The sequence below is a fragment of the Bos taurus genome, chromosome 13 (assembly GCF_002263795.3).
Source record: "Bos taurus isolate L1 Dominette 01449 registration number 42190680 breed Hereford chromosome 13, ARS-UCD2.0, whole genome shotgun sequence".
Lineage (NCBI taxonomy): Eukaryota > Metazoa > Chordata > Mammalia > Artiodactyla > Bovidae > Bos > Bos taurus.
Window position 1 is genome coordinate 63669209 of NC_037340.1, and position 71816 is coordinate 63741024.

The window sequence follows — 71816 nt, forward strand, 5'->3', positions numbered from 1 at the left end:
CTCACATCCATACATGACCACAGGAAAAACCACAGCCTTGACTAGACGAACCTTTGTTGGCAAAGTAATGTCTCTGCTTTTGAATATGCTATCTAGGTTGGTCATAACCTTCCTTCCAAGGAGTAAGCGTCTTTTAATTTCATGGCTGCAGTCACCATCTGCAGTGATTTTGGAGCTCCAAAAAATAAAGTCTGACACTGTTCCCACTGTTTCCCCATCTATTTCCCATGAAGTGATGGGACCAGATGCCATGATCTTCGTTTTCTGAATGTTGACCTTTAAGCCAAGTTTTTCACTCTCCACTTTCAATTTCATCAAGAGGCTTTTTAGTTCCTCTTCACTTTCTGCCATAAGGGTGCTGTCATCTGCATATCTGAGGTTATTGATATTTCTCCCGGCAATCTTGATTCCAGCTTATGTTTCTTCCAGTCCAGCGTTTCTCATGATGTACTCTGCATAGAAGTTAAATAAGCAGGGTGACAATATACAGCCTTGACGTACTCCTTTTCCTGTTTGGAACCAGTCTGTTGGTCCATGGCCAGTTCTAACTGTTGCTTCCTGACCTGCATACAGATTTCTCAAGAGGCAGGTCAGGTGGTCTGGTATGCCCATCTCTTTCAGAATTTTCCACAGTTGATTGTGATCCACACAGTCAAAGGCTTTGGCATAGTCAATAAAGCAGAAATAGATGTTTTTCTGGAACTCTCTTGTTTTTTCCACGATCCAGCAGATGTTGGCAATTTGATCTCTGGTTCCTCTGCCTTTTCTAAAACCAGCTTGAACATCAGGAAGTTCATGGTTCACGTATTGCTGAAGCCTGGCTTGGAGAATTTTGAGCATTACTTTACTAGCATGTGAGATGAGTGCAATTGTGCAGTAGTTTGAGCATTCTTTGGCATTGCCTTTCTTTGGGATTGGAATGAAAACTGACCTTTTCCAGTCCTGTGGCCACTACTGAGTTTTCCAAATTTGCTGGCATATTGAGTGCAGCACTTTCACAGCATCATCTTTCAGGATTTGGAATAGCTCAACTGGAATTCCATCACCTCCACTAGCTTTGTTCGTAGTGATGCTTTCTAAGGCCCACTTGACTTCACATTCCAGTATGTCTGGCTCTAGATGAGTGATCACACCATCGTGATTATCTGGGTCGTGAAGATCTTTTTTATACAGTTCTTCTGTGTATTCTTGCCACCTCTTCTTAATATCTTCTGCTTCTGTTAGATCCATACCATTTCTGTCCTTTATTGAGCCCATCTTTGCATGAAATGTTCCCTTGGTATCTCTACTTTTCTTGAAGAGATCTCTAGTCTTTCCCATTCTGTTGTTTTCCTCTATTTCTTTGCATTGATCACTGAGGAAGGCTTTCTTATCTCTTCTTGCTATTCTTTGGAACTCTGCATTCAGATGCTTATATCTTTCCTTTTCTCCTTTGCTTTTCGCTTCTCTTCTTTTCATAGCTGTTTGTAAGGTCTCCCCAGATAGCCATTTTGCTTTTTTGCATTTCTTTTCCATGGGGATGGTCTCGATCCCTGTCTCCTGTACAATGTCACGAACCTCAGTCCATAGTTCATCAGGCACTCTATCTATCAGATCTAGGCCCTTAAATCTATTTCTCACTGCTGCTGCTGCTGCTAAGTCGCTTCAGTCGAGTCCGACTCTTAGCGACCCCATGGACTGCAGCCTACCAGGCTCCTCCGTCCATGGGATTTTCTAGGCAAAAGTACTGGAGTGGGGTGCCATTGCCTTCTCCGATTTCTCACTACCACTGTATAATCATAAGGGATTTGATTTAGGGCATACCTGAATGGTCTAGTGGTTTTCCCTACTTCCTTCAATTTAAGTCTGAATTTGGTAATAAAGAGTTCATGATCTGAGCCACAGTCAGCTCCTGGTCTTGTTTTTGTTGACTGTATAGAGCTTTTCCATCTTTGGCTGCAAAGAATATAATCAATCTGATTTCGGTGTTGACCATCTGGTGATGTCCATGTGTAGAGTCTTCTCTTGTGTTGTTGGAAGAGGGTATTTGCTATGACCAGTGCATATTCTTGGCAAAATTCTATTAGCCTTTGCCCTGCTTCATTCCGTATTCCAAGGCCAAATTTGCCTGTTACTCCAGGTGTTTCTTGACTTCCTACTTTTGCATTTCAGTCTCTATAATGAAAAGGACATCTTTTTTTGGTGTTAATTCTAAAAGCTCTTGTAGGTCTTCATAGAACATTCAACTTCAGCTTCTTCAGCGTTACTGGTTGGGGCATAGACTTGGATTACTGTGATATTGAATGGTTTGCCTTGGAAACGAACAGAGATCATTCTATCGTTTTTGAGATTGCATCCAAGTACTGCATTTCGGACTCTTTTGTTGACCATGATGGCTACTCCATTTCTTCTGAGGGATTCCTGCCCACAGTAGTAGATATAATGGTCATCTGAGTTAAATTCACCCATTCCAGTCCATTTTAGTTCGCTGATTCCTAGAATGTCGACATTCACTCTTGCCATCTCTTGTTTGACCACTTCCAATTTGCCTTGATTCATGGACCTGACATTTCAGGTTCCTATGCAATAGTGCTCTTTACAGCATCAGACCTTGCTTCTATCACCAGTCACATCCACAGCTGGGTATTGTTTTTGTGAGTATGGTTTCAGACACACTGAAACCATACTCACAGATAACTAGTCAATCTAATCACATTAGGACCACAGCCTTGTCTAACTCAATGAAACTAAGCCATGCCTGTGGGGCAACCCAAGACGGGCGGTTCATGGTGGAGAGACCTGACAGAATGTGGCCCACTGGAGAAGGGAATGGCAAACCACTTCAGTATTCTTGCCTTGAGAACCCCATGAACAGTATGAAAAGGCAAAATGATAGGATACTGAAAGAGGAACTCCCCAGGTCAGTAGGTGTCCAATATGCTACTGGAGATCAGTGGAGAAATAACCCCAGAAAGAATGAAGGAGTAGGAGTAGGAAATGGCAACCCGCTCCAGTATTCTTGTCTGGTATACAAAGGGGCCTGGCAGGCAACATTCCATGGGGGTCACAAAGAGCTGGACACGACTGAGCACACATTCAGTCTTTCACCCTACCCCTCTTCTAAGGATCTCCCCTCACCTTCACAAAAACAAAATGACTACAACTCCATACGCAGTCTCACTGTGCTGTCTGCCCTAAGGAGTCAGGGTCTATGAATAGAAGCTGGGGTGGCTGATTGTGACTGGACATCGTTGTGGGTCCAACGGCCAGAAGGCTCTGGCCTGAGGATCCTACAGCCTTAGGAGGCTCCACCAAAAACGTTAGCCTCAGAAACAAATAAAGGAGTGGGGGAGATAGAGGGCAGTCTACTAGAGACTTCTGGGGGCCTCAGAGAATCAAAGGATAAGAAGCCATGTGACAAGCCTCAGAAAGAATAGGACCCTGAAGGACATGAAAGGAGCCAGGTCAAAGAACCCAATGGACAGTGTTTTCAGGGCAAGTTACCTCCAGACACTTCAGTTCTTGCATGGGATCATTCATAATTGAAGTTCCCAAGGAAGAGAAGGTATGTTTCTCCCACTCCCAGGCTAAAAGAACTCCAACCAGTGGTCCCAGCCATTTTTAATTCTGAAAGCCTGGACTTTTCCTCACTCCTTACCCTAGCTCTGTCAACTAGGAAGGGGACAGTGAGCCTGGCATGGTAACTAGGCAGCAATTTTTGTCCTGGATTATCAGGGGCCTGTCTCCTCAAGTGTCCCAAACTGCCCCCATCCTTAGAGATTCTGAGTCTGTGGAAAACTGAGATGAAGCATCTTATCTTTGGAAGGACCCTGGGAGGTGCTGTTTTGGGGAGAGCACTAAAGGTGTGAACAGGGTCTGTGAAAAAGGACCAGCCAGGGTTGGGGTGGTCACATGAAAACTCCCAGCACTTTGAGAGGCAAGGGCTCTCAGTGATAGCACCTACTTGCCCTGCTTGGCTGAAGGCATCCCTGCCAGTAGAAAAGGTAGACAAGCTGAGGTTTCACCTGTCAATGTCCCCCAGAACTAGAGCTCTTCCCAAAGGAATTACCATAAACAAGAAAGAAGAAACTGCAAACAGCAGTGGTACAAGAAGATAATTGTTTGAAAAATAATAACAAGGCCTGTTGTACACAAGAAAGAGAGTCTAGAGAGAGGTTATATGACTGAACAATATGAAGCAGTTTCCTCAGCCCTGATAACCACCATTTATCTCTGTCCTTGGAGGTGAGGACAGTGGGGCTCAAGGGCCAGGACAGGTGGGGCCACCCCCCACCCCGACCCGCTTGTCTACTTACAATCTTCCGTCTTTCAAATGTCTCAAAACTCCTTCCCAAGGAACTTTCTCCACTGGAGACCCACAGTGCCTGCAGTGACACAACCAGCGTGGAATGAAGGACACAAACAGACCCGAGACCGGGCAGAGCTGGAACTACCTGGGCAGAGCGCACACACGCAGAAAATTGATGGGTGCTCCAGGCTAGGCTGGGGACACGATTCTGCACATTGGGAAAAGTCTGCATTTCTCTGGGCTTCTATTCACTTGTCTGTAAAATGGGAGATCATCAATCTTGCTGTTCTTATTACAAATCTGAAATAGTATTGCTTCTTATACCTTAACAAAGCAAGCCACATAGAGAGAGAAGCTCCCAGTTACTCTTTTGTGTTCTGTCATTTAGGCTGCAAGCCCACAGAACCTTTTGTTCCCTGTACCACAACTGCTGCTGAGTAAATGTCATCAGTAATTAGAATATTGGGAATATATTGTAGCCACTGCTCCTGTGTTTTCCAGACATTTGTCACCAGCCAGGCACCATTCTCCCCCCAGTTGAGGCCAGAAATGCAAAGCCAAAGACCCAGTTCATTAGTGACAAAATCACTAGGCTGCTGGGTCCAGACAACCACATGGAAGCCCAACCCGTTCAGTCCTTCAGCACATGTGTATTGAGCACCGACCAGGCACAAGGCCCTGTGCCAGGTGTTGTGAATATTGTGGTGAACAAGTCCAGTCCTCTTCTTACAGAGCTTATGGTTTAGTGGACCAAGATCACCAGCCCTTGTTAAAAGTCAGAACCATTGTTAGCATTGGAGAAGGGAATGACAATCCACTCCAGTATTCTTGCCTGGAGAATCACACGGACAGAGGAGCGTGGCAAGCCACAGTCCATGGGGTCACAAAGAGTCGGACACGACTGAGCGACTAACACTACCACTACTATTGTTAGCATATGTGGTCTGTTCCCACAGACCCTCAGTTTTGCTTCTGTTGAATCATATCCCTGGTTAGATATTTATCTGCCCAAGTTCCTCTTCAGTTGAGATCCTAAGATTCTTCCACCTTTTCAGAAATTCCTCCTCAAGCCTTAGGGTCCAGAGAGAATGGTTCTGGGTCTCTGCAAAACCCTGCCTGAGTGAATTGAAAGTTGTGAAGATCTGGGATACGTGCTCCCTATTTCCCAGCCATTATTCACATTTCTCTTCCTGTGTCTCCCTCATATGCACAGAACAAAGGTGAGTTCTGTCCTAGATGTGTGTGTTCTCCTGTTGTAAATATTGATCTAGGATAATTTCTTCCTGGAGAGCGTGGCCTTATACTTGTGCCCAAAGTTCTAAGAACGTGGGCTTGAACAAGTCACTGACCTCTTGATGCTACTACCGTTTTCCGTTTACAAAATTTGGAGTCAGTCAGTCAGAATGTTTTGGTTGCAAACAACAGAACTGATTCTGGCTAGCCTAAGAAACAAAGTGGGGCAGTACTCTACTGGAGAGGTCTGGATTCTTCAAAGAATCAAAGGAAAAGCCAAACAACAAGCCTTAGAAAGGATAGCGCCCTGAGGATGTAAAAGAAGCCAGGTCAAAGAAACCAATGGACAATGTTTTCAGGGCAAAGCTATGGGATGTCATCTCCAACCACTTCAGTTCTTGCATGGGACCACTCAAACTTCAAATTCCCATGAGTGGGGATCTGACTGACCTGAAGTGGTACCCAGGGAAGGGTGGCCCATCTTGATAGACAGTTGCACAAAATCTGTCCTTAACATGGGAGGGGTAATTCTCCAATTAAAAAAATTACTGAAGGGGAAAATCCACAACTGGCCACTGTGAGAGCTGGACTCTGAATTTGTTCTGAGGACACTTTCAGCACCACAAATGCTGCAACAAAGTCTGAAGCAAAGGTTTTCATGTTTTGTTTCGTTTAGGAGTGTACCATTTCCTCAGCTTGAATTCTTAAGGGGGAGCCCATTATGTGAGACACTAGAAGTTATAAATTAATATTATAAAAACTTGAAATCAGACATTAGAGACTAACAGTTGCCTCCTAATATCAGCCTTCGCAATCAGTTTATTTCCATCTTTTGTTTTGGTTGTGTAAGCCCGAAAAAGGCCTAATTCACACAGAGAAGTTGTTGCAGAAAGGTTTGAACAGCTCACCTTGTGACCTTGAAACAGTCTTCTGTTAAACAGAAACAGCAAAAGGTTTACTTCAAACTCTAATCCAGGTGGTTCCCAACGTGTTAAATTTGGTGCCTAGCATGTTTAAACATGTGTATTTTTATTGTATCTTTTAAATGGCTTCAAAGTTTGTAAAAGTAGAAATTGAAGTTTATGGTTCTACAGAAGCAACACACTTCAAAAACCACTACCCTGAGGGGTAGCCAATCCTCAGGACCTCAACCCCTTCTGGGATTGTGGACCGCAGGCCAACCTAATTGGCAATCTTTTGATCCTTACTCTAAGTTCCTCCACCTGTTTGAAAAACCACAGATCCAGCATCATTACCCACTGTCAGGAAATTACCCCATCATACAATAGGAACTTTATAAAGGAATTTAACTCCAAAAACCAATTCCCATGTGTGAAGGTGACAGGATAGTTAAAGAAAAGAATTTGATTTTAACTGAATTAGCCAAACCATCTGTAGTGAGTTTCAGATTAGTCTAGAATACACATGTTCTTCCCTTTTTTCCCATGCACAAAGTATATCTATATGCCCATAGGCATAGCAGGTGTGTGTTGCGGGGCCAGGGATGGAGCAGGAATGTCTTTTATTTTCTCAGTAAAATCATCAAATTTATGTTTCTGTTCACTCCAGAAAGGAGTTTTATACTGATGGCTTGCAGAGAGATAGTAGCTATTGTCAGCTCTCCCAGTTGGCTATGGGAGTTGTAGAGTCTGGGAGGTGGCACCACCAAATGGTCACGACAACGATGACAATTGTGCCTTCTTGTTATCTGGGGACCCCAGCAAATAGCTTCATTCCCTTGGCTCCTAAAGGTTTTCACATCTTTCAGAGCTCCTTTTTCTTTTCTTTAGAGTTCCTCTTTAGAATTCCTGGGCCCAACAGCTGCACAGACTACCAGAGCAATAATAAAAACACAACTACTAAAGAAAATTTAATGATAATGGTGATGATTAAAAAATAACCTTCTTTAAATTACCTAATTTGATGAGATCACATTTACAAGCCACTGAGTCAGCTGTGGTGGTGGTTTAGTCACTAAGTTGTGAAATGCCATGGACTGTAGCCCGCCAGGCTCCTCTGTCCATGGAATTTTGCAGGCAATACTGGAGTGGGTTGCCTTTTCCTTCTCCAGGGGAGCTTCCTGATCCAGGGATCGAATCCACATCTCCTGCATTGGCAGGCAGATTCTTTACTGTCTGAGCCAGAACTGATTCCTCCCCAAGTCAAAAAGTAGAGCATCATGACTGGGAGAAAGTTTAGTTCTTTGGTTTCTTTTTTTCTCTCATTATTTATCCCAACGTCTATCAACATCTAGAATTCTGCATAACGTATGACTTGCCAGATGTTGCAAAAGAAAAGTAGAGTAGGGGCCTGGAGGGAACAGAATAAGGGGAAGGCGACTCTTCAGTGATCAGCCAAGGGTTGCTGCTGCTGCTAAGTCGCTTCAGTCGTGTCCAACTCTGTGCGACCCCATAGACGGCAGCCCACCAGGCTCCCCTGTCCCTGGGATTCTCCAGGCAAGAACAGTGGAGTGGGTTGCCATTTCCTTCTCCAATGCATGAAAGTGGAAAGTGAAAGTGAAGTCGCTCAGTCGAGTCCAACTCTTAGCGACCCCATGGACTGCAGCCTACCAGGCTCCTCCAGCCAAGGGTTACTCCCTTTAAAATCCCAAAGCAGTCTTGATTTCCCAGTCTGACATGATCTTGGAATTAATTGATCCTTGTCTAACGGAGCCCCCCTGCCCCCACCCCCAGGAAGGCTAAACTGTAGTGGAACTTCTCAAGTAGTCCTCAGTAATTTCACCCAAACCAGAATCCTGGAGCCCCTGCACTGGCCCTGAGATGCACACAAAGCCTCTGGAGGATTCTGAGATACTCCCCCTCTCCAGGAGGCCTCTGAGGTGGTTTCCTGCCCTTTGCCAGGGACCCAGGATTGCTGCTTTTAGCCTGAGGCCTCCTATTGTGATCTGTAACTATTATAGGGGCTTCCCAGGTAGCCCTTCCCACCAGAAGAATCTTCCCACCAGATTGTTATGTAAGAGACATAAGATCCTTGAGTCAGGAAGATTGAGTGGAGAAGGAAATGGCAATCCATTGCAGTATTCTTGCCTGGGAAATCCCATGGGCAGAGGAGCCTGATGGGTTACAGTCCATGGAGTTGCAAACAGCTGGACACGACTAAGTACACACACGTCATACTATTATAATATACTAATATCGACTGAGCAGCTACTTCATGCCAGGATGATCGCCAAGGTCCCTAATTTGCTCCTTGAGGTAAGTAATTGTAATAAATAAGGTGACTGGGGTTCCAAGAGGCTAGGTACTCTGCCTAGACCTAACATCTCAGCCCACCTCATTCCAAGGCCTACGACCTTAACCACCAGGCCATTGAAAGCCAGGCAGGAGATTCTGCCTGCCTAGAGACAGCCCCTTGTAGGAGCTTCAGCCCCAAGTGTTTTTCCATTTTCTCCCCTGGTGCATCTCTGTCTTCTCCACCTCATCAAGACTCTTGGAATTGCCAGAGAGCACCCCTGTTCAAATGGGCTAAAGGCAAAAAAGGAAACTGTTGTCACAGCACTGAGACGTCCAGAGGGTGGATCTAGTCGGTGTCAAGCATGGCTAGACCCATGCCCTGTGGAAAAAGTGTCACTGTGTCTCAATTCTGTGCTGGTGTCAACCCCAGGCAGGCTGCCCCTCACGGGGGCAAAGTAGCAACTCCAGACTCGCATTCCTGCCAAGCCTGGCAGCACTCCTGAAGACAGCGCCTCCGCTCCATTTTCAGCACAGGTGGGTCTCTTTTACAGTAGCCTCCACTCTGCAACAGGCACTGGGTGGGAGGGGCTGAAAATCCTACAACGCCTGGTACTGCAGCCTAGCCGATAGGCATCACCCGGGAACTTGTTAGAAATGCAAATTATATTGAATCTATAAATTGCTTTGGGTAGTATACTCATTTTCACTATATTGATTCTTCCAATCCATGAACATGGTATATTTTTCCATCTATTAGTGTCCTCTTTGATTTCTTTCACCAGTGTTTTATAGTTTTCTATATATAGGTCTTTAGTTTCTTTAGGTAGATATATTCCTAAGTATTTTATTCTTTCCGTTGCAATGGTGAATGGAATTGTTTCCTTAATTTCTCTTTCAGTTTTCTCATTATTAGTGTATAGGAATGCAAGGGATTTTTGTGTGTTGATTTTATATCCTGCAACTTTACTATAATCATTGATTAGTTCTAGTAATTTTCTGGTGGAGTCTTTATCAAGCTACCAACGGTATTCTTCACAGAGCTAGAACAAATAATTTCACAATTTGTATGGAAATACAAAAAACCTCGAATAGCCAAAGCTATCTTGAGAAAGAAGAATGGAACTGGAGGAATCAACCTACCTGACTTCAGGCTCTATTACAAAGCCACAGTTATCAAGACAGTATGGTACTGGCACAAAGACAGAAATATTGATCAATGGAACAAAATAGAAAGCCCAGAGATAAATCCATGCACATATGGACACCTTATCTTTGATAAAGGAGGCAAGAATATACAATGGATTAAAGACAATCTCTTTAACAAGTGGTGCTGGGAAAACTGGTCAACCACTTGTAAAAGAATGAAACTAGAACACTTTCTAACACCATACACAAAAATAAACTCAAAATGGATTAAAGATCTCAACATAAGACCAGAAACTATAAAACTCCTAGAGGAGCACATAGGCAAAACAGTCTCTGACATACATCACAGCAGGATCCTCTATGACCCACCTCCCAGAATATTGGAAATAAAAGCAAAAATAAACAAATGGGACCTAATTAAACTTAAAAGCTTCTGCACAACAAAGGAAACTATTAGCAAGGTGAAAAGGCAGCCTTCAGAATGGGAGAAAATAATAGCAAATGAAGCAATGGACAAACAACTAATCTCAAAAATATACAAACAACTCCTACAGCTCAACTCCAGAAAAATAAATGACCCAATCAAAAAATGGGTCAAAGAACTAAATAGACATTTCTCCAAAGAAGACATACAGATGGCTAACAAACACATGAAAAGATGCTCAACATCACTCATTATCAGAGAAATGCAAATCAAAACCACTATGAGGTACCATTTCATGCCAGTCAGAATGGCTGCGATCCATAAGTCTACAAGCAATAAATGCTGGAGAGGGTGTGGAGAAAAGGGAACTCTCTTACACTGTTGGTGGGAATGCAAACTAGTACAGCCACTATGGAGAACAGTGTGGAGATTCCTTAAAAAACTGGAAATAGAACTGCCTTATGATCCAGCAATCCCACTGCTGGGCATACACACCAAGGAAACCAGAAGGGAAAGAGACACATGTACCCCAATGTTCATCGCAGCACTGTTTATAATAGCCAAGACATGGAAGCAACCTAGATGCCCATCAGCAGATGAATGGATAAGAAAGCTGTGGTACATATACACAATGGAGTATTACTCAGCCATTAAAAAGAATACATTTGAATCAGTTCTAATGAGGTGGATGAAACGGGAACCTATTATAAATGGATAAGAAAGCTGTGGTACATATACACAATGGAGTATTACTCAGCCATTAAAGAGAATACATTTGAATCAGTTCTAATGAGATGGATGAAACTAGAACCTATTATACAGAGTGAAGTAAGCCAGAAAGAAAAACACCAATACAGTATACTAACGCATATATATGGAATTTAGAAAGATGGTAACAATAACCCTGTGTACGAGACAGCAAAAGAGACACTGATGTATAGATCAGTCTTATGGACTCTGTGGGAGAGGGAGAGGGTGGGGAGATTTGGGAGAATAGCAGTGAAACATGTAAAATATCATGTATGAAACGAGTCGCCAGTCCAGGTTCGATGCACGATACTGGATGCTTGGGGCTGGTGCACTGGGACGGCCCAGAGGGAGGGTATGGGGAGGGAGGAGGGAGGAGGGTTCAGGATGGGAAACACAGGTATACCTGTGGTGGATTGATTTCGATATTTGGCAAAACTAATACAATACTGTAAAGTTTAAAAATAAAATAAAATTTAAAAAAAAAAGAAAAAAAAAGAAATGCAAATTATAGGTCCCCATCTCCTTGAATCAGAAGCTCAAGGTGGGCCCAGCAATCTGTGCTTTATTCAGCTCTCCAGGTGATTCTGAGGTGCTGAACTACTGGATTAGTGAGGATCCATATGAGCCAGCAGTTAGTAGAAGAGCCAGCATGTTCCCCAGAGACACACTTGCTGAAGCAGGACATTCCGTTGGACGCACTGTTGGGGTATGTTCCCACCTACTTCTGTGTTTTTCTCCCTTCTAATAGGGTATGTATGAGAACTGTGGGTGGGGGCAATCACACTACCAGAGTACTAAGCAGTGTGAATTTAGGTACCAATTATTTACGATAGTTGTCAGGAAAAGCCCACTGCCCAGCACCTGGGGACTTTTGGGACCACCTGGGAGGGTGTAACTCCTCCAACCAGGGAGGAAGCCCGCAGACCACAAGGAGTCTGGCTCCAAGCAGCCCAGGGTAACCTTCTTGGGTCACTCACGTTGGACAATTTTTTGTATTGCACCACACCAGATTTCCAGTAAAAATCCTGAAATCCTCTGGTTGAGTCTGGACCAACTTGAGCTATGTGCCTATCCCCGAGCCCATTCGGAGAGTGTATTGATGAGGTACTTAACTGAAGCTGACTGACAAGACCTAATTGTATAAGTGGACCTGGCTGCCTCCATCACTTCAAGCAGATCTCCTAGCTTTGTCTTCTGGGGTAGTCCTGAGCAGGTGTCGGGGACGAGAATCTGGATTCCTGAGGTTTCCTGAAACCTCGGGGCCCCAAAGTGGAGCTGACCCCTGCCTGCTACCTCTTCTAGTTCTCCTGGTGTATTGCTGATCCTACCAACTACACCAGTTGTCTTGCTATATCTCACTATTGGCTGAACCCAAGGTAGGCAAAGCGCAAGCAGGGGAGCTGAAGAAAACTTAAGGAATCCTAAGAACTACAGACACGTTTATTCTCTCCTTACTGGCACAGCAGCCATAGCAGCAGACACATTGTATTCTCTCCTCTTGTGGTAGACACAGCCATAACGCAGCCGTAATGTAGTCACAAGGGCTGTTCAGGTGGAGCTTGTATGTTATGTTTGCAGAACAAAAGTGGCCCATGGCCAAGCAGGTACATCATAACATGCATGAGCAGTGCTGTAAGTGGTCTCACCTGTTACATAACTATGTCTTTACAAAACGTGGAGAGCAAAAGGCCCTGGGGCGAGAGAGCCTGACCACCGCCATCTTGGCTAACTTGCTTTCCCTGCACGTGGCACAAGCCAACCTGCACAACCCCACCGGTTGTTTTAGTCCCTGCTACCTCAGGCCCTCCAAGCTCGTTACTTGTCCCCAGCAGTACTTGAAAAGGGATCCCTGCCCTTCTAGCCTAGCAAGGCCCTCCCACCACAACCCGCCACATGGATGTGGTTAAGGGGCTTGGTATGCAGGAAAGAGCTCCGGCATAGAGGCAAACAGGACACCAAGGCCTGCAGGGGAAGGCTGGATGTCACTTACGCCCTCGGGGCCTGCATTTCTCCATTTACAGATGCTGGATTGGGCTCTGTAGATGCCCTAAAGTCCTGCTGTTTTAAGATCCTATGATTTTCCTTAAGTATCTAATTCTCCAAACAGTCTAAATTTCCTGCCTTCAAAACAGCTCCTTCCTCACTCACTGGTACCTGACACAGCCCTAAAAACTTGACAGAAAACTCTTTAGGGGACATCTTGATGGTCCAGTGCTTAAAACTCCACACTCCCCATGAGGAGGTGTTTGATCCCCCATCAGAGAACCAAGATCCCACATGCTGCCCGGCCCTGGCCAAAAAAAAAGAAACTCTGTATATACATGTTATCCTTGACCTTCAAAACAACCATGTGAGAGAGTTATTTCTGTTCCTGCCCAAAGTCACATGATAAGTTAACAGCAGACCGAGGTCTCCTCCCTTCAAAACCCTGTAAACTTGTACAAAATCCCCTAGGTCTTAATCTCCCTTCACACTTTCCTGTGGCAGGGCAGGGGTCAGACCAGATACTATAGCACCCTTGCTGCTGCTGCTAAGTCGCTTCAGTCGTGTCCGACTCTGCGACCCCATAGATGGCAGCCCACTAGGCTCCCCCATCCCTGGGATTCTCCAGGCAAGAGTACTGGAGTGGGTTCCCATTTCCTTCTCCAATAGGACCCTTGACCAATTCCTTGTCTCCCCAAGAAGCCTCAGGAGTGGAGATGGGGGCGGCGGCGGGGGGGTGCAGTAAGACACCCATCAACTTTCATTGTGAGTATCTGGTCAGTGTCATACATGTGACAGATTAGCAGACCTGAGATCAGAGGTAGGGTTGAGACCAGATGTGAAAGGAGAGGGTTTGTTTTTTTTTTTAAAAAGGGGGTTCTGAGAACTGGCAGGACACCTCCAAAGAGGAAAGGAAAAGGCCAGGGTAACAGAAACCAGAACCCCTAGGGGACCAGATGTGGGGGACTGCATGGGATCCCAAAGGAGGGAACATCTTGAAAGGTATCAATATTTCCTGAGCCTGGGTACAGATAGGCTCTAGAGAAGGGGGCATGTCTGCACACAGGCAGGAGCTCTGTGGAGGATTTAAGGTGCTGAACCTCTCTAGCTCAGATGAACAGCAGCCTCTCTCTTTTCTACTAAGAGCTTGGATTCTGGTCCTACTGAGTACAAAAGCCAGCTCACCCTCTCAAAGCCTGTTTCCTGAACTGTAAAATGGGAATTCAAGACTCTACAAGGTTATCATGAGGAATAAATAAGTGCTTACTGAGAGGAATGGCTGGTATACAACTAGATGTAAAAGAAATGGCAGAAGGCAGTAGTGGGTCTAGGTCAGTTTTGACCACTGATGTCATGATCAGCTGAGAGGTGGTTCCTGTGTCATTTGTTGCTAATAGTTGAAGTACCAAAATTTTAAAATTATTTACAGCAGAGTCATAGCATATATTCATGTAAACTAAAGCAACGTTTAAAAAAACTTAAACCGTTTTTAAAAACTAAGTTTAAAAAAAACTAAGATCATGGCATCCAGCCCCATCACTTCATGGCAAATAAAAGGAAAAAAACGAAGGAAAAGAAGTGGAAACAGTGACAGACTTTATTTTCTTGGGCTCCAATATCACTGGACAGTGACTGAAGTCATGAAATTAAAAGACGCTTGCTTCTTGGAAGGCAAGCTATCACAAACCTAGACAGCATATTAAAAAGCAGAGATAGCACTTTGCCAACAAAGGTCTGTGTAGTCAAAGCTATGATTTTTCCACTAATCATGTATGGATGTCAGAGTTGGACAATAAAGAAATCTGAGTGCAAAAGAATTGATGCTTTTGAATTGTGGTGCTGGAAGACTCTTAAGAGTCCCTTGGACTGCAAGGAGATCAAACCAGTCAATTCTAAAGGAAATTGACCCTGAATATTCATTGGAAGAACTGATGCTGAAGCTGAAGCTCCAATACTTTGGCAACCTGATGCAAAGAGCCAACTCACTGGAAAAGACCCTGATGCTGGCAAAGACTGAAGGCATAAGGAAAAGAGGGAGGGCAGCAGAAGATGAGATGCTTAGATAGTATCACCGACTCAATGGACATGAATGAATGGACTCAAATGAATTTGAGCAAACTCCTGGAGATAGTGAAGGACAGGGAAGCTTGGCGTGCTGCAGTCCGTGGGGTCGCAGAGTCAGACGCGACTTATCAACTGAACAATGCAACGTCAACTACACATATGGAGTTTAAAAAAAAAAAAGTGAGAATTAACTGAGCATGACACCTTGATGAGCATCCAAACTCAAGTAAGCATGAGCAAGGTCTATTGATCCTCTAGTTTTCAGCATGAAGTCTGTCAAACCACGGGCCACTGAATATGACTCAAGGGTTTTGCTTGACACCATATACTTTTAAAAAATTAGAGCAAACTAGGCTTTCTTTCTTGGAGAAGGCAATGGCCACCTACTCCAGTACTTTTGCCTGGAAAATCCCATGGACAGAGAAGCTGGTGGGCTGCAGTCCATGGGGTTGCAAGGGTCGGACACGACTGAGCGACTTCACTTTCACTTTTCCCTTTCATGCATTGGAGAAAGAAATGGCAACCCACTCCAGTGTTCTTGCCTGGAGAATCCCAGGGATGGAGGAGCCTGGTGGGCTGCCGTCTGTAGGGTTGCAGAGTCGGACACGACTGAAGTGACTTAGCAGCAGCAGCAGGCTTTCTTTCTATCAATCAGATGCATCTGCACTCAAATAACAGAAGAGGTGGGATTACAATGCCAGATACAGCCAAGGGCATGCCAAGCGTAATGCTATGTACATATGGTTGGGAAAGCTGATCTGTGAGGCAGGATTGGCCTCAATCTCCATCTCATGTTCTCCTGTGTATTCAATTCTCACCTCTGAAGGAAGAAATACTAGAGACAGCTCCAAACCCAACCACTACCTTCTGTCAAAATGTCATGCCTTGGGTGGAGCAACCTTCACTTAAACACTCCCCATTTGTCTCACCCAAGTGCCTGGCCCAGGACTCAGACCATCCCAAGGTGGAGTCCAGGTAGCACCACTTACTGTGTGATCGTGGGTCAGGCCATTTGGCCTCTTGAATTTCTCTACTAATTAATACCACTTCATAGCCAGAGGCTGAGACTAAAAAAAAAAAACAAGTCACAAGTATGAATGTTCAGTCAAGTGGGGTCATTTTCAGGGATCTGTGCAGCTCAATGATTAAAACCAAAGTTTCATCCTAGTGTTCAAGGTTTTCCCTGTCTCCCAGGCCACCTGTCTAGCCCTCTATCTCCTAGCTGCCCCTATTTTGCAGCCACACCCATGCCCCTAACTTGTTCTTAAGTTGTCCTTCTGCCCAAAATGCTCTTGCTTTCAATTCCTATTACAAATCTTTAGTTCTTTCAAAATCCATTTCAAGCATCATCTTTTTTCTCCTGCCCTTCAGTGCTGCCAGGCACTGAACTCTAAAGCTGAGTAGAAGGGAAGTGCCCAAGAGCTGGCAAAGTTGTTTGCATGCCCACCTTCTCCTTCTAGCTGGAGATTCCCACATGCGGGGGTTAGGTCTCAAATATCCCAAAGGCCTTCCATGCAGTCCATGACCCTTTAATAGGCTCTAGTTACTTTTCCAGGTGGGTTCTTGTTTCTCTGACTTCTGGGACCACAATAGGGGTTCAGTAAATGACCATTTAGGTCCCACTCCCCTTCCTATGATTTGAGTCCTGATGAGGCCACCTGTAATTGTGGACTTTAGGAAAGACACGTAACCTCTGTAAGTCTTCATTCTCATCTATAAAATTAGAATAATATTACTAAGCTCTTTGTGAGGACAGTGAAAATAAACTACAAAACACCTAATGGCAGGTGCTCAATAAATAACAGTCCCCGACAGAGTACTGGAACAATCCTAAGTGGAAACGAGGAGAAAAAGAAAGTATAAATTGGAACAGAAGAAATAAATACCGAGATTACAATAAATATAAATAGGCAAAACTCACCTATTAAATGAGTCTTAGTGTTACTGCTACTGCTAAGTCACTTCAGTCGTGTCCGACTCTGTGTGACCCCATAGACAGCAGCCCACCAAGCTCCCCTATCCCTGGGATTCTCCAGGCAAGAGTACTGGAGTGGGTTGCCATTTCCTTCTCCAATGCATGAAAGTGAAAAGTGAAAGGGAAGTCACTCAGTCGTATCCGACTCTTGGCAACCCCATGGACTGCAGCCCAACAGGCTCCTCCATCCATGGGATTTTCCAGGCAAGAGTACTGGAGTGGGGTGCCATCGCCTTCTCCAAATGAGTTTTAGGTTGGGTAAAAAAAGCAGGCTGTTTGCAAAAGACACACCCAAAGATATAAGAGTTCTCTCATTCTTTCAGCCCAAGGGTTTGCCTGCAGCTCTTATCACCCCACACTGCAACAAGCAGTCTATTACAGCACATCATACCCCTTGGCTCACACCACACATTGTTGGCAATGGATTTTCTATAAAATAAAGGCTCAAAATTATTTTAGGCACCCAAATTTTTATTAACCCACCTTCTCGCTCTCTTTTAACATTATAAACCAAATTAACCTCTTTTTGGCCCAGAGCTATGCTGGGAACCATCAATGTGCTTTTAGGTTTCTCTGGCCCCTCTTAACCGCTGGCTGTCATTCCTCTTGTCTTTTCTTGCTTAACAATATATTCCAACCCCTGTAAAATAGGGACTAAAAGTACCAATCTCATTGTTCTGAGGTTTAAGAGAATGCTAAGCACTAACCCAGGCTCTCCGGAGCATTCAAACACCCACAGTTCCCTCACACCCTTTGACAGAGATCCTTCTCATCTGTCATGGGCTGAGGAACCAATGAACCTGTAAACCAAGAACATGAGTCTAAAGTCCACAGGCCAAGTGAAGGCCTGGATGGTAAAGTGCATGGGCTTTCTGACCACCACTGCCAACTTCCAGCCTAAGGAAGGACTGAGTGAGCAGTTGCTGAACCCCTGAGCTCATGGTTCCCTGTGGGTAACCCCCATGCACCTCCATTATGGCCCGGGCTAGAGGGGACACTTCTCAATTCCCCCTGTCACACTTGGAACAGCATGAGGGATGCAGCAGAGGCCAAAGACTGAGTGGCAAGCCCCAGGGAGTCAATGGGGGACATTATCAGACCAATCTTAAAGGTGGTGCCATTTGCTCTTGGGGAGGAGAGGTGGGACCCAGCCAAGGACAGCAGCTGGAAGGCAAAGGGCAGGTCTGGTTCTCAGTAGCGGTAGTGATCAGGCTTGAACGGGCCTTCACGGGACACGCCCAGGTACTGGGCCTGCTTCTCAGTCAGCTTGGTCAGCTTCACATTCAGCTTGCCCAGGTGGGCTTCAGCCACTGCTTCATCCAGCTGGGGAGAAACACAGGAAAAGCTGGAATCAGTGCCATGCTCTGGGACCCCTAACCTCCATCTTCTCGCTGCCCAAAGAGGCGGGAACGGTTCTATTGTGACATCTGTCGAGTGTTAAGCGTATTACTTCATCCTGTCCTCACAGTGGATGTGTGTGGGTTTGGGCTGCTCAGCTCTTCTTCAAGGGGGAATCAAACTACACCTTCCCCTCCAGGCAGCCCTGGTGGGACCATCAATTACATCTCCTCCTTCACCCTCCATCAACCTAAGCAGCTAACCAAAATGCTTCCTGGAATTTATCAATGAACAGGACATACTTTCATGACAGGGGCTCTCAGGATTCCTAAACAGGGAGGCCATCGGCCTCCAATAGCAAGTCTATTTGACAAGTGAAGTGAATGCAGGGAGAACAAAAGGGCCAAGAAACAGACAAAGCAGAGCTCCGATGCCAATGAATCCCCGCATCCAATGTCTGAATCTGACGCTCTGCCATTATAGAACCAACAGCATCCCTTTTCGGATTACACTGGTTGTGGTTGTTTTAATGTACTTCCTGAGCAGTGGTGACCACAGCCGTCTTCCAAATATATCCTTAAAAATATGTCTATAAATTCATAAAACACCTTCCTCCTTCAAGAGGTGGAGCCTACGTCCTCACCCCTCAAGTGGCTCATTTCTAATGAACAGAATGAAGCAGAAATGATGATGCGTGACTTGAAAACTGGGAGCTAAAAGGTACTTCAGCTTCCTCCTTTGCGCTGTCCCCAGATTTGGGGGAAGCCAGCTGCCATCTCACGAGGAAACTTAAGCAGCTCTACGGAGACACTCATGTGGCAAGGAACCTCCCGCCCACGTAATGTGAAGTGGCTCTTCCAGCTCCAGTCAAGCCTTCAGATGACTGCAGCCCTGCCTGGGTGACTTCTTGACTCACGTCCCATCCCACCATCCCATAATGGCACAACCCAGATCCCGGTGGCTTCCCTGGTAGCTCAGCTAGTAAAGAATCCACCTGCAATGTGGGAGACCCAGGTTTGATCCCTGGGTTGGGAAGTTTCCCTGGAGAAGGGAATGGCTACCCTCCAGTATTCTGGCCTGGAGAATTCCGTGGACTATAGAGTCCGTGGTGTCGCCAAGAGTCAGACACGACTGAGCGACTTTCACTTCACAGCCCAGACAGCTTTATGTTCCCAAGTGGTTTCACATTCACTGTTTCATTAGAGGCAAACATCCCTAAGGAGGAGGCCAGGGTTTATTTTTCTATTTAACAAATGAAGAAACTGGGGAGAGGCAGGCAAAGGCAGGAGCAGCGTCTAGCCCTAAGGCCACAGCCGTTCTAGAAGCAGAATGAAGGTCTCCAATGACCCGAGGACACAATGAATCCTCCCTTCGCTTGGCCTGGCCTGCACCCCACACTGGAGGGCACCCTACACCTGGAGGGCAGCGTGTCGTAATGGTTAACAACCCGGACAGACAGGGCTGATCTACTCTTGGTCCAGTATTTTACAGCTGTGGGGGCAAGTCACTCTCTGAACCTTAAGTTCCCTCATCTGTAGGCCGGATCTCTCATAGTTCTTACAAAGATCAGTGATATTCAAGAGGGCATAGTGCAGGCACCTTAATAAATGGGGGTGCTGCTCATGCTGTCATTATGGTTAACCAAGATACATAATCCCTTCCCCACACACTGCACGTGAGTGTGAAGCATGTCCCCAACCCATGCCATGGCAGCGATGGAGAAAGGAGAGAAGGATGGGGCCAGGTGCTGGGGTAGGAGGTGAGCTCTTTACCTTTTCACTTCCAACCCTGCTCTCATCTCAGAGGCCTGCGCCTTTTCTCACTACAGCCCTGTTTCCTCCAATTAAGATAAGGGTTCAAATGAGGCTTTTTAAACCCTCCAACAAGCATAGGGACCTGGCAGGCTGCACAGGACAGGACAGCCCCTTGAGGCCCTCACAGGTGAAACATCTGGTCAGACAAGACAGTACCTGAGGAAGCCTAAGGGGAGAGGAGTTGGCTGGCTCGGGGGACAGACACCCCGGCCTCTTCCTACTTCTCATTAGTTGGCAGAACCAGCTTCTCAAAGGGTGGGAGGAGAGATATGAAGTCTCCATCACAGCCTCACCAGTAGTCAAAGGTTGGAAGCAAGAAGTACTCTTACCACTTAGCTGAGAGGGACACTTGAGGCCCAATCAGGATAAGTAGCAAAACCAAATTTGCCCATGATGCTAAAGAGTCAGCACTAAGACACAGCATTCTGACCCCTGAGGGAGGGCAGCGCTTGGGGTGTTAGGACGAGCACTGCATTGGATGTCAGATGACCTCATTGTCATGGTTACCCTGACCTCACGCTCGCAGAATGTCAGGGGCCATGCTCAGCGTGTTAGCAGCATCACCCACTTCCAGGGCCACAATTGTGCAGCCTCTAGGCTGCATTTGGCTTACAAACAAGTCCAAGTTAACCCACCCAGCTATATTTAAAATTGAATATTTCACACAAAAATATTGATATCTGGCTTCCTCTGAAATGTCAGGAGCCTTGACCCAAAGGGCCCAGGTTGATAACAGGCAGCCAGCCCCTTCCACTGGGGCACATGTTCTTTGCTCAGTCCCCTCCAGCCCATTTATCCTTAGTGGACATGTGCGTTTGTGACCTGTGACCTAAGGAAGTCCTCACAATCCTTACAGAGGTACTATTACCTTCACGTTACAGAGAAGGAAATAGAGGCTCAGAAGTTAAGTAACCTGGTTACACAGGCTGATATTCAAACCTGGATGTGTCTCTCTCCAAAGCCCATGCTCTTCTCACCACCCAGCCCGGCTACTCAAGTTATTCCCTGCGTTGAGCCTCACTTTCCTCCTCTGTTAAATGGAGAGAATGACTTCTGCCCTGAGGGGGACGCTGTTAAGATCCTCAAGAGTGGAGGCAAGCACCGTATGAACTCAGGCAAGCCCTGCTTGGGGAGCCCGGGTCACGTGACCCTTGGCCAGGGGTGCAGGTAGGAACCCACCTTCTTGGGCAGGAAGTGGACTCCGACGGGGTACTTGTCTGGGTGGGTCCAGAGCTCGATCTGCGCCAGGACCTGGTTGGTGAAGGAGTTGCTCATCACAAAGCTAGGATGGCCCATGGCACAGCCCAGGTTGACCAGCCGGCCCTCGGCCAGCAGGATGATGCGGCGTCCGTTCTTCAACAAGTAGCGATCCACCTGCAAGCGGGCAGAGCAGCGGTAAGGACTGGCAGGCGCTGCTCCCAGTGTCCACCCCATCCTCATCCCATCCTCCTGCCCAGCAGGCCTCCCTGTCTCCAGCAGTGCCCACAAAGGGCCTAGACTGCCCTAGAACAACCTCCAGCATAGGGACTGGGACACACAATGAATTATAAAAGCGACTATTTATTAAACAACTCTGAGCTGCAGACCTCATACATCTACTGTGAGAATTTAAAGAGCTCACATGTGCAAGCACTTAGTTTAAGTACTGCCTATTAGCTAATGGTACTGTTAATATTATCACTGGCACAGGCCCTGGGCTAAGAACACACATGTAACTGTGTGTGTGTATACGATATATAAAAATTACATTTAATTCTACTAACAATCGTTTAAATTAGGTATTATCCCCATTTCACAGATAAAGAAACTGAGGTTTAAAGGGTTAAGTTCCTTGTCCAGAGCCAGACATTACAAAGTGGCTGTAATTTGAGCCTGGACAGTCTGAGGACAGATCCCAGGTTCTCAATCAGCATGCTTAGTAAAAAGCTAAATGTAGAATTTCCCTGGTGGTCCAGTAGGTAAGACTCTGCCTGTCAGTGCAGGGTACCCGGGTTTGATCCCTGGTCCAGGAAGATCCCACATGCCTCAGAGCAACTAAGCCTGTGTGCCACAACTACTGAGCCTGCGCTCGAGAGGCAGTGTTCCGCAAGAGAAGCCGCCACAATGAGAAGCCTGTGTACTGCTGCACGGTGCTACCTGCAGAAGCGAAGACCCAGAGTAGCCAAAAATAAAATCCATCAGTAAGACAGATGCGGTGGTACTCAACCTCGGCTGCACCTCAGAATCCTCCAGGGAGCTTTAAAAAAGGAGGACCCTTGGCCTCCCTCCAAGATTCCAGTTTAGCAGCCTGAAACCTCTTCCTCCCATCCCACTGCCCAGGTCACCAGAGCCTCGTCATCTGTCCTCCTTGGCGGCCACCCCACAGGCACACCCCCCTAGGCGCTCCATCTGCCGAGCCTGCTGGCAGGGCTGGGGCTCCTCACCTGGGGCTTGATGTTCACCTTCTCCACAGCGTTCTCGTTCAGCCACTTGACATCGATCTCCACGTCAAAGTGCCCAATGTTACACACAATGGCATCATCCTTCATCTGTTCAAAGTGCCTGTGGGGGAGCCTCAGTCCGTGAAAGAGGGTCAGCGACCAAGGGCAGCCCCATGCCTGCCCCCTCCTTCACTCCCTAGGACCCCCACACCACACCGGCACCTACTGGCCAAGAATGATGTCAGTACAGCCCGTGGTGGTGACAAAGATGTTGCCCTCCTGACAGGCCTCATCCATGGTGGTCACCTCGTAGCCTGTGTAGAGACAGCCCCCATGGGTCAGCCAGCGTGGCCATGCCCCTCCTCTGGCCCCAGCGGCTGACGGCCAACCCCCGCTCTATCATACCCTCCATGGCAGCTTGAAGTGCGTTGATGGGGTCAATCTCCGTGATGATGACGCGGGCCCCAAATCCCCTCAGGGCCTGGGCACAGCCCTTGCCCACGTCGCCATAGCCTGCAACCACCGCCACCTTGCCCGCAATCATGACATCTGTGGCCCGCTTGATGCCATCTATGAGGGACTCCCGGCAGCCATAGAGGTTGTCAAACTTGCTCTGAGAGGAGAGGGGGTAAGGCAGGGATGGGGGCAGGCAAAGCCCTGGGGCCTCAGACCCACTCTCAGCATCTCAGCCTGCTGGGCCTTGGGCTGATCACCTCCTGGGACTTCTCCCCACCAGCTAGTGTGTTCACGTGCCCCTTGCCCCTGCTCAGCCCCATGACTTTCTCCCCAATCTTTCTCAGCCAGTCCAGAAGGCTTCCTGAGGATCAACTATGAGACCACCCAAAGAATCTGCTTCACTTCAAACCTCCCAATGCCTAGCTCTGAGGATCACTGCGTAATCCTTTGTCTCTTTAATACACTCATCACTCTGTCTACAACCCCTTTCCCCACCAAGTGAGGGCTAAATTCCTCACGGCAGCCTCCCTGGGGGCCTTCTTCAGGGCCTACTCCTGAGCTGCTCTGGAAACCAACAGCAGAAGCCATTGCTGCTCCCCAGGCTCACCTTGGTGACAGAGTCATTGACATTGATGGCCGGCACCTTCAGGATCCCTTTGGCCATCATCTTGTACAGGTTGTGGACCCCCGTTGTGGTCTCTTCAGAGATGCCTCGGATGCCTGAACAAGAGGGGAGGGGACAGATTTCAGGCCAGGAAGGAGTGGCCTCTGGGATGGGACTCTAAGAGCCTAAGAGAGCCCACAACTGAACTCACCTGAATGCCTCACCTTTGCCTTCTAAAGATGCTCCTCTTTCTGGGTTCCCATCTCTGGAACCTATACCACAGTCCACCTAATCACCCGGGCCAGCACGAGGGAGGAGTCGCCACCTTCACTAGGCCTCATGATTCTACCTCCCAACAACTCACAGACTCTTCATCCCCACTGCCCACATCCCTGCCACAATGCGTCCTCTACATAGCAGCCACACTTAACATGTATATTTTCAGAGACGTCTTTCAGTACCATCCAATTACTTCCCTTTGCTCTCAGCATCAAGCCCAGCTCTCTCGCTGAGTTTATTATAAAGTCTTTACACATCTGATCTTCACTAAGGCTCCAGTGAAGGAAGTTCCCATGCTGGCTAACTTTCTGTTTCCTGAAAGGTCATCCTTTCCTACCTCAGGGCCTTGGCACTCACTATAACATTCCCTACTTCCCTCCCCACCCTGCTTTTAACAAAGCTTCCCAGCTGTTCTCAGCTCTAGCCTTATGCTCGCCCTTGGGCCATCATCTCAGCCAGCCTTCCCCCAGCTGCCCCAGCCCAGAAGATGGGCCCCAGCACACTTACAGGAGCCTGCGGATATCCCATCTTCCACAAAATCTGCTGCTTGAGGCACCAGGAGTCCTGCCAGGCCTGCCGCTCTCATGTGGACAAGCAAGAGCCATTTAAACCACCAGCACCCAGCCCACCGACCTGCCCTACTCACCTGACAGGAGCTGCGGGTACTTGGTGTGGATGAGGTTGGTGAGGTCACCACCGTCGTCCAGAATCATGTTGAGGGGCCCGTCCTTGAAGTACAGCGTCTGTTCAATGCACCACAGGTACTCCTCATCCGTTTCACCCTTCCAGGCGTACACTGGAGAGTGAGTGGCATGTCAGGGCTGGCCCTCCACAATGGCACCTGCTCCAGGGACCCACCTAGGTAGACTCAAGACTATCTTCTTCCTAATTTCCATCCCCAACCACCTCCAGCCTCTCTGAGGACTCAGCAGTGCTAAGGACACAACTTGGAGCCAGAGGTATCAGAGTGTGAATCCTGGTTCTGCACTGACCAGCTGTGTGACTTTCGGCAAATCACTTCACCTCTGAGTCTCACTTTCATTGTCGATGGTAGTATAGATTAAGTGAGACGGGAGCCAAACACAGACCCCCTATATATAAGTATCTGGAAAGAATTCTTTCCTTTCTCACTCTTTCTTTTCCTACCCTCGTCTGTCTGGGCCCCCAGCTCACAGTGACCAGGGTTCCTACCCACTGTGCCTCCTGCTGGGAGGGAGGTGTGACGGGAGGAGGGACACATTAGGTGGACTCAAGAGACAAGCTCCAGGGTCCATTCTGCACTGAAAGGACCTGATGGGCCCACAGTCTCTGTAATACGTTATCCTAGGCGACGTCTGGCCAGCATCTACTAACAGCAGCTACCGTGTATGGAGCACTTTCTCTGTGTCAGGCAATACTCTAACTGCTTCTTGCCCCCATCTCATCTGTCCTCACAGAAACCCTGTGAGGCTGGCATTACCATCATCATCACCTACAGATGCCCAGAGAAGCGGCTGAGATGTGCCCAGGTCACTCATCATGACACTCTGCTGTTGCTGTTTTTGGCCGCACAGCATGTGGGATCCTAGTTCCCCAACCAGGGATCAAATCCATGCCCCCTGCACCAGAAGCCCCGAGTCTTAACCACTGGGCCACCAGAGAAGTCCCAGCATGGCACTGCTGAGCAAGCAACAGAGTCCCGTGCTCCTGACTGTCAGCTCAGGCTCCTCCCATCATGTGGTACAACTGCGACACAGGTGCGGGGCTCCCAGGAACCTCCTGTGAGCAAAGGACACCTGCCAAGCAAGGCCAGCTTCCCCTCCCTCAAACTGGGGCAGATAATGGTCTTGAAAACAAGGCCTTTCCAGAAAGCGGCCATGGAGTCCAAACTAGGCTGAGGAGCTGGGGACACGCCGACCCTTGGTCAGTCGATGGAGAGGTCTTCCCCAACTCTTTACCTTCCCCCCGCAGCTGGTTAGAAGGAACTGTGAATGAATGTCCTATTTTATCATCGTCAGACCGAACCACTTCCCTCCCCAAGCCCAAGCAGACTTGTTTCTGTTTCTCCAGCAGCCTGTGAGAAAGTCCTTCCTCTTTGGTTGTGGTCCTTCCCCAGTACCTAGACCATCAGATACTATGCAGTGGATCTCTGGGACTCTTTTTCTGTCCAGTACCCCTCCCTGATTCTTTTTAAGGAACTTCTTTTTTTAAGGAACTTTTTAAGGAACATCCTCTTTTTAAGGAACTTCCCCCTCTTCAACACCATGTGATTCCCAATCACTGACTTGAATAGGGCAAGTAAGTGCCTTCAGTAGGATCTGAGATGACAGCTGGACAAAACGGCTCTTTCCGATGGGCCTCTAGGCGAGGATTCTGTGGCCATGAGTCTTCCCTACTGTAGGGAGGTCTGCAGCAGTAAAAGTGAAGTGATGCAAACAGAGAAAATCAGAGCCCCTTCCTGTATTCCTGTATCCCCCAGCAAGGACTCACCTGGAATGCCAGCCTTGGCAATGGCAGCTGCTGCATGGTCCTGGGTGGAGAAGATATTGCAGCTGGACCACCGCACCTGAAAGAGCCAGCAAGACAGGGCTGGTCACAGCCAGGTCAGAAGACCAGGGTCACTAGGCAGGGCTAAGAAAAGGCCCTGAATCTAGGGATGAGAGGCCTGGGATCTACACCCAACTGGCTCTGCAACCATAGGCTGGGGACCCTGGTGAGTGGATGGGAGCCAGAGCAGTGACAAGGCCTAACATATGTGAAAACAAGGCTCTGCCATATGGAGGGGAAAGGGCTCCACAAGGAAGCAAGGAGACAAGTGAAGAAGCTGTTGTTAGCGTTAAAACAAGATATGCAACTATAGCAGTGGAGGGGATAAGTATTATTCTGAAGGATTTGTTGGGAGGGTTAGTTTGTTGGAGTAAGAGACAAAAAGAAGAGTCAGGGATGACCCCAGATTCTTGAACAGAGAGAACTGTAAGGCAGAAGCCTGTAATTGCTTACATGGGGAAGACACCAAGAAGTGTAGGAAATCATGAGTTTGTTTAGACATGTTGAGGTTGCAATGTCAATCAATCAGATCTCCAAGTGGAGATGGTACATCAGTTGCTGGATATGATGTACTATATCATATAAATATTATGTTATGACATAACCACATAAACAATATTTAAAACCATAAAATCAGACCACTTAAGAGAGGGAGTGTAGAAAAGAAAGAGGTAGGCCAAGGACTGACACTGTTGGACTCACTAGTTGTTGCTGGCTGCCCCGCACCACCACCAACCCCGCCCCCCATAAAACATCGTCAGAGAACTTGGAGGAGCTGCAATCATTGGTACACATGACCCAGGCTGAACCAATCAGAGAGCACCATCTTTCCAGCAGCCATGATTGGCCAAGGGCAGGCACGTGACCCCACGAGGGCCTATAGGAGCCAGACCCTTAGATGATTCGGTAGGGCTCTGGGCTTGAGTCTTTCCTGCTAGAGCTTCCCCAGTCAGGAGAATGTGAATTGAGGGTGACCAGACGCCATTTCCCAGTAAGAGCAAATCAGCAGAACAGTCACCACAAATGGTAGTGAGGGGCGCCCGTGACAAGGCTGGAGCTGGAACCCCTGCTGGGCCTGAGGGGACACAAGACTATAGAGTTCCCGGCTCTGCAAGAACTGCTGCTTCAGGCCTCACCTCAGCACCCAGGGCAACGAGGGTCTCAATGAGGACGGCGGTCTCCACGGTCATGTGCAGGCAGCCAGCAATGCGAGCGCCCTTCAGAGGCTTGGAGGCCGAGTACATTTCTCGCATGTGCATCAGGCCCGGCATCTCATTCTCTGCCAGGTCCAGGGCCTTGCGTCCCCAAGCGGCCAGGCTGATGTCAGCTGCAGGGGCAGGATGGACGGAAGTTCATGAGCTACCTCATCCCATCAACCATGAAGCAAGCACCCACCACTCCGCACTCATCCCCTGTGGACTCGAAACACTAGGCTGGCTGCAATCTCACTGATTGAAGGATTTCCTGGAGCAGGGCAGTCAAAAGGTCCCTGCCTAATCGCAGCCTACGCATAGCCTTGTGGGAGAACATTTAATTAAAAAATCCCACAGGAACATAAGGACTTCTCTGGTGACTCAGATGGTAAAGAATCTGCCTGCAATGCCGGAGACCCAGGTTCAATCCCTGTGTTGGGAAGATCCTCTGGAGAAGGGAATGGCAATCCACTCCAGTATTCTTGCCTGGAGAATCCCATGGATAGAGGAGCCTGGCTGGCTACAGTCCATGGTGTGGCAAAGAGTCGGACACAACTGAGTGACTAAGACAAACACACAGAGGAATATGATTACAACACAGGTAAATGCTCCCTTGAAAAATAAATAGCTGTCAGCCTATACATGCCTCTTACTACCCTTTCTGTTTGCCACCTAAAATTCCCGAAAGATTTTAGCTCCTGGTTCTCCATCTTCCTAATCACCACTCTTGGTGACTTCAACATTCCTAAGTGATACAACCTAACACCTTGGACTCAGCACCATTCTTTGATCTCCTTGTAGATAGAGAAATATTTCTCCACCCCTGTCATTTCTTCCCACCTGGAGGGAACTCATCTGTGTAACTAACAGCTCTTGGCCTCTCTCTGCCCCAGGGGAGGTGAAGCAACCTGTTTAATTAGTAAACTTAGAAGGAAAAAATGGGGCATGCACAGTTCAGGTCTCCCCTCTTTTGCAAGCAAGCAACAACCAACCTGCCTGCGGGGAGCGCATTCTTCCAGAGAGATCTACCCAAACCCACCTTGCCTGTAACTGGCGGGTTAACTGCTCAATTTGGGCGTTTGGTTAGCATGATCATTGGACTTTGACACTAGTCTACATCTTCGGGCTTCAGTGGATGCTATTAGTTATCCCTTGATACCTACAGGGGATTGGTTCTGGGAACTTCTATGGATGCCAAAATTCTCAGATGCTCAATTGCCTTATATAAAATGGCATGGAGGTTCAGTCACTAAGTCGTGTCCAACTCTTGCTACCCCATGGACTGTAGCCCACTAGGCTCCTCTGTCCATGGGATTTCCCAGGCAAGAATACTAGAGTAAGTTGGCACTGCCTTCTCCAGAGGATCTTCCCATCCCAGGGGTTGAACCCACATCTCCTGCATTGGCAGGCGGATTCTTTACTGCTGAGCCACCAGGGAATCCTATATGCTCCATTAGATTACTCAGTATCCCATATCCTCTTACCTCTTTGACGACTTCACTACTCCACTGAAACTGCTCTTCTTAAGGTCTCCGTAAGGCCCCATAGCCATTGGTCAATTATCTATGTTTACGTTTCTCCCTGCAGCACCAACAGCACTAAGTAGTATCTTTTTCTGAATCCCTTTCTTTCTGTGGTTTCCCTTCCACTTTCCTGGCTCCTCTTCCTGTAACAGACTCCCAAAGTTTGGAGGTTCTCACGGCTCTGTCATCTCCCTCCTCTCCTACGAGATGAGCTCATCCCGCTTTATGGCTTGAAATACCTTTTCTACAGCAGTGTCTGCCACCTGTTCATCTCCAGCCCAGACTTCTCCCCTGAACCTGAGACTCATAATTCAACTGCCTACTCAGCATCTTGGTTGTCCATCTAGATAATGTGTCAAGTTTGAGCCCTCATGACTCCTTTTTCTCACCCCCAAACTTGTTACTCCCCCAGTATCCTCATTTTAGGAAATGAAACCACCATTCAACCAGCTGCTCTAATGGTTTCTTGATTCCTCTTTTCCCCTCTCACCCTCTTCCAACCCATCAGCACTGTTGTCTCAACATCCCAAATATGAGCAATCCAACAGCATCTCACCACCCTGGATCACTGAAGCAGCCTCCTCACTGGTCTCTCTGCTGTTCTCCCCATGTTAGGGAAATGAAGATGGAGGTCGTCTTGTTCAGGCTTCAGAAGCAGGAGAGTAGCCCTCTGACTGACTTCTGACCCTGCATGGACTATGTGCCTGCTTTGGTTACCGGCAAGTCAAGCCACACCTTAGGTTAAGAGAGGGAGTGGGTCTTGGAATTTCCTGAGCCCCTGGACGCCCGGCCAAACCCCTACGCTGACCCCCAGACCCTTGTTTCACAAAAGGAAACAAACAGCATTGTAAAAGGGAAAATAAGAGCTGCATTTTTGTGTGCAAACTGACAATATCAGCTTGCAGCCTGGGATTACAGGCAGGAGCCCCCAAAACTGCAATCTGAAGTCTCACCCGTGGGGTGGACCACTGCCCGGGACCCTTTTCCCAATTGAGACTCCAAATTGCTGGTACTCGGGATGTCCCAGCACTGTTCAAGTTTGGATGTAGGTTGTCAGCCCAATTTGGTGATGTATATGCTATTACCCCTCTCTATCATTTCTATTTCTTTGCTTTTAACAACTAATTGTTTGTGTATTAACAAGTGGATTTTTTTGTTAATGAATCCTTTGAACCTAAAATGAAAGTAAAACACCCCAAAGGCGAGGTCTTCAAGTGGCTACTTGGGATGCTGCCTGATTCAAGAATTACCTAATAAGAGTTAGATCTTTAAAAAACAAACAATACCCCACAAAAGTCAGAGAAACAAACTTTTAAATTTTTAAATGTATCACCTCCATTCTTCTGCTAAAGTGAAAAAGCCAGCCAGCCTCCAATGGCTTCCCCTAACCGACTCTTCACATGGCCACAGTGCCGTGCCCAGGTGTCTGCTCACCCTTCTTGCCCACCTCGCCACCCTTTTCTCCGCCTCACTAGTTGCTCAACCATGGGAACCTCCTTACTGTCTTCATATTCCCGCCTCAGGGCTTTAACCCAAGCAGCTCTCTCAGCCTGGAAGGCTCCTCCCATCACCTGATACAGTACCTGGCACACAGTAGGTGCTTAGAAAAGAAGGAAGAACTTGGTATACTGCTGCTGGAGGAACTGAGAGCATGCCAGGGTGACTCTAGTAGAGGGAGTAAGATGATGAGTCAGGATTTTATTCCTGTAGAGTTTTAAGGGGAGTCCCATGACCAGACTTGTCTTTTGAGAAGGCTTCTTTGGTTGCTGCAAGTATCTACGAAGCAAGAGACTCACGGAGACCTGTGAGGAGGGAGCCCAGGACTGGGGTGGTGGCTGTGGAGACAGAGAAGTGGGCAGGTCTCCTCACTTAGAAAACAGATTGTATCTCTAGTACTCAGCTGGGTTGGGCACAGAGTAGGGGTTGGCCATGTTTACTGACCATCCTTGTTGTTAAGACTGAATGAGAGAAGGTCCACGAAAGGGGCAGGCAGTAGATGGGTCACCAAAAAAAAAAAATCTGAACCTAGTCCAACTCCCAATATTTACAATGAGGAAAGGCTCAGAGAAATGTTTGCCGCGGGTCTGACAGCCAGTCAAGAGTAGGGGTGGGACTGGTAGCCAGGCAGAGCTGGTACAGCCAGAGGCTCCTGGGAGGGGCCCAGTAGTGGACAACAGTTCCTGTCCTATCCTAAGCTGCACCTCCTCTGCCACCCCCTGTCCCTCTAGCGAAAAGAACTCTTTCACTGCCCTCGGGATACAGCTGTGCCAGCCCTGGTGTTTTCATGGGTCCCTCAACTCCAAGAGCACAGGAGGGTCTGGCACTCTAAGCTCTGGGGTTTTTGGTGCCCAGGGGAGCTGAGGACTTGCAGAGGCTGCAGTAACACCTGTCCTAGGACAAGCCAAGAACATGAGCAAAACCCTGAGTGTTTCTTCATCTGCGAAGTGGGAATAATCCTAACCTTCCTTGAGCCCAAGGATTAAAGATACCATATGGGCAATGTCTGGCACAGCACGCCCTCCCTGATGGAGGCTTCCTTTCAACCCTACTTAGCCAAGTTCCTCCACTTCCGAATGTAGCCTTATCTCCTCCCACACAATGCAAAGCCCTCAACCCTTAACCCACCCATCTCTCCATAGTAATAACAAGCCTCTTTTCCAGCTCAGCCACTGGACCTTGCTTAATCTTTCTGGGCTTCAGTTTCATCCACACAACAGGGACAATAACCTACTCTGGCCCGCTGCTTGATAAACTACTATTGGTAAGTTACTATTTTCCAGAGAGTTTTTGGAAGTTTTTTCCTTTTACGGCTTCAGTTTCTTCCTCTGTATAATGGGATAAAGTCCACCCCTAAAGATCATTCTGTAAACAAATGCAAATCCCCAAATACATAAGAAGTGCTCCATAAATGTTGATGCTTTTCTCCAGGTTGAATGGTGTGCTGGATTTACTTTAAAAATTGCTAGCCAGACTGAACCGGTTTCTGCTGAAAGGTCATTAGGATTATTCCAAATGTGTTCACTTATACACAGTGGTGAAAAGATGAGCATGGCCTGGGTGCATCTATTCCACCACCTCCCAGTTATAAGTTTGGGAAAGTTACCTTTTTTTCCTGTGTCTCAGTAAATCCATAAAATGAGAAAGTAACAGTCCCTACCCTAAAAAGTCATTAGAATAAAATGAATTAATCTATAAGAAAGGTACAAGTGGTGCCCATGCCACAGTAAACGTTAACGATCAGTGTATCAGCTTCAATACATAGGACGGCAGGAAGGATTTTTCTAACCACTCCAAAAGTTCGAGATTCTATGTAGGACTGTTCTTGCTGGCCAAGCGAGTGACCCCAGAGGTTGAGTAACAAGCCAAAGGTCCCCGGTGAGTGGACTTGCCCGGCCTCGGGCTCAGTCTCCAGGCCCCTCCCCCACGCGCCCTTCGGGGCCCCAGTACCCTCGGCGTCCCCGTGGGAGGCTCAACGAGGGGTGGGCACTTGCCCGGGACCATCCAGTTGGCCAAGAAGCCGGTCCAGGCCCAGGAGGCAGGATCCAGGCTCCCTAGCGTTGGTCCTGGCAGGTGCCATTGGTCCCAGGCCACGGCCAGGTGCACGCTGCCCCCTGCCCCAGGCGACTCTGCGCGGAACACGCCGCCGCTCCGCAGTCCGTGCCGCTGCACCCTGCCTCGCGGGGCACGCCGGAACTTGTAGTTCGCGGCCGCACGCCAAGACATGCTAGCTGCGGCGGGGGAACTCCAACCCCCAGGCGGCCACGCGGGGCCAAGACCGCGCTGTGCCAGTGATTCAAGAGGGTCCTTCTGAGCGCCCCAGGTCGGCCCCGCGGCCGCCGCCCCACCAGGTCCCCAGCGGGTGGGGAGCGGATGCGGCTGGTTGCACGTCCTGTAACTCACCGACTTTGTAAGGCAGCTTGTCCGACATATTGGCAGCGTTTCCGCACGGACTAATGCACACAGGCGAAAGGGGCCGGGCCTAAGGCTGGGAAGAGGCGCGGGCTGGGCGGCGCCGGGTAGGGACCTGCGCCTGGCGCCGACGCCTTTAAATATCTCCCCCGTCTTGCATATTCATGAGTCCCGAGCGAGCTGAGCCGTCGGGGCGGGGTCCAACGCACAGGGGCGGGACCGGAATGGACTTTGGTTCCTGCTGAGAGCAGTTTTTATCCCAAGCGGTCCTTCCACCTCCCGCACTGGGTAGCAAAGGGATCTCGGAGAGAGGCCTAAGAACAAACTCCATGCTCTCCTTCGTTCAACCAGTGAAACCCATGTCATAACCGGGGGAAATTGAAATTCCAACCAGCTCTCTTTCCTGAACCTGTTTCTTCTGTAAACTGGGCAGTTGATACCTACAATACAGATTATAAGTAAAGCTGCAACATGTCAAGTTTCTAGCACATCGTAGGCCTTCCACCCTCCTGCCACTATCCTGAATTTAGTTAAATTTGCATACGTATTTATACTTTTACTGCTGCTGCTACTGCTGCTAAGTCGCTTCAGTCGTGTCCGACTCTGTGCGACCCCATAGATGGCAGCCCACCAGGCTCCGCCATCCCTGGGATTCTCTAGGCAAGAACACTGGAGTGGGTTGCCATTTCCTTCTCCAATGCATGAAAGTGAAAAGTGAAAGTGAAGTCGCTCAGTCGTGTCCGACTCTTAGTGACCCCATGGACTGCAGCCTACCAGGCTCTGCCATGGGATTTTCCAGGCAAGAGTCCTGGAGTGGGGTGCCATTGCCTTCTCCGATACTTTGACTACGTATGTAGAAATTATTAAATGCTTCTTAGAATATTTTCTGTTTAAAACCTTCATGTAAATGGTAACGTACTGTACTTATCCTTCAGCAATTTGCTTTTTTCTGTTGATAGTATATTTTTAAGAGTAATGCATAGACTTAGAATGTATTCATTTTTGCTGTTGCATAGTATTTCATTGTCTACATCCCATGATTAATTTATCTGTTCTCCTATTTGCTGACATTCAGTTGTGTATCATTCTGCCATTATTGCATAAATGGAAAAATAAACATTGTCTTTTAGTGCACCTGAGTAGGTGTCTGAGGCATAAGTGTACTTAGGGATGAAGTTTCTGAGTTAAAGGCATGTTTTAAACTTTCCTAGGTCTTGCCAAACTGTTTTCCAAAGTAATTTATCCCCTCACCACAGTGTCTGACGGGGCTTGTCACATCCCTGTCACCACTTGTCAGACTGACAAAAATATTTATCAAATTGATGGCTGTGAAACTCTCCTTGTGGATTTAATGGCCACGTGAAGACCCTTTATCATCTTTATAGGAACCCCCTTCCCCAACCTCCACCCAGCTGCTCTCTCATACTTTTTTCAGAGTTGACCCATTCTGAGTCTGTGCTTTCTCACCTCCCACTCAGTCCTCAGCTGTCTGGTCTCCACCCCCAGGTCTCTGCTGAAACTGCTCCAGCCAGGTCAGTAGGGAAGCCAGACCAACGTGCCTCAGCCTGCATCCCAACCCACCTCCTTGCTGCACACAACGTGCCCTTGGCTTTCACTTTCCTGACTCCGCACCCACTCTCCGCAGGGTGCCTTCTCTGGTCTAAGCAACTTCCTCTCCTTTTCTCCAAGAATTAATGTTCCTTTTTTCTCTTATTTGGCTCCATCTGCCAGCCCCATCTCACCCACACTTAACTGGTTGTGACCACCCATATCCAGGTAATCCAAGTGTACATGGAATAAAACACTGCCTTACTCCAAACGTGGCCTGTTACCCTTCTCAATTATCACATGCCCTTTCTCCCCATCCCTGGAGTTACCACTGCAGTGATTAATGTCTTTATCATTCTCTTGCTTTTTTAAAATGGATTTTACAACTTATATGACTGTCCTAAACAACACATTGTTTAGTTTTGACTGTATTTTGTCTTTGTCTAAATGAAATCATACAATGTGTTTATTCTTTTGCAACTTACTTTCTCTTTCAACATTGCTTTTGAGGGTCATTCATGTAGATATTATAGCTCTTATAATATCTTATTTATCTTATCTTATAATATCACTTATTTTCATTTATTATATCTTATAATCACTTATTATATCTTATAATATCACTTATTTTCATTTCTGTTTAATCCACTTATTTATTCATTCTATTGTTGATGGATATTGGGTTGTTTCAGTTTTTTTGCTATTGCAAAGAATACTGCTTTAATATTCTTGGGTGTGTAGATAGATACAGATATAATTTGGGAGTCAAATTTCTTAAACAAATATGCTTAGGTTCAACTTAACTAGGTAATGTTAAACTGTTTCCCAAAGTGGTTGCATCAGTCTGTACTCCCACCAGCAGTGGATAAATACTCTTGTTTTATGCCCTTATCAGCCTACCATTTTTTTTTGCCTATTTGGCAGGTATGAAGTGGTATCTCATTGTGGTTTTAATTTGCATTTCTTTGACTACCGTGACTAATGAGGTTGAGCATCTATTCATATGTTATAACCCATCTGAGAGTCTTTGTTTGTAAAAGTTCCGTTCATGTCTTTGCCTGTTTAAAACTAGGTGGTTTGTTTTTCTTTTCAACTAATAGAAATTCTTTACATATTCTGGGTATTAGTCCTTTGCTAATTATATGTGCTGCAGATATCTTCTCCAGATTTGTGGTTTGTGTTCTCACCCTCTCTCTGTTGTTGTTTTTTTTTTTTTGATAACTAGAAAATCTTAAGAGTTTTGTGTTTGTTTTGCTATGCTGCTCCGTATGTGGGCTCTTAGTTCCCTCGCCAGGGATCAAACTCCTGCGGTAGAAGTGCAGAGTCTTAACCACTGTCAGGGAAGTTCCAGATATTCTTAGCGTCAGCCGAGTGTGTGCTGCTTGGTTTTTGTCTCGTCACAACAAAGATTTGGAGTGACAGACATTAAAGCCCCCTCGGCGTGTCACAGCTCTCGGGTCTTGGACAGACCGTGTTATAGCTCTCAGGTCTCGAACGGACCGTGTTATAGCTCTTAGACAAATCAGTGTTACAGCTCAGTGTTACAGCTGTATTTTATTTAGAAGATAACAGGAAAATCCATCTTTGAGGCGTGAGGGCACGTCGATCCAAAGACGCAAAGAGAAGAGCGCCCCAGCGTGCAGGGGAGAGAGAGAGAGAGAGCCCTTTGGCTCCTCTTTTTATATGTTTTTTCTTCCCCCTAGGCCTGCCCTATGCAAATTGGGCTTAGTCAGGAGTGCTGTTCTACCTGAAGTCCTCACTCCGGTCCTCGGTCCTGGGGTCCTCAGACCTTCCTTTGACCTTCCTCTGTTCTATTTTCCTGGGCTTTTCTCTTCCTTGTCTTTTAGCCACTGCCATTTTGGACTCCTTTTCCCTATTTTAACTACCTAACCTTAGTTGTAATGTATTCAAATTTGTCAGTCTTTTCTGTAGTGTTAATGGCAGTTTTTGTCTTGTTTTAGAAAACCTATATACCCCCAAAGTCATAAAGAATTTCTTCTGTATTGTTAGCCCAAAGTTTTATAGTTCAAATATGTATGTGGTGTGAGGGAGGAATTCTATTTCATTTTTTTTTCCCGAATGAATAAGCAGTTGTCCCAGCACCACTTAGGCAACAGTGCATCCTTCTTCCAGTGACCTATAGAGCCATCTCTGTCATCCATTGTGTCCATAAATATACCAGGTTATTCCTATCTCTCTATTTTGATGCATTGATCTGTGTATGCACTGTTGAAATTACTAAAAATTTTTAATAAATCTCATTCTTTTCAAGAGTATCTTGTGGAAGTTCCCTGGTAACTTAGTGATTAGGATTTTGGGGTTTCCCTGCCATGGCCTGAGTTCAGTCCATGGTTAGGGAACTGAGGTCTCACAAGCTGCAAAGCACAACCAGAAAAGAAAGAATATCTTACACTGTCTTGGATGTTTGCACATCTATATAATTTTAGAGTTACTTTGTCAAGTCTTAGGGGGAACATTTTTTTTTGAATTTTTACTGCAGTTGTATTAATCTATAAATTATTTGGACTTCCCTGGTGGCTCTGATGGTAAAGAATCCACCTGCAATACAGGACACCCAGGTTCAGTCTCTGGGTCAGGAAGATCCTCTGGAGAAGGGAGTGGCTACCCACTCCAGTATTCTTGCCTGGGAAATCCCATGGACAGAGGAGCCTGGCAGGCTACAGTCCATGAGGTCACAAAGAGTTGGACAGGACTGAGCAACTAACACTTTCACTTTCTACCCAGTAATGCCCATTTTATCATCACCAGTAAAGCTAAGGGAATGTCCTGATAGTCCAGTGATTAAGACTCCACACTGCCACTGCCGAGGCTCAGGTTCAGTCCCTGCTTGGGGAACTAAAATCCCATAAGCCACGTAGTGCAGCCAAAAGGGGGGGAAAAATATATATATATACACACACACACACACACACACACAGGGCTGTAAAATTTGTTTCTCCCTCTCTATCTCATGACCAACAACCTGATTCCAACCCTCATCACCTCCCATCTGGATCAGTGCACCAACCTCATCAGTGGTTTTTAAGCATCCAGCCTAGCTGTGTCCCATTCATCTTCTAGCCAGAGTGATTTTATATGTATACATATATATAATTTTATATATAAAATTTTAGCTTATATCTTTATTTTGTATATTTATATAATTTATATATATTATATTTATATATACTTATATATATATATTTGGCCATGCCACGTGGCTTGTGGATCTTAGTTCCCTGACCAGGGATCAAACCCAGGTCCACGGCAGTGAAAGCACCGAGTCCTAACCACTGGACCACTAGGAAATTTCCCAAAGTGATCTCTTGAAACTACAAATATGTCCATACCTTCCTTCTGCTTACAACTATTAATTGGCTTCCAGTTGCCTAAAGGAGGGGTCTCTAAAGTGTCTTTAATGAATGAATGAATTAACTTTTGGTTGTGCTGGATCTTCGTTGCTGCATGGGCTTTCTCTAGTTGCAGCGAGTGGGGGCTACTCTTCGTTGTGGTCACAGGCTTCTCATTGCAGTGGCTTCTCTTGTCACAGAGCAAAGACTTTAGAGCGTGGGCTCAGTAGTTGTGGCACACGGGCTTAGTTGCTCTGTGGCATGTGGAATCTTCCTGGACCACAGACGGAACCCCTGTCTCCTGCATCGGCAGGCAGATTCTTATCCACTGCAACACCAGGGACGTCCTCTAAAGTGTCTTTTTGATCAATATTTTTTTCTTCAGATTCTATTACATTTTTTACAACATGACTAACCAGGAGAGGGGTTCACGAGAGGGGCTGTCAGCTTCAGGCTTTTCTGTCTGTTCACTGTTGTAACTTCAGTATTATCTGGAACTGCCATTTCTTTGCAGGAATATTTTGAAGCCTCCCACCATTTTGAAGCATTTAGTTAGGTTAATATAGGAAACCTGGTACATGATACTTATATTTGCTTAGCCTGACAGAGGGGGTTTCCCTGGTGGCTCAATAGTAAAGAATCCGCCTGTAAGGCAGGAGACCTAGGTTTGATCCCTGGGTTGGGAAGGTCCCCTGGAGGAGGGCATGGCAACCTACTCCAGTATTCTTGCCTGGAGAATCCCCATGGACATAGGAGGCCTGGGGGGCTACAGTTTCTGGGGTCACAGAGTCCAACACAACTGAGCTACTAAACACAGCACAGCCTGACAGAAACACACACTACACCCAAGACCATACTGCAGAATGCTGAAACGGGGGCTAAGAGCCCCACTGCCCACCCCCCAACATGTGAACCTCCTTCCATCAGGAAATCTCTGCTACCTCACTTGACAAAGGTCACACAAACAGACCAGGTGAGGGAAACGGTGTCAATTAATGACAAAAACCCATCCTAAGTGTCTGTCCTGCTTTGGGAGATGTCAGTTAAGGACACATTTGCTCATGTAGTATATTAAGTTCATTTGAACAAAACTTTCGGAGATTGCTGGCCTCAGGAGAAGGTCCAAGCACCTTTGCCTGGCCTTCAAGGCCCTCCTTGTGTGACCCCTGCCTGTGCACCTCACCTTGTCTCTTTGGCCCCAACAGCATCACAGTTCTCACTACAGCCACTCAAAACTTATAGATGGTTCTCCCACACCCACTGTGTTCTGTTCTGCCCCCAATATTCTCCCCTCTGTCTCTGGATGCTCCCTGATCCGCGACTTCCTGTCAAAGTCCCACTTGGCCTTTAAAGCCCAACCGTTCCTCGGCGCCCCTCCCCAGGCAGGAATAGACGCCTCCTCTGTGCTCCCACAAACCCCCTCATGCAGCTCTGCCTCTGTCCTTTCCACATTGTTTCATGCCATCTTTGAGGGGAAGGGCAGACCTCTTTCTCTTTTAGCCCCAAGATCCAGCACAGCCCTGGTTAGTTTTTTATATATATTTATTTGGCTGCATTGGATGAGGGCAGGGACTGGATCTGGCTTTATTATGTAGCTGCATCCTCAAAAGCTAGCTAACTTGATCAATACTTAGTGAATGACTAAATGAAGGACCTCAACTTCTGGTTTTATTTTATTTAAAAAAATATGTATTTATTTTATATAGCAGCCAGGTCTTAGATGCAGCACGTGGGATCTAGTTCCTCGACCAGGGATTGAACTGAGTCCTTAGTTGTGGCACGAATCTTAACTGTGTCATGCAAAATCCTTTGTCGCAACATATGGGCTCCTCTCTAGTTGTGGTGCACAGGCTCCAGAGTGCTCAGGCTCAGGTATGTGGGATCTTAGTTCCCCACCCAGGCATAGAATCTGTGCTGCCTGCATTTGAAGCACAGAGTCTTAACCACTGGACCACCAGGGAAGTACTGGCCCTGCAGCTGCTAAGTCACTTCAGTCGTGTTCGACTCTGTGTGACCCCATGGATGGCAGCCCACTGGGGTTACCTCCGTCCCTGGGATTCTCCAGGCAAGAACACTGGAGTGGGTTGCCATTTCCTTCTCCAATGCATGGAAGTGGAAAGTGAAAGTGAAGTTGCTCAGCTGTGTCCGACTCTTAGTGACCCCGTGGACTGCATGCAGCCTACCAGGCTCCTCCGTCCATGGGATTTTCCAGGCAAGAGTACTGGTTAATCTTAAAAAATAATAATATAAATATTAATAAAACCAGAAATTGAGGCTTCCCTGGTGGTTCAGTGGCTGGTACTCCATGCTCCCTGTGCAGGAGACCCAGGTTCGACCCCTGGTCAAAGAGCTAGATTTCACGTGGTGCAACTTAAGACCTGGCTGCTATATAAAATCAATAAATGTTTTTAAAAAATCAAACCAGAAGTTGAGGTCCTTCATTTAGTCATTCTCTAAGTATTGATCCTGTTAGTCAGCTTCTGAGGATGCAGCTACATGATAAAGCCAGACCCAGCCCCTGCGCTCACGGCATTTGCATTCTAGTGGGCAAGAAGTGGAAAACAACAAAGAAATGAGCAAACAATTTCAGGTAAGGATTTGTTTGTCCTGCCCAAGGACTTTTGCACATGCTATTCCTTGTGCTTAGAAACTTCTTCCTGACTCTTGACATGACAATTACTCTTCCTGTAAATCAGGTGTGCCAAAGTGTAGCTTTCTTTATTATTCTCTTCCTGTGTCTCATGGCTTCGGAAGTCCCTTCCAGCCTGACACACTGTGTTTCCCATTACAACAGTGTTGTCAGCCCTACTTTGGTGCCTTGGGCTCCCATGGAAATCATCCTCAGGAATTCCCTGGCAGTCCAGTGGTTAGGACTCTGTGCTTTCACTGCAGGAGCCACGGGTTTGATCCCAAATCAGAGTGTTGTAGCCTCGTGTTCTGGAAAACAAACTCACTCAGAAGGACAATGCAGATAGTGGAGTGCAGTTTATTACACCAGCAGGCCCAGGGCAGTCTCCTCTTAGCCAAGGACCCCGACCAGCATTTGTGAAAATCTTTTATACCCCATGTGTACGTGTCTGAACCCACCACCCCAAATTCCTTGAAACTTACATAAACCAAGGAAAATACAATCCCAGTAACCCCATCATTCACGTGCTATGTGCTCATGTGCTCCAACAGTCAAACAATTAGCCAATAATCAATAAACCCGAGGTCACACTCCGATAGATACAGAAAAATTTATGGCGTGTCTGGAGGAAGGGGTGATTAGTGTATGTTTTCTCTTAGGCGATGAGTAACCTAGGTACAATCTTCAAGGTTCCCCTGTCTGGAGGGGGTCTTATCCTTCTGTTGTTTTCACAGGCACTAAACACAGAGTTCAGAGTCCATTGGAAAGGTAGCCGAGCATGATCAGCATGAACAGGCCTAAGATGGAGTCCAGGCCCTATGAATTCCTTCTTCATTACCCGCTCTTGATGCTCTTAACTCATGAGTATCATTCATAGGGATATATTGCACCCTGGCTCTCCGACTGCCAATTTGGGAGAATGACATCAACCTTCGGGTTACAAAGTTCATAATACATTGTAAAATTCAGGGTCCACAAAGCAGAACTATCAAGGCAACTATAACAGTGGTAAATATAGTTTTCCACCAATCGCCCTTCACCCAAGATAGGACCGAAGTCCAGAAAGGAATGTTTTCATTTGACATTGCTTTTACCTAGTTTTTCATGTCATTTAAATCAGTCGATACATTGCCAGATAAGTCAGGAATGTATACACAACATTCAACCTTAATTATAGCACAGGTCCCTCCTTGAGCAGCTGTATGTCCAAAGCCATTCTATTATGAATTACTGCTTTTCTCATTTGAATTTGCTCTTCATTTAAGGCTTGGATGGCTTTTGTTCTATTTAGGAGGACCTGTTTTGTGAAATTAGTCAAAGCCTCTGCTTTAATCATGATATCTGTTGTCCCTATAGAGGGTACGAATAAGGCAGCAATATACTCATACGATTGAAACACGGATCTTGTCCACCTAGCATATAAATAAGGTAGATATACTGCAGCTTGTTGTAGGTTAGGCTTTTGTTACACTGGCATTTATATCAAATGTAACCCCATGACCCGAGTCTACTGACTGTAGGTCTTACACCAAGAGAGCAAGGAGAGGTTATGATTGACAAGAGAGAGGAAAACCTCTTTTTGTCATCCCAGAAAAGAGCAGAGTGGTTTAAAATCTCCTTGGCAGAGCAGTGACACCCACCAAGGAAGTCCATCCATCACTGACAGAGGCATAGCCCTACATACCCAGCAGTTGGAAGTGTTGTGGAAGTCTGTGTAGGAATGTGCCCATGAGATGAAAACATTATCCTGAGTTGAAACAGAAGTTAAATTCAAAGTCACATCGCTGAGGCCAAGCAGTAGGAGTTGATTGTGTGGCTTCATCCTGAAGGGGCTCGTCCAGGATCTTCTTTTCCTTCTTCTTAAGGATGGTCTTAGTCTCTTGAGGGTCAGCGGGGTCCCTCTGTGCAGTCCACTCAGCGTTTTTTGGGTCTGCGTGGTATGTTCTCTTCACCCTCGTATGATGGATCCAAGGGACAATACCTGCAACTTTAACTGCAGTAGGGGTAGTTAGAATAACATAAGGGCCCTTTCACCAGGGGGCTAGCAAATCATATTTCCAATCTTTGACCCATACTTGGTCACCAAGCGTAAACTCATGAATCTGTTCCCCAAGGGGGAACGGCACCCTTTCTTGTACAAACTTAGTTACCCGATTTATTACCTTACCCGGTTCCATCTGCTGTGAAATCATATCCCTCCTTACCTGAGGCAAATTTGTTGACACCTGTTTTATTATGGGAGGGGGCCTCCCATACACAATTTCATATGGAGAATAGCCTTGGGACTGTGGGGTCATCCTGAGTCTGAGCAGAGCCATCAGAAGCAAGTCCACCCAGGAGCAGTCAGTCTCTATGATCCACTTGGAGAGTCTCTTTAGTGTCCAGCTGGTTCATTTCACCATCTCAGAACTCTGGGCCTATATGCAGTGTGCAGTTTCCATTTGATATTTAAAGTTTTGCTTACTTGTTGTAAAAGCCGGGTCATTGTCTGAACCAATGCTGGTAGGAAGTCCAAATCTGGGAACTATTTCCCTAAGCAGGCACCAGGCTACTTATGCTCTTTCAGCCCAGGTAGGAAAATCTTCTACCTATCCTGAGAACGTACATACCATGACCAGCAGGTAATAGTAGTGTTGATGAGGTTTCTTTTCAGTGAAGTCCACTCCCAGGTGTTCAAAGGGCAGCGTGCCTTTCAGCTAAATACCCGGAGGTTTTTGTCTGATACCCGAGAGGCAGCATTAACCTGTGAGCAGGCAGCATGGCCTAGGTGGGTCGCTTGGTGTGTTTGGCTTACCAGATTGTGTGCCAGCTCCTTCGGTACTGATAATTTGCCACTTGGCAATTCCCACCATCCCTTTTCAATCTTGATGGCCCCTTCCACTTTGGCTAACCTGACAGCCATTGTCCTTGTTTTATGAGGCTAGTGCCATCAGTATATAGGACCCAACTAGGGTCTGGACTCTTGTGTCCTTCTTTAAAACAAACCCCAGATACCTTGCCTCCTCCTTGCAGATCTGGGCCTTCTTCTTCGACACCTGGTAACCTGCTTCCATCAGCAGCTGGAGCAGTGCTTTTGTCCCTTTCCAGCATTTTTCCTTGGTCTCGGCAGCCAGCAGCAGGTCATCCCCATATTGTAGGAGCCAACATCCATACTCTTCCAGATGGAATGAGTTCAGGTCAGAAGCCAAAGCTTCCCCAAAGATGGCTGGGGAGTTCTTAAACCCTTATGGGGGAGTCCAGATGAGCTGTTGTTTGGTGCCCCCAACTGTATCTTTCCATTCAAAGGCAAAGATGGGTTGTGACGCTGGGGCGAGGCGTACGCAGAAGAAGGCATCCTTGAGATCTGGGTGAGTATAAACTTTAGTCCTCAGCAGGAGGAGGTTAAGTAAGGTATAGGGGGTTGGAACAGTGGGGTGTAAAGTCACAGTAGCCTGGTTGACTAGCCTGAGATCCTGTACAGGCCTATAGTCCTGTCCTCCTTTCTTTTCGACTGGCAGGATCGGCGTATTCCAAGCCAACCGGCACTCTACTAGAATGCCCACTTGTTTCAATCTATTGATGTGGGGCAGTATGCTGGCCCAGGCCTCTATCGGTAGCAGGTACTGGCGCTTTCTAACCAGGATGGTGCCTGGTTTGAGTTCTGTTATCACTGGGGCTTGATGTTTAGCCAGCCTGGGGGGGAGTGGGGTTTGTCTTCCACCCAAACCTCAGGGAATAATTGAGTTAGCTCTCTCTCATGCTCTTCTGGCCCACCCAGTTCTTCCTTCGGAGGCTCATGCAACCTCCACTCATCTTGGGGTGGTATTGACAGAGAGAGAGCAAATAAGTCATAGTGTCCATCCGGAAGGTGGGCCTCCCCTCAAGGGAGAAAGTCACTTGTGCTCCTAGTTTGGAGAGCAAGTCTCTTCCCAACATGGGTACTGGGCACTCAGGAATGTAGAGGAATTCATGAATCACTTGATGCCCACCCCATCTGACATTTTCTGGGCTGGCAGAACGATTTAATCATCTCTTCTCCCGATATCCCAGTTACAGCGGTAGTCTTTTTGGACAGTGGTGCCACAGGCTTTGTTACTACCGACAGTTCTGCTCCTGTATCCACCATAAAGTCAATGTTTTGGTCCCCCACTTTTAAGGTTACCATGGGTTCTCGGGGACCTGATATCTCTGAGCCCTGGAAGCCCTATTTAATTTCCAAGCCAGCAAGTCCCACAACTGCGGGAGCTTCCTCTTCCTTCCTTGCCTTAGGGCATTCATTCTTCCAGTGACCAAAAGCTTGGCACCAGGCACACTGGTTTGGCTGTAACGGGGCCGGGGCCTCCTTTGGGACTGGTTGAAGGGCAGAGGAGGTTTTCCGGAAGGCCCGAGATAGACTTTCCCAGAGCAGCAGCTAGCATTGTAAATCTCTTGTCTGTTCTCTTTCGTTCCCTCCGGCTCTGTGGCAGAGTGCAGTCTCTGCTTAATTCCAACGTCTCCCTCCCCTTCTTGTCAGTACTCACCGGGAGAGGCGGGTATAGTTTGGGCGGTTCAGCTGGAGCCAGATCCTAGAAGTGTTGGCCAGAGGCTTCTGTCACCGGGATCGGAGCCTGCCAAAACGGCGGCTCTAAGAACTCCGGGAGAGCTGGCGGAAGAGCAATGGCTGCTGCAGGAACTTCACTTGGCCCTGGATTGGGCATTAAGGCCGCCTCCGGTCCTGGTGGAGCACTGGGAGGCAGGCGCGTCATTATCCAGTATGGGGGAGGGGTCAGGTCATCCCCGTCCAAATCCTGTAGAATTTCCTTTTTTTTAATCATCAATTTTTGTGCCATTAATATTTTTCTCTTTCCCTTCTGAATACAGAACCTTGTCCAAGTAGGAGAGTCTTTTGAGCTAACCCTAGCCATGAATCAATATACGGATATTGATCCAGGTGTCCTGGCTCTCCTGTGACTACTGTATAGACTGCTTCCACTATTTGTAAGTTCATGGTGTTCTCTGGTGACCATCCTACTCCCATAGGGGGCCATTCAACCTCACAGAGTGTGTGGAGGTGGTTAGGCTTCATCTTCACCCCATAGTCTCTTCCAAATCCCTTCTTTAAAATTTTAATCATGCACTCCAATACAGTTACCTTAGATTCACTTCCCCCATCTTGCTTACCTTCTCAGACCTTCTAACTTTTCCTTTTCGTTCTGTCTTTGAAGTTCTCAGTACCCTATGTACTTCTGATATTTCCACTCAATGACACTTAAATTGCCATTCTGCCTCCTTCCTAATTGGGGTAAGAAGAGCCTTACCTGCCAGATCCCAGAGGGAGAAGGGGGATCGGCTGTCTTCACCTGCCGGTCAGCACAGCTGAACCAGAACACCACGTGGTCCAAGACTGTTTCTCCCTTTAAGTCTGTTCTGCCTTGGTGGGCTTGATCAGGTGCGGATGAAAACACAGGTGGGTTAAATATCCCATGTCCCAGGCCATCTCCGGAAAAGCCAATTCATACTCACTTATGTATCCCCCTCCTTCTAGCCTAACAATTCTGAGGGGGTCAAGAATTTTACAGCAGACGGGACACCTCCTGGGAGAGGGCAGAATACAAGCAAACAAGGACCAATTTCCTATCCTAAAATCCCCTGGCGATCGCTTGGTAATAATTTTCCCTGAGATGGCGTGGACACACCTCCTAAAATGACCTTCACAAATTTCCTTCCTAAACCCTAGCACGCTTGTCGACCTGTGTACCAAGCAATCGCTGCTGCCTGCCTATTCCAGGCTCCTGTGGGTCCGTGCCCCTTCTCTAGTCCCTCCCAGCGGGGTGATCAGGCCCCCTTTTCCACCCTGCTAGGTGGGTTCCTCCTCACCTGAGCGCTCAGTTCCCCTGCTGCCGTCCACTACCTGCTAACATGAAAGGTCTGGGCATTGAGAAGCAGAATCCTTCCAGAAGGGCAAGGTTCCTTTCCCCCCTCTAGAAGATTCAAGCTGCAAGGCCTCAGGGTAGTCCCAAATGGGACTTGTCTCCTTGAAGTGAGGAGTTTCCTGGTCAGTGAACCAAATGTTGTAGCCACGCGTTCCAGGAAACAAACTCACTCAGAAGCACAATGCAGATAGTGAAGTGCGGTTTATTACACCGGCGGGCCCAAGGCAGAGTCTCCTCTTAGCCAAGGACCCCAACCAGTTTTTGTGAAAACCTTATATACCCTAATTGTACTTGCTCAAACCCACCTCCCCAAATTCCTTGAAACTAATCTGGACAAGGTGAAAGAGAGATATGATCAAAGGTAACCCATGATTCATGTGTTACAAGACTAGATGAACAGTGGACATTTATCAATAGGACTGTGGTCATATCCCAATAAACATAATGGAATTTACCACTTTGTTCTGTTACAGAGTTAATTAGCATATTCTTTTAGGCAACAGAGAGTCCAAGTACAAGACCTGAGGCTCTTTTATTGGGGGGGGGGTGTCTGGTTTTCCATTGGTATGCCACTTCTATAGACACGGGGCACAAAGTTCAGAGTAGCCTAATGGTCGCAGCCTGGCCTAAGATGGAGTCCAGCTCTGTCTGTTTCCTCCTTCAGAATGAAGTGTGTTTCTGTTACCCATAGCTGTCTACATAACTTTTGATGCCCAGCGCAAAATGAAAATGCAAGGCCCTTGTTCGAAAAAAACTCTGTCAGGGAGGGGAAATTGTGGTCTAGTGGTTAGGACTCCGTGGTCTTGCTGCTGAGGACCTGGTTGAGGAGCTAAGATCCCACAAGGTTTGTGGAGCAGTCAAAAAAACTGTCTTAAGCACTTCGGGGAGGGGGGATTGCCATCAAAGATGTGCTGTGCTGTGCTGTGCTTAGTCGCTCAGTCATGTCTGACTCTTTGAGACCCCACGGACTGTAGCCTGCCAGGCTCTTCTGCCCATGGGGCTTCTCCAGGCAAGAATACTGGAGTGGGTTGCCATGCCCTTCTCCAAGGGATCTTCCAAACCCAGGGATCAAACCCAGGTCTCCTGCTTTGCAGGTTGATTCTTTATGAGCTGAGCTACCAAGGAAGCCCAACAAGGATACTAAAATATAGATACAGAGCTTCCCTTCTCTTCCACAGTCTCTGTCTTGACTTATGTTTTTGTTAATTAATGTCACCCTAAGTGAAATAAATATTTTTAAATTTTACCATTCTTTATATTGTACAATGCCAGTTTTAAAGGCAAATAAAAGAGCATTTAGTTCATATGTAGAATCACAGTTTGTGTTACATAGCTTGTATATGTGATAAGGACAGAGTAAAGGGACAAAGTAGGTGATTAAAGAGTTAATACCACTAAGGGAGTGTAAGTAGAAAATTTATGGGAGACCCTCATAAGTTAATGATTACTCAGTAAAGCAGGTTTGTTTAGCAAGAAAACCATGCAACAGAATCATCTCCCAAAACAATAAGACAATGGTGGCCCAAGCCCCACCTCCTGCTCAGTGAGCTCAGTTAGGACACGCTGTCTACACACATGAAAAACAATTTATGGATCTAGCTGGACCATGTAGGGACAAGAAAACTCTCCTACCCAACCTGGAGGAGAAGCTGAAGATGGAAGCATGACATCTACTACTCAAGAAAGACAAAGAAGATCTTCTCCCCATCCCCACTTTTCCTTTGGTTATAAAACTGTAGCCCACTCTTTCACCCACCCACTTATAAACCTCACAAGCTCCTATTCTAATCATTTTGCCTCTCACTGAGTTCTTTCTGTGCTGAGACATAAAGGGCTATCATACTGGAGCTCTTCAGAGCCCCTGAAGTGCCACCAAATATGCTTATGTGTTTTGTTCTAACCAGAAAGAGGAAACACTGCACAAAAGCCACTTCATTGGGGACTTCCCTGGTGATCCAAACTTGACGCTTTCGCTGACACTAGCTGTGTTCAACGCTGGTGGGGGAACTATGATCCTGCAAGCCGTACAATGCTGCTAAAGAAAAAAAGCCACTTCATTTTACTTTTTGATATGTGCATATTTTATCAACACCCCGCCCTCAGCTTACTGGTAAGTGAGTGAGGAGGGACTGAAAGGAAAAGGAAGTATGTATTTCCCCATCTTTCCTTCTACATTGTCAGTATGTTTGGCTAATACAGAGTAAGTAACACGAGAAAGATGTGGTAAGGTCCTTGGTTGTTAAGGTTTTCCTGTGTTCAAATCAAGTTCTGGTTTGTACTGGTTCATACTCTCTTTGAGTCTTGCTGAAATCCACACATCATGCGCCACTGGAATTGTGTGTCCATGGGACTTTGAGACCATGATTTTCATGCAGAAATATACTGTATTATACCATTCATTTGAGGGGAATAGGGGGGAATTATTTACCCATTAGCATCCACCTGCAATACAGGAGACCCGGGTTGGATCCCTGGGTTGGGACCATCCCCTGGAGAAGGAAATGGCAAACTACTCCAGTATCATAAAATTCATCATTTTGAAATGTACAAGTCATTTTGGTATAGCCACCAACATTGTGCAACCATCACCATGATCTAATTCCAGAACATTTCATCACCTCGTAACTGTAAGTCACTTCAGTCGTGTCCGACTCTGTGTGACCCCATAGATGGCAGCCCACTAGGCTCCCCCATCCCTGGGATTCTCCAGGCAAGAACACTGGAGTGGGTTGCCATTTCCTTCTCCAATGCATGAAAGGGAAAAGTGAAAGTGAAGTCGCTCAGTCGCGTCCGACTCTTAGTGACCTCATGGACTGCAGCCTACCAGGCTCCTCCGTCCATGGGATTTTCCAGGCAAGAGTACTGGAGTGGGGTGCCATTGCCTTCTCCGTCACCTCGTAAAGAAACCCTTTATCTACCCTCTAGCAGTCAAAGTTCCTATTCTTCCCTCCCACCAGACCCTAGCAACCACTAACCAATATGTTTTTGATTTTAATAAGTTTACCTGTTCTGGACATGTCATATAGATGCAATCATATAATATGTGACCTTTTTTTCATTTTTAGTTGAGGGGTATTGTGTCTAAAGTGATATGCACAGAACTGAAGTATTATCTAGATGAATTTTGACATAGGCATACACCCACGCAAGAAAAGAAAGTATATTTGAGGATAATTTTTTAAAAGTGCTCATAGATGGGACTTCCCTGGTGGTCCAGTGGTTAAGAATCTGCCTTCCAATGCAGGGGATGCAGGTTTGATCCCTCGTTGGGGAACTGAGATCCCATATGCCTTCTGCAACTAAAGAAGCCTGCACACCGCAACTGGCACCTCAGCAAAGACCAACACAGTCAAAAATTTTTAAAAATAAAATAAAATGCACACAGAGTGGATAAATCACAGCACTCTCATGGATTAGTATGCCTTTTCCATTTTTCATTATTAGAAGTACAACAAGTTGTTCGTTCATGCAGAACTTCCCATGTATTTTGGATAATTTCCTTGGGAAAAAAATTCTAGCATTTGGAATAACTGGACCAAAGGAGAGAAGCATTTTTAAAGATTCTCCTGATTTTATTGCCATGATGTTTTCTAAAAGTTATCTGCAGTTTCTGAGTTTGTCACTGCATGTTTATTATTTTTTATATTTTTTGTTTTCTTTTTTGCTGATTTAGTAAGTGAAAATGATAAATAATTTACATGTACATTTCTTTGTCATTGGAACAGAAGTTTCCTGCTCCAGAATAAACCTAGTGGGAACCTCCCACTGAAAGTTTATAACGGCACATTTGATTCTGTGCAGTACAATGTGAGATACTTTATACAATATGTGACTTTATATGTGTTTCTTCAGAGTTCATTTCCACACCCCCTGACTGTCACATCTCTCTGGTAGAGTTGAGTGCCACCTGCTCCTTTGTCTCTCATGCCTCTTACCTGATCTTCAACACTCCTGCTGTGAACCTTGCGGAGGCGTATCACCTCTCTGAGCCTCAGTTTTCTTGACTGTAAAATGGGAATCATAGTAATCATAAAAATCATCATAATAAATAAATTTAGAGAGTTAGTGCTAATCAAAAAATACTTAACCCACATAAGTACAATGCTATCATTATAAAGCACTGTTTAGTCCACTTTCTCACATTGAAAAGTTAGTAATTTTTTAATAACTTTTTTTATTAAACATGCACTTTTTGAAATGTAGACAACAGAAAAAGATTTTAAAAAGCTATAATTCAAAGATCATTACTATTCCCATTTTGGTTCAATTTCCTTCTGGTCTCTTCACTTAGGTGTAGCATGCATGCTAAGTCGCTTTAGTGTCCAACTCTGGGAAACGCCATGCCAGGCTCCTCTGTCCATGGGATTCTCCAGGCAAGAATACTGGAGTGGGTTGCCATGCCCTCCTTCAGGGGATCTTCTCGACCCAGGGATCAAACCCATGTCTCCTGCGGCTCCTGCATTGTAGGTGGATTCTTTACTGGTGAGCCACCCAGAAAGCCCATAATTAAGTACACATGTTTTAGATATTTGAGATCATACTGTATAGAGACTTTCTTATACTTTTTTTCCACTTAACATCACATGAGTTGGCTGCATAAAGCTCTCAGCGTGTGCCAGGTTGTATTCCAAGTCCTTTGTAAACTGTAACTCATTTAATCCTCATAACAATATTAAGTAGCTTTTCTGAAATGAGGAAACTGGCACCAGGAAGTTACATAACTAGGCCATAGTTACACAGCTAATAAGTAAAGGAGCTAGAATTTGAACTCAAGTAGTTGAACTCCCAAGAAGAAAATGGCAACCCACTCCAGTATTCTTGCCTAGAGGACCCCGTGGACAGAGGAGCCTGGTGGGCTGCTATTCATAGGGTCGCACAGTCAGACATGACTGAAGTGACTTAGCATGCATACATGCATTGGAGAAGGAAATGGCAACCACTCCAGTATTCTTGCCTGGAGAATCCCAGGGGCAGAGGAGCCTGGTGGGCTGCCGTCTATGGGGTCGCACGGAGTAGGACATGACTGAAGCGACTTACCAGCAACAGCAGCAGTTGAACTCCAGAATCTGCTCTTAATTCTTATCTTATACAGTTTCTCTTGCTACAGAGTATTCCAATTTATGGAAGTACCACAATTTATATAACCCAACCGCTCTTGCTTCAGTGTCAGTATTAAAAACAACACATTGGGACTTCCCTGGTGGTCCAGTGTATGGAAATGTGCCTTCCAACGCAGGGGACGAAAGTGCCATCCCTGCTCAGGGAACTAAGATTCCACATGCCACAGAGCAACTAAGCCTGTGAGCCACAACTGCTGAGCTCGTGAGCCATAACTAGAGAGTCTGCGTGCCACGAAGAAAAAGATCCCTCATGACTAACACCTGACACAGCCAAATATATAAAATAAATTTAAATAAATAAACAACCTATTAATGTGTCCTCCTCTGATACACTATGGCTTCAGATAAATTTATAGAAATAGAATTACTTGTTTAAGAAATACCAATATTTGTCAAAGTCTTGATACAATTTGCCAAATTAATTATCTTCCAGAAATTTGGTTCCTGTTCTCTATACTCTCCAAAATTGAGTATAATTATATATTTCAAATGTATTCTAATTTATTGGTTGAAAAACTTTGCCATATTCTCTCCAACAAGCAGCAATATCATTTTTAAATGAAACTTCTCATTTTGAGATAAATACAGGTTCACATGTAGTTTTAAGAAGTAGTACCAAAAAATTCCACAGTCCCTTTGCTTGGTTTCCCACAGTGGTAACATCTTGCAAAACAATGTACAAAATCACAACCAGGATATCGACAGTGATACAGTCAAGATATAGAATGTTTCCATCACCATAAGAATCCTTCATGCCACACCCACTCTATCCTATTCCTACCTGCTTCTGAGCCCCTGGCAACCACTAATCCATGTCTATAGATCCACGTCTATAATTTTGTCATTTCAAGAATGTTATATAAATGGAATCATACTATGTAGCCTGTTGGAATTGGCTTTCCCACTCAGCATGGTTCTCTGGAGATTCACCCGAGTTACTACGTCTGTCCATAATTCATTGCTTTTTACCCCTGAGTAGGATGCACAATTTTGTTTAATCAGTCACCTACTGAAAGACATCTGGGTTATTTCCAGTTTTTGAATATCACAAATAAAGCTGTTATGAATATTTGTGTATAGGTTTTCATGAAAATGGAAGTTTTCATTTTTTTAGGCATAAATGCTCAGAAGTGCAATTATTAGGTTGCATGGTAACTTTTAATTTCATGAGAATAAATTGCCAGACTGTTTTCCAGAGAGGCTGTACCACTTTATTTGCCCACCACCACTGAAGGAATGATTCAGTTTCCTCACATCCTTGCCGCCACTTGGTGGTGTCCCTATTTTTTATTTTAGCCATCCATTCTGATAGATGTATAGTAATACTTCCTGTGGTTTTTAACTTGCATTCCCCTACTGACTAATGACTGGTTCCCTGCTGGCTCAGCAATGAAGAATCCACCTGCAATGCAGGAGACAGATGTTCGATCCCTGGGTCGGGAAGATCCCCTGGAGAAGGAAAGGGCAACCCACTGCAATATTCTTGCCTGGAGAGTCCTATGGACAGAGGAGCCTGGCGGGCTACTGTCCATAGGGTCGCAAAGAGTCGGACACAACTTAAGAGACTAAACAGCAACAAACATTGGCTAATGATGTCGAATATTTTTTTCATATGTATATTTGCCATTTTTACATCCTCTGTGGTGAAATATCTTTCATGTCTTTTGCCCATCTTCTAATTGGATTGTTTGGAGTTTGTTTTTTTTACCGTTGAATTTTCAGTTTTTTTTAGTGTATTCTAGATATTAACCCGGAGAAGGCAATGGCACCCCACTCCAGTACTCTTGCCTGGAAAATCCCATGGGTGGAGGAGCCTGGAAGGCTGCAGTCCATGGGGTCACTGAGGGTCGGACACAACTGAGCGACTTCACTTTCATTTTTCACTTTCATGCATTGGAGAAGGAAATGGCAACCCACTCCAGTGTTCTTGCCAGGAGAATCCCAGCGACGGGGGAGCCTTGTGGGCTTCGGTCTATGGGGTCGCACAGAGTCGGACACGACTGGTGCGACTTAGCAGCAGCAGCAGCAGATATTAACCCCTTGCCTATGTATAGTTTGCAAATATTTTCTTCTATTTTGTAGCTTGTCTTTTTATTCTCTCTCTCCCCCTCCACTTTCATTTATTTTTGTGCTGCACACACAGATTTCAGGATCTTAATTTCCCAACCAGGGATTGAACCCAGGCCCATGGCAGTGAAATCACCAAGTCCTAACCACTGACTGCCAAGGAATTCCCTTTTATTCTTTTAAAAAAATGTATTATGGCTGCATCAGGTCTTAGTTTCAGCTCATGGGCTTCTCTCTAATTGTGGTGCGTGTGCTCCAGAACATGCTGGCTCTCTGGCTGAGGCCCTGGGGCTCAGTTGCCTGGAGACATGTAGGATCTTAATTCCCTGACCAGGAATCGAACCTGCATTCCATGCTTTGGAAGGTGGATTCTTAGCCACTGGGACCACTGGGGGAAGTTCCCCTTTTATTCTCTTAACAGGAACTTTGCAAAGCAAAAGCTTTCAATTTTGATACACTCCAATTATTAATTTTTCATTTTATAAATTGTGCTTTTTTTCCCCTGGTAATTCATAGTGTATTTACAAAATGAAAAGTTCTCTATCGAAATACACTTTCCACTGGGAAAAATAAATAAAACAGACAAATGGATCTAAACAAAGTAAAAATTAACTTTATTAGATTTCAGTGTAGAAGATAGTCCATAACAAGTGTATTCGCCCTTACTTCCCCAAAACTGATTGTTTTCCAAGTTAAGATTTTTCAAATACTTTAAAATTGAGATTATTATGTTGACATTTGTTTCTTATTCCACATCATCTTCAGCCATGCTCTGAGCACTTACAATTCTCTGATTAATTGTTAGCAGCTTAGAAGCCCCTAGAACACTGGTGGTGGAAGTTTGCTGCAGCACTTGCAGTAACTGCTGTGGCTATCCACCCACAGCAATGCATTTGTCAGATGGTCCAAACCCTTCTCATATTCAGCTTGAGCTAGCAACTCTTAACCAAGCTGTATTTCTTCGAGAAAGAATTTCTGAACAGTTTCAGCGTCTTTGAGGTCAAGTAACTTGGAAAGTCCAGCTCTCTCTTTGGCAAATTTTGTCTCTTCATTCTTGCAGCCTATTCTTGAAGTTGGAGTCACATTGGGTGGAAAGGATCCCACATATCCCATCGGAAAGGACCCCTCCCCACACCAGTGGCACCGGCACTGTTCTGGTCCACCATCTTCTCTTCACTGAGGAGTAGGGTGGGTGTCCAAGAAACCTCAGAGAGGATCCATGCGTTTGTTCTTAAGTCTAAGAATTTTTTGTCTAGCTCTAGACCCCAAAGATTTTTTTCCTATGATGTTTTCTACAAGTTTTATAGTTTTACGTTTTAAGTCCATGATTCGTTTGGGGTTAATTTTGGTATAAGACATGGGGTTTAGTTTGAGGGATTTTGGTCATTGCTGTCTTTTGTTTGTTCATTAGCTTGTTTTGCCCATGAATATTCAATTGTTCCAGCACCATTTGTTGGCTGTCTTTCCTCCACTGAATTGTTTTCGCACTTTCATGAAAAATCAACTGGGCACATCTATTTCTGAGTTCTCTATTCTATTCCATTGATCTATATGTCTGTTCCTCTGGTCTTGATTATTATGGCCATATAAAGTGAAAGTAGAGAGTGATAAAGTTGGCTTAAAGTTCAACATTCAGAAAACGAAGATCATGGCATCTGGTCCCATCATTTCATGGCAAATAGATGGGGAAACAGTGGAAACAGTGTCAGATTTTATTTTCTTGGGCTCCAAAATCACTGCAAATGGTGACTGCAGCCATGAAATTAAAAGATGCTTACTCCTTGGAAGGAAAGTTATGACCAACCTAGATAGCATATTGAAAAGCAGGGACATTACTTTGCCAAAAAAGGTACGTCTAGTCAAGGCTATGGTTTTTCCTGTGGTCATGTATGGATGTGAGAGTTGGACTATGAAGAAGGCTGAGCGCTGAAGAATTGATGCTTTTGAACTGTGGTGTTGGAGAAGACTCTTGAGAGTCCCTTGGACTGCAAGGAGATCCAACCAGTCCATTCTGAAGGAGATCAGCCCTGGGATTTCTTTGGAAGGAATGATGCTAAAGCTGAAACTCCAGTACTTTGGCCACCTCATGTGAAGAGTTGACTCATTGGAAAAGACTCTGATGCTGGGAGGGATTGGGGGCAGGAGGAGAAGGGGAAGACAGAGGATGAGATGGCTGGATGGCATCACTGACTCGATGGACGTGAGTCTGAGTGAACTCTGGGAGTTGGTGATGGACAGGGAGGCCTGGCATGCTGCGATTCCTGGGGTCGCAAAGAGTTGGACACGACTGAGCGACTGAACTGAACTGAACTGAATGTCTTGAAAGCTGGTAAACTGATTTTTCCCATGTTATTCTTCTTTTTCAAAATTGTTTCAGCTATTCTAGTTCCTTTTTCTTCCCTGGTGGCTCAGATGGTAAAGAATCTGCCTGCAATGAAGGAGACCCAGTTTCGATCCCTGGGTCGGGAAGATCCCCTGGAGAAGGGCATGGCATCCCACTCCAGTATTCTTGCCTGGAGATTCCCATGGACAGAGGAGCCTGGTGGGCTACAGTCCATGGAGTCACAAAGAGGCAGACACAGCTGAGCGACTGACACACACACAGTTCCTTTGCCTTTCCATTTAAATTTAGAATGATCTTGTCTGTATCTACCAAAAACATCTTGCAGGGATTTTGGTAGGAATTATATTAAACTGGTGTCAATAGGTGTCAAAGGATATTGACTCTTCCAGTCCATGAACACAGTATATTTCTCCATTTGTGATTACTTTTAATGTTTATTTATTCAACTGTGTGGGGTCTTAGCTGTGGCACCAAGGATCTTCAGTCTTTATTGTAGCATGCAGGATCTCTTAGTTGCACCATGTGGAATCTTGAGTGGTAGCTTTTGAACTCTTAGTCAGAGCATGTGGGATGTATTTTCCTTACCAGGGATCAAACCTGGGACCCCTGCATTGGGAGTGCAGAGTCTTAGCCACTAGACCAGTAGGAAGTCTCTGCTCTTATCTTTAATATTTCCTTCTTCTGCTTGTTTTAGGTTTATTTTGCTCTACTTTTCTATGTTCTTGAGATGGGAGCTTAGATTATTGATTTGACACTTTTCTAATGTATGCATTTAGTGTTGTAAATTTCCTTCTTGGCAACACTTCCACGCAAATGTTAATATGTTCTACTTTTATTTTCATTCAACTCAGTGTATTTTTTAAATTTCCCTTGAGACTTCCTCTTTGACCTAGAGACTACAGATATCCTCCCTTTTTTGAAAATTTACTATATGCTACTTCGCTTTTACCAACTGAGCTCTGCCTGCAATGCAGGAGACCTGGGTTCGATCCCTGGATTGGGAAGATCCCCTGAAGAAGGAAATGGCAACCCACTCCAGTATTCTTGCCTGGCTACAGTCCATGGGGTCACAAGAGTCGGATATGGTTTAGTGACTAAACCACCACCACCGCTTCACTTTTATGAAAGACCTACTAGTACCTATTTTTGCTAATTAAAGAAATCCCGAAAAGTGTTTTCACTTTTACAAACAAAAGGAAAACAGCAAAGATAGCATTCAGCCTTTGTTTTGCAGAGAACTATTATAGATGCAGCATGCACACTAAGCAGGGAAGACGACACTGCCAAGCTCCTTCCCCAGGAACTATACTTACCATCTCAGCATCAAGCCACCGCAGCTTTGGCCTGTTTCTATGAGTATCTGAGCTTTATCTCTACTTATTTTGTGCATCTACTAGCAAAAGGTTGCAGGGAGTTAGACATGACGGAGCGGCTAAACTGAACTGAACTAGCAAAATGTGTCCTAAGGTAATTGCTTTTTTGCTTTACACTATTTTGGCTTAGAAAAGGTTTCATAGGAAGGCTCTACTTTCAGACTGTAGGGGAAACCTGTGTTTAAGAAATGTGTTGTTTAGTTTTCAAGTGTTTGATTATTTTCCTGCTAGTCTTCTGTAATTGATTTCTAAGTCTGATTCCATTGTGTTCAGAGGACGCACTCTGTATGATTTCAGTTCTTTTAAATTTGTTAAGACTTGTCTTAAGACCCATGACCCTGGATGTGGTCAGTCACAGTATATGTTCTCGGGCACCTGAAACAAATGTGTGTTCTGATGTTGGGTGGATTATTCTAACATATCATTTAGCTGCTGATGATGCTATTTAGGTCTTCTCTATCCTTCTGTTTATCTGTCTAGTTACTCTATCAGTTGTTGAGAAGTGTGCTGAAGTCTCCAACTATAGTTTTAGATTTGTCTATTTCTCTTTTCTGTTCTATCAGTTTTGCTTCACATATTTTGCAGCTCTTCTGTTTCCTGCATATGCATTTAGGATTGCTTTGTCTTCTTGGTGGACTGACCCTTTTATTATTATGTAATGAAAAACAAACAAACAAAATCAGGGAGGGGAAAAGATTCCTTATTAGGGCCAAAGGGATTGGAATCCAGGTTCCCCTGCTGGTTTGAGCGGGGGTGATTCATTTAAGTTTACTTATCAGACTGATAAAAATTAAAAAGTGTAATAATTATTAGTTATCTCTTGGTGAGGCTATGGGGAAGCAGCCTGCCTTATACATTGCTTTTTGTGTTGTACATTGGTCCAGCTTTCATGGGCAACAGTCTGATAATAGCTAACAAGATTACAAATTCACATACCCTTTGACAAGATAGTTCCACTTCCAGAAAATTTTCCCAAATATGTAAGCACTTGTGAGCGAAATGACGTTAAGAGCAAAAGACTGGAAAAAAAAAAAAAGACTGGAAATACTCTAAACATCCTTCAGTAGGATACTTGTGAAATAAAGGATGGTACAGTCCATGTGGTGGAGTACTTTGGCAACCACTTTTTAAAAAAGATGTTTACCTATATAATATGGAACGATCGATTGTCAAGATAAAATGTTAAGTGAAAAAAAGCAGAGCAGTGTGTCTAGTGTGTTATTGTGTAAATGAAAAAAAAAAAAAAGAAAGGACACACAAATAGGTTTTTGCCTTTATGTGAATGTAGAGAGAGATAGAAAGATATCTGGTTGGTTACACACAACTGCTGCCAGTGGTTGGTGGGGTGAGGGGGCTTGTCCCCACCCATTCCGCTGAAAGCCGTAGTGGACAAGTAACTGTCAGACACCCTTCTCCCAGGTCAGGCGTCATCCTTGGGCTCTGAGGAGGTCGAGGGGCACCGGAAAGAGTAGGTAGAGATGGGGCTGGCCCTGTGGCCTTGCTGCCCGAACTTTGAACCTGTCCTTTGGGTGTTTGCTTTTGCAGACAATTAGATCCCTAGCTTGGAGGGTGGAGAGGGGCGGAGATGGAAGGAAGCCTGCCTATTGGCCAAAGGGTCCTCTAGCCTGCCTTGCTCAGACTCTGGACTAATTGGAAGGCTGTGAGATGGGGGCAGGGGGTTGGATTCCGAATGCTGAGGACCCCCCACTGATGAGGAGGAGATAGAATAAGACCTCACCACTGCTTAGCTCCTGTGGTGTTTCCCCTGCTCCCCAGCTCCTTCCATGCCTCCAACTCCAGGCCCCCTCAGGTTTGTAAATGTTCCTGGGGTCTGGATGTCACTGCTGGGCAGCAGAGTACAGAAATGGGGGGATTTCTTAGAGAGATTGAAACAGCCCCTCTGCCACCCTGCTCCTCAGTCCTTCTCATCCCAGACTGTTCTGGATGGTGAGGGGGCCAGTGAGAGTCCCAGGAGCCGGCTGTGCCCACCCGCAACTCACTTCTCCCCTTGGAAGAGCCCTCCAGACTCAAAGAATACAAGAGAATGTTCCTCACTAGCAGAGTGCCCCGAGTCTCCATCTTCCTGCCTATAAAATTGGGATAAGAAGAAGGTACGACTATACATCATGAAGTTGAGATTGTCTGATTGTGTGTCTGACTGTCCCACCACCCGCAGAAGCGACACGAACATGTATGGCTTTGCCCACTGCTGTGTTCCCAAAGCCCCGCTCCAGGCCTATCGCACAGAAGGCACCCAGTATTTGTGAAGAGAATTAATGCTCCCAGATGTCTGCCTGGGAGCCCACCTTGTGGTGTCTCTTCAGCCCATAGACCTGGCCGTCCTTGGGGTGGGGGACAGGAGCTCCCCAAACTCGGGTCTTTCATGTCCCTGATAGAGACTGAAGCCTTCACCAAGGGGGCTGGGTGTCCTCTGGGGTCATTTCCCACTGCAGTCCGGCTTCCACAGTGCTTTTATTCTAACACTCGTTGGGAGCATAGTCCAGGGATCCTAGGAATCCAATAGTCTGGGATGCTGCCACTGCTTTTTCTTTCTCAGACTGATCCTTTCCCTCGAGGAGAGAGAGACATTGCCTAAGGCCTCCCATAGAGAAATACTGACGCCAACTGAGAGCCGCCAGGCTCAGTCTGGTCTAAGGTCAGGGAGGAAGTCCTGAAGGGAGATCTGAGGCGGGCAGATCCGGCAAAGCGGGAGGAGGCGGCCCCCAGCCTGCTGTCCTCCCCTGAACTCCTTTGGCTGGGAGTCCTGACAGCAGCCCCACTCTGCGGTCCGCCTCTATCCGGCCGGAGCCAACCTTTACCCCATAGTGCCAGAAGAGGGCACCCTGTTTCTAGCTTTGGCTTAGCCTGCCGCAGTCCTGTGATCTCACGTACACTTCCCAGGCGCCCTGGGAGACAGGCAAAATGCACTTTATGCCCTTAGTTCCTCTCACAAAAGGAACTAAGCCTCACAGTCTGAGGGACATGGTTAGTGAGCAGCCTTTTGATTTGTTTTGAGTGCCTTTAGCTAACCGTGGAAGCATCTGCTCTGGATGTTGATAGTGACACCCTGCATAATGATATTAGTCAACATTTGAGTATTTCATATGCTCCACCCTATGCATAGGTGCCACAGTGATACCCATTTTTTTAACTGAGGCTTATGGTGGTTGACCTCCCCAGAGTTAGGAAGACCAATGATGTCTGATCAAGAACCTACTGATGAGCTGTGAGCTACTCTGCTGTCCAGCATGTTCACTCCTATACCCCAGCACCCTTTGGGAGTGCTAGGACAATAGAAGGAGCAAGGGAAGACCCTGCTCCCCCGGAAGTGCCATCTTGGTGAACACGTGTGTGTTTATGCATGAACACAGTACAAACCCTCACACACATGTCCATTCTCACCTGTATTCTTTCCCCACTATCACGTACAAATACACACACACACATTCACTCATACACATTCACACTCTCACGTACTCACTCACATGTCCAGATACTTGCCTACACTCTGTTGGGTGTTAAACAAGGATGAGCCCTTGACCTGTGGGTTGAGCCAGTGATCTGTGAGCTGTTTATGAAGTTCCTCCCTTCCTCTTTCCTTGCATTCATTCCATAGTCTCAAGGGCAGGCTACTGGGAAACACAGATGACTCAGACCTGGCCTCTGCCTTCAAGGAACTTCCTTCCTGTTGGGCAGTAAGACTCACCAGCCACTTCCACACACATTATCCATGCCAAGGTAGGTCTGAGCAGAGCGTCCAGAGTGGACTGAGAAGATAGCTCATTAGCCTTGGGGCGTGGGTGTTTCTCAGAGGAAGAGGTGGCAACCAGGGTCTTCAGAAAAAGCCAGACAGGGAAAGCAGAAAGAAACCTGTCCAGGTGTGGGAACATTTGTATAGTTGTGGCAGAGTGAAAAGGGGAGGGGGAGACAGCAGATTACATCATGAACTGTTTCAAACCCTCATTGCAGATAACCTTGTTTGACCCCCTCAACAACCCAATGAGATAAAAATCATTGTCAGCTGTATGGGGTTTTTTTTGGCCATACCACACAGCTTGTGGGGATTCCATTGCCCCATCAGGGACCGAACCTACACCCTCAGCAGTGAAAAGGCAGAGTCCTAACCACCGTACAGGAAGAACTTCCAGTGTCCCCTTAGGGATTGCACAGTTTTGCTTTGGGCCCACAGCTTTGTAAAATGTGTTGTGTGTGTGTGTTTAGTTGCTAAGCCGTATCCAACTCTTTTGCAACCCCATGGACTGTGGCTAGCCATGCTCCTCTGTCCATGAAATTTCTTAGACAAGAGATACTGGAGTGGGTTGCCATTTCCTACTCCAGGGGATCTTTCCGATCCAGGGGTCAAACCTGCTTGGCAGGCGGATTCTTTACCACTGAGCCACCAGGGAAGTCCAAAATGTATTATATGTACTTCCCAATTTCCCACAAACAATGGAAAGCTCAGAAGGCTGTAAACTCCTCCAAGGCAGCCACCCAGTCTTGGGCATCTGTGCATCCCAGACTCCAGCTCCAGATCTGGCCCAGGGCAGCTACCTGGTTAAAATTTGTGGACTGGAATGGATGATACAAAAATGTGAGCAGAGATTAGAACGTGGTAGTCTTCAGGATGTTTGCCTCCTAAAATGTTGTTTTCTAATGTTTTGAATTAGTTACTTACGGACTTTTTTTTTTTTCAATTGAGGGAATTCACATGGCATCCCTGGTGGCTCAGACAATAAAGAATCTGCCTGTAATTCAGGAGATATGAGTTCAGTCCCTGGGTCGGGAAGATCCCCTGGAGAAGGGGAAGGCTACCCACTCCAGTATTCTTGCCTGGAGAATTCCCTAGACAGAGGAGGCCTGGCGGACTACAGTCCATGGGATTGCAAAGAACTGGACACAACTGAGAGACTAACACACATGTCAATCTATGTTTCTACCTTCTCTTTTAAAAATGATCAGATCTGGGACTTCCCTAGTTATCCAATGGCTAAGACTCTGAGCTCCCAAAGCAGGCAGCCTGGGTTTGAACCCTGGTCAGGGAGCTAGATCTTATACAGTGAAGCGAAGAGATTGAGTGCCACAACTGAAGATCCTTCGTGCCATAACTAAGACCCAGCACAGCTAAATAAATATTTTTAAAATAAGTAAATATATAAAAATTATCAGATCTGGCAGCTGAGACTACGTTGTCATGTATTAGCAGTTCGTAGGTGAGCTATATGTTTGCTGTTCTCTTTAGATGGTATATAAGCCCTCCAGGCCAATATATATATCTCCACCCCTGGCCCACATCAGTTGTCCTGGCAATCTGACCTCTGACCTGAAGTTTTCTCAATGGTCCAGGATCATCCTAATGAACATGGGACGCCATTCTTACTTGCAGAGCATCCACTGAGTGGTTTGTCCCTATGCCAGGTGTCCCGACATTACATGGCTTGCTGAATTCATGTGTTGGTTACAATTCACCTATCTTCTGGCTGCCAACCTGGATCCTAAAAATTCAAGCATTAATAATAGTCCCTTAAACTCAAGCTTCTGGGATGGGTCCTCACAGTCTCCCTGTCAGGTCAGTAGAGCTGAGATCCTACACATATTACAGAAGAGGAAACTCAAGGGATTGCACTTGCCTAAACCATCACAGAGACTGCAGTGGGTGAGAGCAAGCCTGGAACTGAAGGGCTCACATCCAGATAAAGAGACTGATGAGCCAGTGGTCTTGTGATGTGAGGATTGGATGATGAGGGCTGTACTCTGAGCTCCTTGATCTTGGGGGTGGAAGACGAGGATCCAGAAGGAGGACAAAGAGCTTGGCATCTCACCCATGGTGGTCTGAGGCTAATTGTGGGTAATTTTCTGCCCTGGCATCTGGCTGTCTATTGCTGTGAAACAAACCAACCATGTTCAGTGGCATAAAATAACAACAATCATTTTTTACATTATTTTTTAGATTAGGGATTTGATTTGGCTCAGCTAGGAAGTTCATTTTCTCTCTCTGTTTTTTTTTTTTTTTTGGTGGGGGAAGTAGGAAAAAAATATATATATATATATATAATTGGAGGATAATTGCTTTACTCAGCAGTTCTTTTTCAGGGTCTCTTATGTGGTTGCAATCAGACCATGGTTTGGTTGGTGTCGCTTGAAGTCCTCTTCATTCTCATGATTGCCAGTTGACACAGACTGTCAACTGGGATCTGGGTGGGCTGCCAGCAGGAAACTTTCATATGGTCTTTCCATGTGGCTTGGGTTTCCTTATAGTCTGGGAGCTGGGCTACAAGATTGAGCATGCCAAGAGACAGGCAAAAGTTGTATCACTTAAAAACAACAACAACAACTATTCTTATTTTTATTGCACTTTTTTTGTATTTTTATTTTTTATTTTGAGTTTGAATTTTTTAAATTTTATCGGACTATAGTTGATTTACAATATTGTATAAGTTTTAGGTGTACAGCAATGTGAAGCTATTACACATAAACATATATCCACTCTCTTAGATTCTTTTTCCATATAGGTCATTACAGAGTATTGAGTAGAGTTCCCTGTGCTGAACAATAGGTCCTTATTAGTTATTAATTTTATATATATTAGTGTGTATATGTCAATCCCAATCTCCAAATTTATCTCTCACCCCTTAAAGCTGTTCTTTTTTTTCTTTCTTTCTTTTTCCTTTTGGCTTTGCTGGTCTCTGTTGTGGCAGCGGTCTTCTCTAGTTGCAGCATATGGGCTCTCTAGCTGTGGTGCATGATCTTAGTTGTCCCATGGCACATGGGATCTTCATTTCCATACCAGGGATCGAACCCAAATCCCCTTCATTGAGAACTGGATGCTTAACCATTGGACCACCAGGGAAGGACTCCCACAACACCATTCTTAAAAAATAATTTTTATCCAGCTTCACTGAGATATAGTTGACATATAACATTGTCTAAGTTTAGGGCGTAAAATGTGATGATTTGATACAGGACATATTGGGGAATGATTACCACAATAAGATTTGTTAATACATCATTCACCTCACATAATTAGTGATAGTTTGGGAGGTTGTGGTGATGGTGGTGGTGGGAACATTTAAGATCTATTCTGTTAGCAACTTTCAAGTATATAAGACTAGATCCCCAGAACTTATTTTCATCATATAACAGGAAGTTTATGCTCTTTGACCAACATCTCCCCATTCTCCCCAACCCCAGCCTTCCAGAAAGGCAACCAGCATTCTACCCTGTGTCTGTGAATTTGACATTTTTAGATTCACATATAAGTGAGACCATATAGTGTTTGTCTTTCTCTAACTTATTTTACTTAGCATAATGCCCTTAAGAGTCATCCATGTTGTCCCTAATGGCAGTATTTCCTTCTTTTTTATGGCTGAATATATACATATATACTTATATATAATATATGGGCTTCCTAGCTGGTGCTAGTGGTAAAGAACCCGCTTGCCAATGGAGGAGACACATGTTTGATCCCTGGGTTGGGAAGATTTCCTAGAGAAGGGAATGGCAACCCACTCCAGTATTCTTGCCTGGAGAATCCCATGGACAGAGGACCTTGGAGGGCTACAGTCCATGGGGTTGCAAAGAGTTAGACATGATTGAATTGACTTAGCATACACGCATGCAGGTATAATACATAGCATACATAATACATTTATATAGGTATATTATATTTTTTATTCATTCATTCATCAGTGGGCCCTTAGGTTGTTTCCTTGCCTTGGATGTTGTATGTAGCACCTTTTATGATCTAGTTTTGGAATTCACATGGCATTATTTCCACCACACTGTTAGTTGAGGTAGTCACAAAGACCCACCCAAGATCAAGGGTAGGGGCCACAGACTCTCCCTCTCGACTGGAGAATGGCAAGATTCTAAAACAGCAGGAGGGATGGGAAATATCATCAGATGCCTGGATTAGAAATCCTAACTATTATTTATGGTTTTGAGTCTAGGTTTTCTGATCTATAAATGAGCTAATAATAGCGCCCATTTCACGAGACTGTTGGGAGGATTAAATGAGATAAGCACCCAAAGAGTAGGGTACGGGGCATGTGGCCAGTGCTCAGTGAATATCACTGTTGCTGGGACAGATCCTCTGTCTAAACTCTGACCAAGATAGTTTATACCCCTAGGCCATTGTTTGCAAGTATGTGAAGAAGTCTGAAAGTGTGTTCAAAGATGGGTGGCTTTGTTAAACGGCTGTTTGTTGTTCAGCTGTGTCCAACTCTTTTCGACCCCATGGACTGCAGCACGCCAGGCTTCCCTGTCCTTCACTATCTCCTGGACTTTGCTCAGACTCATGTCCATTGAGTCAGTGATGCCATCCCAGCATCTTATCATCTGTCTCCCCCTTCTCCTGCCCTCAATCTTTCCCAGCATCGGGGTGTTTTTCCAGTGAGTCAGCTCTTCACAGCAGGTGGCCAAAGTATTGGAGCTTCAGCTTCAGCAACAGTCTTTTCAATAAATATTCAGGATTGATTTCCTTTAGGATTGACTGGTTTGATCTCTTTGCAGTCTATACCCCATACAAAATGTTTTTGGTGTTAAAAATAAATTAATAACAAGAAAAAAATGTTTGTGGAAGTGGGTTCATGTGCAAAGCCCACAGACACTGAATGAATGAGTGTGTGTGTCAGTTTAAGTACGTTTATAGGTGGAACCTGGGCAGAGGTCTGCCTGTGCAGGACCATGACTGCAGGAGTGCGTGGGACAGGGGAATGAGAACGACCGAAGCCAAGTGTGTGTGTGTATCTGCAGGTGTGTGTAATTAGTCCTGGGGTTGGTTCATTGAGTCATGAAGGTGTGTAAGATAGGGCCCTGTGAGATATGGCCAAGCATATGTGTTAGATCATGTGGATATGTGTGCATGAGAGTGCATTCCAGAAGGTGTCTGTCCATCATTGATACTTGCAAAAAATGAGAAAATGTAGAAATAAAGAAAGCTTTCAGAACTTTCCAGGTATGTTCGAATGAAATGAACCCCTGGGGACTATACCAGCTGGAAAGATGAGTTGAGCCGGGTGAAGGTGGGTAGAGAAAGGCTTTTCTGAGGTTCCTAACCGCAGTTGGGCTGGGAGCCAGAGGTGCTGTTAAGGCTGCTTCCTGCACACAGTTGGCTCTTCAGCTTGGTGGACAGTTACCTATCTGGGCCTGCCTGGTTCTAGGATTAAGATGTGGATACATCTTCTGGGGACCTCTGTTCAATCCACGATACTTCATTTTCTTGAGCTCTAATTCAGGGTCACGAGGGCTCCTCCTGGTTTCAGTTTCTGCTTGCCCATGCCGCACAGATTGCAGGATTTTAGTTCCCCAAATAGGGATTGAACTTCCTTATCCCCATTGCTGCTAGTAGATAATTTGTTCATTCAGTCAACAGACATTTGTTTATTTGTTTGTGTATTTACTTATTGGCTACACCGGGTCTTAGTTGCAACAAGCAGGATCTTTCAATTGTAGCGTGAGAATTCTTTAGTTGTGGCATGTGGGATCTAGTTCCCCGACCATGGAATGCAGACCCGGGCCCTCTGCTTTGAAAGCAGAGTCCTAGCCACTGGACCGCCAGGAAAGTCCCAAAGGAACTTTTTTCTTTCTCTTTTTTTGCCACACCCCAATGACATGTGGGATCTTAGTTCCCTAACCACGGATTAAACCCGCACCCACCGCAAGGGTAGGAGGCAGAGTCTTAACCACTGGACCACTGGACCACTGGGCAAGTCCCACAGTTATTTATTGAGTACCTTCTGTGGGCCAGGCACATGTGCTAGAGGCTGGGGATAGAGCAGTGAAGAAAGCCCCTGTTCAAGAGGGTCTATGGACTACTGGGAGGACATTATACATGTAAACACGTATATCATGCACAAGTATAACATCAAGTAGGGGTGACTTCCATGAAGAAAAAAGAAAGGGATGACTCAGGAGGTGGGAGATACTCTAGAGAGTGTCAGAGCCTCTCTGAGGGGCAGAGAGCTGAGAGTGTCTGGGAGACGGCAGAGGGAACAGCAAGCACAAACACCCTTAGGTGAGAATGCACTGGCACGCTCCAGGAATGACAAGGCAGCTTCTGAGGCTGCAGTGCAGTGAACTGGGGGCAGAAGGAAGGAAACCGTGGGTCATAAAGCTGCTGGGAGAGGGAGGACCGTGAACTTTTGCAACAGTGGATAACTCTCCTTCTCCACTGTCCTCATGTGGTAACTTCCTGGGGCTGCTGTAACACATTACCATGGACTTGGGGTGTAAACAACAGAAATTTATTCTCTCACAGTTATGAAATCCAAATCACAGAAGTCCAAAATCAAGGTGTCAGCAGGGCTACTCTCTCTGAAGACTTAGGAGGAATTCTTTCTTGCCTCTTCCAGAGTTCAGGGGTTTGTGGCTGTACAGAATTAGTCTCTGCTTCCGTCTTCACATTGTATTCTCTTCTCCCTCTGTCTCTTTCCTCTTTTTTGTCTCTTCAGTACTTGATACTGGATTTAGGATTTAGGACCCACCCAGATAAACTCTCCTCCTTAACTTAATTGTATCTACAAAGACCTTTTTCCAAATAAGGTCACAATTACTGGTTCTAGGATTAAGACGTGGATACATCTTCTGGGGACCTCCGTTCAATCCACAGTACTTCATTTTCTTGAGCTCTAATTCAGGGTCACGAGGGCTCCTTCTGGTTTCAGTTTCTGATTGGCCATGCCGCACAGCTTGCAGGATTTTAGTTCCCCAAACAGGGATTGAAGTCAAGCCCTCAGCAATGAAAGCATGGCGTCCTAACCACTGGACTGCCAGGGAATTTCCTTCAATTTCCGCCCTTGTAAAAGAGGACAAGTGCATAGATTTCTAGGGTTGTCAAGAGGGAGAGATGAAATCATGAATGTAAAGTGCTTTCTACAGTTCTTGCATATGGTAGGTGCTCAACTTTGAATTGTTATTTGGGACATATTTACATGAAATTAATCAAATTTCTTGATTCTTTTGAGTACAGAAAGAAAGTGAAAGTCTCAGTCATGTCCTACTCTATGTGACCCCCATGGACTATACAGTTCATGGAATTCTCCAGGCCAGAATACTGGAGTAGGTAGCTTTTCCCTTCTCCAGGGGATATTCCCAACCCAGGGATCAAACCAAGGTCTCCCACATTGTAGGCAGATTCTTTTACCAGCTGAGCCACAAGGGAAGCCCAAGAATACTGGAATGGGTAGCCTATCCCTTTTCTAGTGGATCTTTCCAATCCAGGAATTGAACCAGGGTCTCCTGCATTGCAGGTGGATTCTTTACCAACTGAGCTATCAGGGAAGCCACACTAAACATGATGGCAGCCAAAAAGGAAGGGATAGGCCCAGCATTGGGTACTCCCTCTGAGTCTTCTCTGGTTGGCAAAGTGTACCCACCATCATCTTCACCCTTTGTGATGGCTAGTTTTATGTGTCACTTTGGGTGATGGGTGCCCAACTTAAACATTATTTCTGGATGTGTTTCTAAGATGTTCTAAGTGTTTCTAGATGAGGTTACATTTGAATCAGTGGATTCAGTAAAATAGATTGCCCTCCCAAAGTGGGTGAGCATCACCCAATCCACTGAGGACATGAACAGAATGGAAAGTGGAGGAAGAGAGGATTCATTCCCTTCCTGACTGCCTGCTTGAGCTAGACATTAATGTTCTCCCGCCATTGGACTATAGTACACCACCAGATTTCTTGGGTCTTCAGTTTGCCAAGGAGAGATCACAGGACTTCTTAGCCTCGATAAGAGCAGCAGCCAATTCCTTATCTGTCAACTTACTGGGTTGTAGTGAAGGAAACTACCATTTGTTGCCGGACCCAGCAAGGAATATAGGGGGCTTCTGCTCAGAAGACTCTCTAATGGCTTTCAGGGAATTGTTTTTATTTTTTTATTAAAAAAAACATTAATTAATTAATTTATTTGTCTGCTCCAGGTCTTAGTTGTGGCACAGGTGATCTTTAGTTGAGACATGTGGGATCTAGTTCCCTGACCAGGGATCATCCTGAGTCTGCTGCTTTGGGAGCTCAGAGTCTTAGCCACTGAACCACCAGGAAAGTCCCCCAGGGAAGTGTTTTTAAAGGCAATATATCGGGATGATATGCAGGCGATATGCATATTATACATAGGTGATATGCAGATATGCAGATGATATCACTCTAATGGCAGAAAGTGAAGAGGAACTAAAGAACCTCTTGATGAGGGTGAAAGAGGACAGTGGAAAAGCTGGCTTAAAACTCAAAATTCAAAAAACTGAGATCATGGCATCCAGTCCCATCACTTCATGACAAATAGAAGGGGAAAAGTGGAACCAGTGACAGATTTTATTTTCCTGGGCTCCAAAATCACTGCAGATGGTGGCTGCAGCCATGAAATTAAAAGACACTTGCTCCTTGGAAGGAAAGCTGTGACAAACCTAGACAGCATATTAAAAACAGAGACATCAGTTTGCTGACAAAAGTCCATATAGTCAAAGCTATGGTTTTTCCAGTAGTCATGTATGGATGTGATAGTTGGACCAAAAAAAAGGCTGAGTGACAAAAAATTGATGCTTTCAAATTGTAGTGCTGGAGAAGACACTTGAGAATCCATTGGACTGTAAGGAAATCAAACCAGTCAATCCTAAAGGAAATCAACCCTGAATATTCATTGGAAGGACTGATGCTGAAGCTGAAGCTCCAATACTTTGGCCATCTGATGTGAAGAGCCAATTCAGTGGAAAAGACCTTGATACCAGGAAAGATTGAGGGCAGGAGGAGAAGGGGACGACAGCGGATGAGATGGTTAGATGCCATCACCAACTCAATGGGCATGAGTTTGAGCAAAGTCCAGGAGATAGTGAAGGACAGGGAAGCCTGGCGTGCTGCAGTCCGGGCTCTCGGAGTTGGACACAACTTAGGAAATGGCAGCCCACTCCAGTATTCTTGCCTGGAAAATCCCATGGACCGCGGAGCATTGTAGGTTGCCATCCATGGGGTCGCAAAGAGTCAGACACGACTGAGCGACTTCCCTTCCCTTAGCAACTGAACAACAAAAACACAGGGGTCAGGGCTTCAGGATTCATGACTTTCCTGTGATTGGTTTGTGGTGAGGTAACAGGGTGGTGCTTCAGGATCTCAGCCATCGGCCTTCTGGTTCCAGCCAGTCTGGGATCTAGTGCTTGTGTTCCGCAGTACAGTCACCATCCTCCTAAAGAACAACTCAAGGATAGCCTTCCGACTATTACTGAGGAGGAACTAGAACTCTGTTTTCTCTCTGAACTACTGTCCTTACTTTTATTGTTTTTCTCTTTTTCCTTTGTTTCTGCATTACCTCCCTTCCATATTAGTAGCTGCCTGTGCCTTTGGAACTCAGGGAAGCCCTAGGAGACAAAAGCCTTTTTCTACAAACAAGAAATAGGGGGACTTTCCTGGCGGTCCAGTGTAAGACTGCACTCCCAATGCAGGGGGCCCAGATTCAGTCCCTGGTCACGGAACTAGGTGCTGCAACTAAGAGTTTACATGCCACAACTGAAGATCCCTCATGCTGCAACTTAAGACCTGGTACAGTCTTTTTTTTTTTTTTTAAAGGGCTTCCCTGGTAGTCCAGTGGTTAAGAATTTGCCTGTCTGTTCAGGTGACACAGGTCTGATCCCTGGTCCGGGAAGATCCCACATACCACGGGGCGACTAAGTCTATGTGCCACAACTACTGAGCCCATGCTCTAGAGCCCATGCTCTGCAACAAGAGAAGCCACCACAATAAGAAGTCTGTGCACCACAACGAAGAGTAACTCCCTCTCACCACAGCTAGAGAGAGCCTGCCTGCAGCAATGAAGACCCAGCACAGCCAAAAATAAGTTAATTAAATTAAAAAAGAAAAGAAATGGGAACACAGAGGGACTTTTGACCCAGGAAGGCCCTGCTCAGTCTCTCTGTCTCTCATAGCCTGTTGCTTCTATATCTCTGGAGAACCCCAATACAGATTTTGATACTGACGGTGGTTATAGAGAAACAGACCATTAAGGATGAGTTTTCTGAATTGGTTCTGGGATTCCTGGAATTGGCTCTCTAATCTCTTACTACTCTATTTTCAGTAGTAAAGAGAGCAGATCATCTTTGGTGTGATTTGACAATACAGACACACAAATTACCTGCACTGGAGACTCCTAGTCAACCAGTGAGAAGCAAGGAGCTGAGTGACTATGTATATGAGAGTTGGGAACAGTTTTGAAAAAATGATTATTACAACTACCTTTGGATGTCACTGGACTCACAGAGGCCAGAAAAGAAAGAGTTCAGGGGTTCAGATTCCCAGCTTCCGGTCCTTAGGTTGCATAAATGACCTAAAAGTTTCTTTGTGTGGCCTGATGGAATGAATCCCTTGTCTTCTGTTGCCAAGGGGCTGAAAGTGTTG

At 45.9% G+C, this 71816-nt stretch overlaps 1 protein-coding gene and 1 long non-coding RNA gene across 3 annotated transcripts; both read right to left on the bottom strand.

Annotated features, from left to right (window-relative positions):
* Nucleotides 1-17510: 17510 nt before the first annotated feature.
* AHCY (adenosylhomocysteinase) lies at nucleotides 17511-33229 on the bottom strand. Its single transcript, NM_001034315.1, has 10 exons — nucleotides 33111-33229; nucleotides 27631-27821; nucleotides 26438-26513; nucleotides 24615-24764; nucleotides 23693-23805; nucleotides 23035-23242; nucleotides 22856-22943; nucleotides 22633-22750; nucleotides 21389-21583; nucleotides 17511-18380 (listed from the first exon to the last, which is right to left on the bottom strand). The coding sequence occupies exons 1-10, from the start codon at nucleotides 33136-33138 to the stop codon at nucleotides 18249-18251; spliced, it is 1299 nt and encodes a 432-aa protein (NP_001029487.1). The 5' UTR covers nucleotides 33139-33229; the 3' UTR covers nucleotides 17511-18248.
* A 7760-nt stretch (nucleotides 33230-40989) lies between these two features.
* Nucleotides 40990-46719, bottom strand: LOC132346956 (uncharacterized). 2 transcript variants are annotated; one of them, XR_009496984.1, is made up of 2 exons: nucleotides 45146-46719; nucleotides 40990-42639 (listed from the first exon to the last, which is right to left on the bottom strand). It is a non-coding gene; the product is annotated as an uncharacterized lncRNA (long non-coding RNA). The 2 variants fall into 2 exon arrangements; XR_009496983.1 differs by lacking the exon at nucleotides 45146-46719 and adding an exon at nucleotides 42851-44091.
* Between the last annotated feature and the right edge of the window lie 25097 nt (nucleotides 46720-71816).

Bases quoted from the DNA above. Each gene is read 5' to 3' on its own strand.
- AHCY (NM_001034315.1), bottom strand. From the start codon at position 33,138: ATGTCGGACAAGCTGCCTTACAAAGTCG. The intron at 24,765-26,437 runs GTGAGTCCTTGC...CTCACTCTCCAG, and splicing joins TGCCAAGGCTGGCATTCCAG to TGTACGCCTGGAAGGGTGAA. The intron at 22,751-22,855 runs GTAGGTGCCGGT...GCTCCCCCACAG, and splicing joins ACTGACATCATTCTTGGCCA to GCACTTTGAACAGATGAAGG.